Here is a 72,089-nt window from a genome sequence, read left to right as displayed (position 1 = left end):
GCGTCCCGGATAGGTCCACTTATACCTCACCGGCGAACCGGATGAGTCCACTTGCATACTTGAATTATTTCTAAATCTCTTTTAACATTCGAAAGCAGCAAATATCGTGTACTCAACATATCACTGAAATCACTAATATGAATTTCACTAAAACCATTAACAACAGTCACTTTCAATAACATTTCAACCAATCAAATATTTTGGGCTAAAATTTAGAAAGGTAGCAATTCGTAAAGACATTCTAACTTAATTGCCAATCTAATATGCATAGGAAAACTCTTATAGAAATTCAAGAATAGGGAATTATCACAATTTATGGGATGTCAATTTGCAAATAAACATTTCACAACAATACTATAATCAATTGCAAAAATGTCAATTTTTAAATAATACGGCAGTCATTTGCACATGAATTTTACAATGTCTAAATATTCAAAACAGTAGAAAGAAATATCACAATTTTACTAAAAGCAGAAATATCACATTTATTTCTAACAATAAACAAGAAAAATAAATAAATTTATTTTTCTAATTTACAGCATTCAAAATTTCTAACATAGATAAAATATCACAATTTTTATTAAAAAGATTATTTTTCAAGATAATGAGGTCACGTGCGCATAAAATTTATCGCGCCTAAAATTCATGATAATAAGCAGAAATAATTATTTCATTTCATTTTTAAAAAGAATGGATTATTTTTCGAGACAATGGGGTCACTTACACACAAAACTTATAAAATAAAGATCCTAGACGGAAATATCACTATTTATTAAAAATAGACTATTTTTCAGAAAGACGATGTCACTTACCCACAAATGTTTGAGAGGGAGCTTCCGATAAACAATTCGGTTCGAGAGAGGAGTTCACTGTGTTTCGATCAGAGAGAGAGAGATCTCAAAATTTTCTAGGGTGGGAGTGCTCACCTCCCCTATTTAAATTCTTATAACGTATTATTATATTATTTTATTACGTTCTACCTCATACCTGAGGTGTCGCGTTAAGCATCTGCTTTTAACATACGAAAACCACGTCCGTTAAAGGACGTGGCAAACAGCAAGCAAAAGCAGGCAAGCAAAAGCAAAAGTTTAAACCAAAGTAAAAACTTTTTAAAATAGTGATGGTCCCCAAGGACCATCATACTCAAACAGACCATCACCTATTTAAAAGCATCTTTTCTCCTTTTTTTTTTTTTTTTTTTTTGAAATGTTAGGATTGTTACATTCTTCCCTTCTTAAAGAAATTTAGTCCTCTAAATTTTGTACCTGATTACTGAAAAAGATAGGGGTATTTTTCTCTGATTTCGTCTTCTCGTTCCCAAGTCGACTCTTCTCTTGAATGGTACTGCCATATTACACGGACCAAAGGAATCTCCTTGTTACGCAACACTTGCACCCTTCTATCCAGTATCAAAATTGGCTGCTCAATGAAGGATAGGTCCTTTTTGATCAGTAAAGGTTCATATTTTAAGATATGGGATGGGTCGGGCTGATATTTTCGTAGTGAAGATACATGAAAGACATTATGGACATTTGCCAATTCAGGTGGTAAGGCAAGTCTATAAGCGACACCTCCGATTCTTTCCAAGATTTCAAATGGTCCGATGTAACGTGGGCTCAACTTTCCTTTCTTACCGAATCTCATAATGCCCTTTATTGGTGAGATTTTTAGGAAAACTCGATCACTTTACTCAAATTCAAGATCTCTCCTTCGGTTATCGGCATAACTCTTTTGCCGACACTGAGCTGTCCTGAGCCTTTCACGAATTAATGCTATTTTATCTATGGTTATCTGGACAATTTCTCGTCCCAAAAGCTTTCTTTCACCAACCTCGTCCCAACATATGGGTGACCTGCATTTCCTTCCATACAGGGCTTCATATGGTGCCATCTGAATACTGGCTTGGAAGCTATTATTATAAGCAAACTCAATCAGGGGTAAATGGTCATCCCAGCTTCCTGTAAGGTCAATAACACAGGTCCTCAGCATATCTTCCAAGGTTTGGATGGTCCTCTCCGATTGTCCATCAGTTTGGAGGTGAAAGGCAATACTAAAGGTGAGTCTCGTCCCCATGACTGACTGTAGTCTAGCCCAAAATTTAGAAGTAAACCGAGTATCCCTGTCCGATATAATACTGACAGGAACTCCATGCAACCGCACTATTTCCTTAATGTACAACTGAGCCAGTCGATCCAAAGAGTATGTCGTGCGAATCGGTAGAAAGTGGTCAGTTTTGGTTAACCGGTCCACAATGACCCAAATGCTATCATGTCCTGAATTTGTTCTAGGCAAGCCAGAGACAAAATCCATAGAGATGTGCTCCCACTTCCATTCTGACACCGTTAAAGGCTGCAACAACCCAGCGGGCCTTTGATGTTCAGCTTTTACTTGCTGGCATGTTAGGCATTTAGACACAAATAGTGCTACCTCTTTTTTCATATTATTCCACCAAAAGGATTTCTTCAGGTCCTGATACATTTTAATACTTTCGGGATGTATTGTATAACGAGAATGATGTGCTTCTTTTAAGATAGCTTTCTTTACACTCTCATCATTCGAGACACAAACCCGACCTTTGAATCTTAGCAAATCCTCACTACATATAGAGAATTCATCTCTCTTTCCTTGCTTCACCTCTTCTATAATTGTTATAAGCTGAGGGTCTTTCTTTTGTGCCAATCGAATCTGTTGGATTAATTGGGGTTCCGCCTTAATATTGGCAATCATACTTACCACACCATTAATGGATGGAGTTGGATGTCAATCCACTATTTCCTCTAACAATCGCATTTCTTGGATCATTAGATGAGCTAAGACTCCCGTAGATTTTCTACTTAGAGCGTCGACCACAACGTTAGCTTTTCCTGAATGATAATGGATTGTACAATCATAATCTTTTAAGAAATCCATCCATCTTATTTGCCGCATATTTAAATCCTTCTAAGAGAAAAGGTATTTCAAACTCTTATGATCCGTGTATATTACGAATTGCTCATCATATAGATAATGCCTCCATATTTTCAAAGCGAATACTATTGCAGCTAGCTCCAAATCATGAATTGGATATTTTTTCTCATATTCTTTCAACTGTCTGGATGCATATGCCACTACTTTTCCATATTGCATTAATACACAGCCCAAACCTTTATGTGAAGCATCACTATAAATCACAAATCCCCCACTCCCCTCAGGAATAGTTAAAATAGGTGCTGAAGTTAACCGAACTTTTAGTTTTTGAAAACTCTCCTCACATTCACTTGTCCATTCAAATTTGACATTTTTCTGTGTCAATCGAGTCAATGGGATTGCGATTCGAGAAAATCCTTCTACAAATTTTCTGTAATATCCTGCCAATCCCAAAAAGCTTCGAACTTCAGTCACATTACTTGGTTGTTTCCAATTAACAACGGCTTCAACCTTTGAAGGATCAACTGATAGACCTTCTTTTGATATGACATGTCCTAAAAATGTCACTTGTTCAAGCCAAAATTCACATTTACTAAGTTTGACATACAATTTCTTCTCTCTTAGTATTTGCAATACCATTCTTATATGCTGCTCATGTTCTTTCTGATTCTTGGAATAAATTAAAATATCATCGATGAATACCACAATAAATTTATCCAAAAAGGGCTTAAAGATCCGATTCATCAAATCCATAAATGCAGCTGGTGCATTGGTTAATCCAAAAGGCATGACTTAAAATTCATAATGGCCATACCTTGTTCTGAAAGCTGTCTTGAGTACATCTTCATTTTTAATCTTAAGCTGATGGTATCTAGATCTAAGAGCAATTTTTTAAAACACTTGTGATCCTTGTAATTGATCAAATAAATCATCAATTCTAGGTAATGGATACTTATTTTTCACTGTCACTTGGTTCAACTGTCTATAATCAATACACAATCTCATTGTCCCATCTCTCTTTTTGACAAACAGTACTAGAGCACCCCAAGGTGATACACTGGGCCTGATAAAACCTTTATCTAATAATTCTTCCAATTGTTGTTTCAGTTCTTTAAGTTCTGCAGGAGCCATTCTGTAAGGTGCCTTAGAAATTGGTGCTACCCCTGGCACTAATTCAATGGAGAATTCAATTTCCCTGTCCGGCGGTAATCTTGGCAATTCTTCAGGAAAAACGTCGGGAAATTCTCGGATAACCGGAGTGCTATCCAAATTTATTTCTTCCTTCCTATCTTCTTTGATATAGGCAAGAAAGCCTTGACACCCTTTTTGAAGGAGGCGATTAGCTCGAATACAAGAGATTAAATATAATGGGGAGTCTTCTTTGACACCATTGAAGTAAAATATTGGTTGATTCGGAATACTAAAGGTAACAATTTTCTTATAACAATCAATACTTGCATGGTATGCAGAAAGCCAATCCATGCCTAAGATTACATCAAAATCTTGAATTTTCAGGAGTATTAAATCAACCAACAGTTCTTTTTCTTCTATCTTTATTACACATGATTTGTACATTATATTGGTGTTAATTGAATCTCCCATCGGTGTGGCTACCTCTAGAATGTATTCTAATTGTTCTGGTTCTACCTTTAAGTGGCATGTAAAGTGTTGTGACACAAATGAATGAGTAGATCCAGGATCAATCAAAACATGAGCTACTTTTTGGAAGATAGTAAGAGTACATTGGATCACTGATTTTGAGGCCTGAGCGTCTTGCTCGGTAATCGTAAATACTTTTCCCTTCATCTGAGGCTTTGGAGTTATCTCTCCCTGCTTTGGAAGCTGTTGTGTTTGTAAGCTAGGACATTGTTTAATCTGGTGTCGCAATTTTCCACATTTAAAACAGGCTCCGGTATTCCAATAACAAGGGCTTGATCCATGATTTTTCCCACATTTTCTACATGGTTCTATTGGGTTTTGAAATGGTGAGGGCCTTGGCTTCTTGTTTGGCCTTTCAAACTGTTGTCGATTGGATGATGTAGGTCTAACATGACTGTTCTGATTTTTCGTCTTTTGGAAATCTTCGAAATCTTTTTCGACAATTTGGGCACGATCCACTATTTCAGCATAAGTTCTTAATTTCAAGACTGATATTCTGCTTCTAATAGCTGACCTGAGACCCCTTTCAAATTTCTTCACCTTTCTTGCCTTATTGTTAATCATATGTGGTGCAAACCTGGCCAATTCAGTAAACTTGGCCTCCTACTGTGCTACTGTCCTATTTCCTTGGATTAATTCTAGAAATTCCATTTCTTTTTGGTCTCGAATAAAATCTGGGAAATATTTTTCATTAAATGCCTCTAGAAATACTTCCCAAGTCAAGGTTTTATTTTCTTTGACCAATACTCCTCTTGCCATTCGCCACCAGTGTTGTGCCTCACCTTCTAACATAAAAACTGCCAAGGCCACCTTCCTATCATCAGGACATTCCATAACCTCGAATATTTTTTCCAATTGCATAATCTATCCCTCGGCTTCCCGTGGGTTTACAGCACCCTTAAAAGAAGGTGGGTTTAATTTCTTAAATTGTTCGATATTGCTCCCACCATTTACTGTAACTGACTGCCTGGGTGGATTGTTGTTTTCCATCTGATGTTGCATTAGAGCAACCATATTTTCCAAGGTGAATTTCTTCCATATTGGCTTCAGCTATTCTTGATCTTAACTTTATCCCGGTCTGTACACACAATAAATGTGATTTTAAGTACATTCTTTTTAAATTTCCCAAGGATCTTAAACCTATTGCTCTGATACCATAATTGTCACACCCCAAGAATTTACAATACTGTTATTCCTGAGATGTGACAGACAAAACATATATACATTTATTGATAGGACAAATTTACAGTGGCGAGGTCTTACAAAGTAAATAAAGAAAGCTAACACAATAACAATATCTTCCAAGGTTGATCTTGACTAGCACTCAAAATGAATCCGCAGTTATTCGGAAAAATGTTTACCATAGTTTGATGAGTTTGACTACTCAGTAAGTGATCATCATAATCCTAAAAATAATCATGATTGAAAGATATCAATATTTTCCAAAATGAGATCTATTAACAGAAATGTATCAACAGTTTCACTTTCAATAAATAAACAATTAAGTATAATCCGAATAATTGAAATGCATAATTCAAAGGATTTCACAAAATACCCTACTGGCGTCCCAAGTAGGTCACCTATATACCCCATCAACGTCTTGATGGGTCCACTTAATCCCTATCGGCGTCCCAGATAGGTCCACTTAATCCCTGCAGGTCCACTTATACCTCACCGGCGTACCGGATGAGTCCACTTAATCCCTACCGGCGTCCCGGATATGTCCACTTATACCTCACCGGCGAACCGGATGAGTCCACTTGCATACTTAAATTATTTCTAAATCTCTTTAAACATTCGAAAGCAGTAAATATCATGTACTCAACATATCACTGAAATCACTAATATGAATTTCACTAAAACCATTAATAACAGTCACTTTCAATAACATTTCAACCAATCAAATATTTTGGGCTAAAATTTAGAAAGGTAGCAATTCGTAAAGACATTCTAGCATAATTGCCAATCTAATATGTATAGGAAAACTCTTATAGAAATTCAAGAATACGGAATTATCACAATTTATGGGATGTTAATTTGAAAATAAACATTTCACAACAATACTATAATCAATTGCAAAAATGTCAATTTTTAAATAATACGGCAGTCATTTGCACATGAATTTTACAATGTCTAAATATTCAAAACAGTAGAAAGAAATATCACAATTTTACTAAAAGCAGAAATATCACATTTATTTCTAACAATAAACAAGAAAAATAAATAAATTTATTTTTCTAATTTACAGCATTCAAAATTTCTAACATAGATTTTTATTAAAAAGATTATTTTTCAAGATAATGAGGTCACGTGCGCATAAAATTTATCGCGTCTAAAATTCATGATAATAAGCAGAAATAATTATTTCATTTCATTTTTAAAAAGAATGGATTATTTTTCGAGACAATGGGGTCACTTGCACACAAAACTTATAAAATAAAGATCCTAGACGGAAATATCACTATTTATTAAAAATAGACTATTTTTCAGAAAGACGATGTCACTTACCCATAAATGTTTGAGAGGGAGCTTCCGATAAAAAATTCGGTTCGAGAGAGAAGTTCACTGTGTTTCGACCAGAGAGAGAGAGATCTCAAAATTTTCTAGGGTGGGAGTGCTCACCTCCCCTATTTAAATTCTTATAACGTATTATTATAATATTTTATTACGCTCTACCTTATACCTGAGGTATCGCGTTAAGCGTCTGCTTTTAACATACGAAAACCACGTCCGCTAAAGGACGTGGCAAACAGCAAGCAAAAGCAGGCAAGCAAAGCAAAAGTTTAAACCAAAGTAAAAACTTTTGAAAATAGTGATGGTCCCCAAGGACCATCATACTCAAACAGACCATCACCTATTTAAAAGCATCTTTTCTCCTTTTTTTTTTTTTTGTTTTTTTTTTTTTGAAATGTTAGGATTGTTACAAATATACACTTTCTATATTCTTTCAATTTATATATAATAGTGATATAATGATATAATATACACTTTTCTATCTTGTTACATGTAATATACACTTTTCTATCTTGTTTCGTTCTTCTTTAATAAGGAAATAGATTACACTATCCTGTCGTGTTTGAATTTTGTTTCTATTGATCTCTACTCTCAGAAGCTAGGCAAAATGTTGCGTATGGCCTTTTGAAACCACTTATCTACTTATAATTTCATATTGTGCAACTTCAAAACTTCACTTGAAAGAAAGACCTATGTGATCTTTTATCGGGGAATACATTTTTTTTTTTCTTCACCCCTTTCTTTTGGCAAAAAATCACTTACATGTGGTCTCAACTGGGCTTATTGCACCCCACACCGAGTCACCACCATTCGATGGCGTGGGATCAACGGTCTAGCTTCAATCTCGAACTGAAAAAGCAAATTTTGGCCAAGCCACACCAATGAAACATGAACCCTTTTGATCACAAACTCAAACCATAGTTTAATTCTCTTAACAACCTAGCTTAATTGAGATGAATTCTCTTTTTGCTAAATCCATAGTTGAGAGATAAGAAAGAGAAGAACTCCATATTTGAGAGATAAGAAAGAGAAGAACTCCATAACCTAAACCCTTAGGTTCTTTCACAATGTGGGAGAGAGAGATCAAATATAAGAGAGAAACTTTCTTAAGAGAGAGAAATAGAAAGATAAGGTGTAAAGATTTTGGGTAGAGACAATTCCTTTTTATAGGCTTTGAATAAGATTAGGGTTTCTTAGGGTTTTTTTTGGCTTATCTCTTCTTGTGAGATTGAACATAGACCGTCGATCAAGGGTGACTTGCGGGGTGAGAGATCTGAGCCATCAATTTCATAAATGGGTCATCAACATTATAGAAGGTGCATGAACCATTATCCCCCTTTTCTAAACCATTTTCTCATTAATAGAATTTAAATAAATTAAATCTAATCAAAATATTGTGCATATCATGAAATAGCACAAGTCTACTCAATCTTTCCACAAAATCTTTCAAAGATATATCAAGTCAATATTTAGCCAATATCTTCCAACCATATGGCCACATGCCATATCACCAAAAAATAGGAAATAGAATAAAGATGGGGTGTGCTACTCAAGGGAGGCACTCATGGGCCCTACCTTCTAAAAATATGGCGAGTCCATGTGCAAAATAGGCCCCCATGATATTTTTATAATATTTAAAATTAATAAAAAGATTTTAGAATATTATTTGAATATTTAAACAATAGTAAAATCAATATCTTTAATTTTATAAATCCAAAAATTATAAATAAAATATCCAAAAATTCATAAAAATTCAAATAATAATATTAAAATAATTTTCATTATAAACCAAATACAATTAAATTAATTTGATAGGAAAGAGATCCATATGGTTTAGGAATCAACAATCATGGGGCACTCCACCTTCAACTGTAGACTACAAGCCACACTTGCTTTATCAGACCGACCCAACGTTTCCTATGACCCATAGTCTAAGCAGGGGCTCATTAGCGGGTCACCAAAGTCCACCCAATGAGCCAAGGGATCGCAAGACGAGTCAATGTCATCTAGATCTGATGTGACCATGGCTCCTATGGTGCATAGGGGTATCTTTCGCACATGCATACGCTTCACTCAAAAAAGTGGATTTCTGGCTTTTTCGAACGATTTATCAATATGCATGTCGTGTGATAGTACATGGATGAGGTTTTGGCCCTTGTCTCTGTAGGCCACCATCACACACAAGGGTCACACAGTCCCTCGGCTCACTCATCCGGGCATATTCTCCGATTTCATCAAGGGCTAACCCATTAGAACTCTTCTTGGTTTGTTCTTTATGCCCATGTAATAAAGGTTTTTCCCAACCGATTGGCCTAGATTGTCAAGTACAGTCTGGTATATGTAATCATCATTTGCGTAGTATGGCCCACGAGGGACCACACTCCCACTGGGTTTATGTTCCACTCTATCATTTCATTTTACAACATAAGACATTTAAAGCCACATGAACCCAACATTCTCCTTGATCATAAAATGGATCTTAGAAATTCCATTTTCCATGCCAAATGTTCCATGTGTAATTGTGTCATTTTCCTGTTTGCAAATCTCTCCTTTTCATGTTTTAACTATCAAAATCATTTATACTTTTTTTTATATGATGTTCTTGTCATAAGTGTTAAGCTCATCCTGCTCTTTATGACAGTTGATTTCCTTTCAAGAATTTCATATTTCATGTTGTGCTTCAAATTCAAGAACCTTTTACAATGTAATGGAGATTCATTGCCATTTGTTGACAGTACCAAGTTAATAACGGAATTTCATTTGTACAAATGCATGGTCAAATGTATACCAGCGAATATATTTGCGTTATTCAGTGTAGCAAAATACTACATTGTGGAAATAGGCATCCTCAACCTGCATCGATTCATTACCTAGATCATGGCATGGAGGTGTCATCTTAATTAATTTGTGGGTACTAAAGTTATGAGGACGTCGAGAGAGTTGTTTAATCATTGGCATTTATCATCGAGGCAAACATTTAGATTACGTTTTTTATCATGATGACCTAATTTCAATTTATGTTAGCCACATAGGTAAAAATAATCGTCGCTAATATATATATATATATATATATATATATATAAGAAAAAGCTGGGATTAGCCCACTAGCTCATATGAACATATGAGTCCAATGGTCCAGATTGAATTTCGGTCGATCTGATGATCACGGATGTCTGATAATATTTGAATTATATATATATATATATATATATATATATATATATATATATATATATATATATATATATATATATATATATATATATATATATATATATTGCATAGTTTGATTTTGATGATGGTAATAGCGAGCTCTAGAATCTTACTAGAAGTCAAAATTAGGCAAGAGTGAAAAGGATAAGAGCAAATGAGGACAACAAATATATTCAATCATTGGTTTCAAAGTTGGATTAAGCATAATTTATGCTAACCACTGTTGAAGAATCAAAACTGTTGAAATTATTTCACAATCTTTATGTATTGTGGTGATATGGATCTCTTTCAAATCATTTATCCAGTTAAAGGCTCGAGAACAACATCTCTTTCTCTGTCTCTTATCATTTTACTTATAATTCACATTTGATAGTGTTCTTTTGGATGGATTTATTTGGAAATTCATCGTTATTTGAGCTGAAAATAAGAGATGTACATGACGACTGAAGAAAGCCACCACAATTGGAATTGGAGGGAGACAATTATACATTAACCGAATCGTTAAAACGGCTATGAACCACGCATTTTGTTTTATAGATTAATTCAATTAATTACGATTATTACCATTAACAGAAAGAGATACCGATTATTCACTTGAGACTTTCATTTGAACTATTAATTTGTAATTAATGGACAAATTGCCAACAAAAATTTTCCAATTTTCAAAGTCTGGTCTTGCACGTGGTGTTACCTTGAAACTCCTTGTCAACATTATTGACATTTGACGGAATGCCCTGATACGTGTTGGATGATATCATTGTTTTTTAATATATATGTCAAATTATAACCTTTATATTTAGGGTGCGGTTTGTATAGAGCCTAGGCTCTCAATAATCAAATTAGAGTCAACCTTTAAATAGTATCGATAAATGTGGTTTTAATATTAGAAATCTTTGTAATAGTTTTAAAATATATTTTCATATTCATTTATAAAGTTTAAAGCTTAAAAAATAGTATAGATCGACAGATCTATGAAAATCTTGAAAATTGACAGTCCAAAGACATGTTACAAAATACACTATTTTCAAAACTTGAAATCCATTTTTTCTTATGTTCGTGCATCTTGATGTCGAGATGATCGATTTGAAGATATTTGGGCATCAAAACAACCTCTTCTAGTAAATTTTTTTAGGTAGGGTCAAATTTGATTGTTTAGAACCTCGACTCTGTATAAACTTTTCCCTTATATTTATAGACCTAATTTTGTTCCATAACAAGTCCATAGTTTAAACATTGTCACTTGCGGCTTCTTTTTGAAATATCACATTGACTAGCACCTTCACATCTATCCCTAAAGTGTCATGTGCTTGTTGCAATGAAGAGGAAAACTATATTGTGTAGTTATATAGTAGTGGTTTTATTAGTTATTGGAATATGTATTTAAAGAGACTCGAACTCGTCAACCGCATCCCCACCGAAGGCTTTTCTGTGTTAAAAAAGATAAACTATAATATAAAAAATAATATATTTTTATTTTTTTAAAAAAAACTAAAAAATAAGTAAAAAATTACTCCCCTAGGAAACTCATAAACACCAATGCACATATAATGCTATTCCTAAGCCTCACAATTTATGAGCACTCTCAGTTCCCCACGACAAGTGCACTTTTTTCAAATTCAATAGCCTAAACAAATCAAAAGGCACTCAATATTTGGTAAGTGATATCAAGGGCATCCCCAAGTTACTCTTCCAAAACACTTATTTTCTTTGTTTGTTGCATATCCTAGGCTCTCTCTCTACTTCAGTTTATCTCTTTAAATAATTCTCTTGCTTTACATATCACTATCTTTGTATGTGGGTTTGTTAATGGGAAAAGGTTTTTATATTGTCCCTACTTCTATGCTTTCTCCATCCAGCCATCCAATTTAGATTAAGTGTGTCATTGACCGTTTGATCTAGATCTGACATCTCAGAGTATTTTATTTTTAGTTATTTTTTATAAATTATATGAATATAAAATTTGGTATGTGCCATCCTTTGAATCGGGGTGCATCTAAAAAAAATATTAAAAATAATTTTTCAATAAAATATAATAACCAAAATACCCTTTGAAACTTTTAGAAGTATTTTAGTTATTTTATTTTATTAAGAATATTTTTTTTTTATATTTTTTACACGTGCAAATTTAATAGAGGAGAAGACGCCCAAAATTTGATATCAAATAGTTTGTAAAAACAAAATTAATAATAAAGTAATGTAAAAACGTGACACTATAATTGGGATTATCTCCACCGTTCAATGGGGCATATAGATAGGGAAAAAAGCATACAAGTTTTATGCATTAGGGTGGATAAGGAAAAAACCATACAAGTTTTATGCATTAGGGGGCATCTTCATTGTGTAAAGTTTTCTTGAGTGGATAAATATAAATAATAGCATGGATGGAAAAAGAAGAATGGGTTTTCTCCCACTTATAGGTAGTTAAGTTAAAAAAAAATAAAAATAAAAAATAGAATGAGAGTATTTACTTATTATACAAGGTAGTCATAATTAATCTGGTCTATTAAATGTGAAATTGGGTGGCTCATCCATCCAATTAAGCAAACTCAAACTTTGATTTAAAACTTGGTGACACCCAAATTTTCAAAATTTCACAGGTCGTAAGTTAATCTCAATGTATACAATCCCTTGAACGGTGACAAGTGGGGAAGTCGGAACTTTGGGAGTATGGAAAAACCTCCCTTGTGTAAAGTTGCTGCATGGGACCTGCCCTGCAATTTTGGGGGGAAATTGGAACTCAAGCGAGCCCTGACCCTTCTATTGGCCCACTAGCTGGCCCGAAGTTCACTCTCTCCTTGTCGTTCTCACCATCCAGGAACCCTACTCTCTCGCTCTGGACAGGAGATACCTGGTACGCTTGCTCATCCATCTCTCTCTATCTCACTCTTGGTTGTGGTTTATTTGTTTCTCTCTAGAATTTTTGAGACTGCCTTTTCTCAGCCCCTTTTTGTGTTGTCTCTAGATGCTTCATATGAGTTTGAGTCTCTCTCTAGAACTTTGAGATGATTTTGGTCTATCTCTCGACATTGTGGTTTAAGGTTTCATTGGTTTCTCTCAAGAGCTTTAACAGGGATTTTCTGTTAACGTTCGTTTTGCTATAGAGAATGCCCAAATGTGATAGGGTTTTCTGTTAAAGAGATTATGCAGAATATCAATTTAACATAGTCAAGTTGGTTTATTCTACTTATTTATCTGAAGAATCATTCACAGGTTTGTTGTCTAGTTTCTTTTTTTTTTCTTCAAATTTTCCACATATTCGATCTTTTTACCATGAATGGCATGCTCATATTGGTATTTTTTTTTTTTTGCCTCTGTGTTGTGATTATTTTTGTGGATTATTTGCCTCTTTGAGGTGCTATTCTTTTGTAAATGCATTTGTGGGGTGGAATTTGGTCATGTTTTGGTGTGATTTGATTCTGGTTTTTCATGATCTGCTAATAGTTGGAGATCTCGTTGATATGAACTGTGATGTTTATTTGTGTTTTATTGCATTATTCTGGTAACTGAATTAATATTTTGTACGTTGCAGAACTCCTTGTTTGTTTTATCCACTTTTTACTTTGCCACTTCTAGGGTTTTATTATCTATTTATTGTTTTATTGCTTTGCTATTTCTGTAATTTTTCACATCTTAGGATTCTTCCATGAATATTTGATTCAGTTTATCCATGATTTATTCATCATTAGTGCTTATTTTTTTCTTATGCATTTTTTTTGAAATTTCTGCCATGTATAAGTTGATCCGTCAATTATTTTGTTTCACAATTTTTGTTGCTAATTATTGCTATTGTTATGTAGAATTGGGGTGGACTCTGTGGTTCAAATGAGTGGTTGGATTGGAATTTGTTCTCCTTTTGTTTGGTTTTCTAGGAGAAATTATTTTGTTAATTTCATTCGTTCGATTGATCGAGTTTATTCTTGGTTTTTTGGTTGATTTTATTCTCAATGACTTATGTTGGACTAAGGAATTTTCTTGAATAATTCATTCAGGTAATTTGTGTGTAATTTCTAGAAATTTTTTGTTTCTATTGTATACATGGGTTTCCACTCCTTTTCTGTTAATTTTGAACTTTGGCATGTAGCTTTTATGTAATTCTCTATTGAGCTTGCTGAGATTACTAGTGCAATCTCTGCCTTTCTCTTCAGCATTTCTCTACCTCTTATGAATCCATTGATTCTCATTTCATCTTAGACATAGCGAGAACACAACTCAAGTGGAATTGAATGTAAGAATTGTGCTTCTAGTTGTGGATATACTCTGCCTTTTTTTTGGGATCTAGCTGTTCAATGAACATTGCACGATATAAGAACAAATTTCAATCTCAACCATTACATTTTATGAGATATGCATTAGATGGTTTGTAGTAAGAAAATCATATTCAAAATTTGCATTTTGTACATCAAATCAATGAAATACATAATGAATGACATGCAGTTTCAATCTTTCACAATATCAAACAGATGAAAATAACGACACCACAATTTATCAAACAGGGTTCCTAGCTTTCAGGCTACCGATTTTCACTTTTCTCCCATATTCTAGGAAAATCAGTTGCTGCGGTTTTCCTTAGGAAACTACTGAGAAAGTTATCAAACACACTCTTAGGGCGTGTTTGATGATAGGAACTTGCTTCCCAGAACTTGGAAGTTACCTGCTATTGTACATGTTTTTTGTTTGATAAAAAAAAGGAAGTTAAATATGAGAACTTCATATTACTGTAGGGGCCCATTTGATAATAGGAAGTTACTTACCAGAAGATGGAACTTACCTGTTACTATTCGGGTGTGTTTGATAACTAGAAGATATTTACCAGAAGATGGAACTTACTTGTTCATGTAGCAGTTTCATGTTTGATAAAAGGGTGTGGTTTCTATAAGGTTGCAACCTTAAACAATCAAATTAAGGCGCACCTCCAAAATTTATCATGACATGTAATTTTGGTGTAAAAAATTCTTAGGATTATCTCAAAATCCATTTTCATATCTTATTATAAAAATTTAAGCTCCAAAGATGGTAAAAATCAAGTACATCTATATGAAAATCTTGAAAATGGTTGGTCTAGATAATGTGTTGCAAGATGCACTATTTCTGGGACTCAAAATCTTTTTTTGTTTTCATATTCATACATCCTGATGTCGAGATGATCAATTAGAGGGTTGTTCAACATTAAAACAACCTTTTTCGATGGATTTTTGAAGTGTATCTTTAATTCTACATTTTAAGGTTGCAACCTTATATAAACTTTTTCCTTGATAAAAACAAAAGTTAAAAAAAGGTAACTTACTGGGAACTTACCTGTTACCTCTTTTTAGGCTTAGAAAAAGTTCCGCATAAAAACACGGAACTTGAAAAGGGAACCTCGCTGAAGGGTAACACCCCCGACTGCTCTCGCAAAGAAGAGGGTATTTGCTTGCCCCCGACTGCCCTAATCACAGAGCAGAGACCATCTCGCACCTACGAGCCTCCTCACAAAGGTACATCTCAATTTTCTCTCTCTGGTGTTTCTCTCTCCCCTGATTTTTGTCTCTCTTTGGTTTTTTTCCCTATCCCATGGTTTTTTTGCTCTCTCTGATTTTTTTTTTCTCGGTTCCAAACATGGTGAGAATGAATCTAGGGTTTTCTTTGAATATTGTTTTGTGGTAAATTGTTCTTTGTAAGGAAAAAATAATTTGGCTGTTTTTTTTTGGCAGGCATTTCTCTATAGAAACCTTGCCCCTCATCCCTCCCTTCAAGCCTTCCTCTCTCCACTCCAGCTAAATTTCACAGTTCTCTCATTTTCCAACTCTTCTTTTCATCTGGTTTCTTCTACTACACAGGAGACAATCATAACCATTATGTGTCCCCTTTTTCTTTTTTTCCTTTTTGAGATTGTTATCATCTGAAAATGAGATAATCAATGAGATTGCTTAAACTTGATTCATGGTTAGCTTATTTTTTTCTTCATTGATAGTTCTTTTGTTGGTCGTGAAGAAAAGAAAGAAAAAGAATCGCGGTATTTCTTTCCTTTTTGCCATAGGTTTAGATTAAGCTTACTTTTTATTTTTCGATATCAAGCATAGGGTTTTATCTGACCATTGAGAATGTAGTTATAGAATCAGCGAACAAAAAAAGAAAAACAACTTGTTATAGATTGACTGGAATTTTTTGCAAATAACAACATTTCTCAACATCGTTTTAAAATGTGGCCACATTGCCTCATATGCGGCCGCATCATGCGGTATGCGGTGGGCTCCGCATCATAACTGACCGCATATGCGCTTTTGACCTATGCGGCAGCATAGGCGCCGCATCAGGCCGCATCGTAGCCGCATCCCGCATCACAGCACATCCCACTGCATCCCCTTCCGCAGAATTTTTTTTCGATTTTGCCCCTCGGGGAGGGGCAAAATGGTCTTTTTGACCATCCAAAAATGGGGGAAACTGTTTGGGGGGTGTATTAAACCCCCTAAACGATGATTTCCAGCCACTTTTGAGCTTTTTTTGCATCAAATCGAAGGAAAAAAAATTTTGGCGAAAATTTTTCATTGAAATCTTCGATTTGGCGGTTGTTTGATACTTGGATGTTGATTTGATGCTTTTGATTGTTAATTTGGGGATGTTAGGGTGAATTTGTGATAAGAAATCGAGGGTTTCAGAGGCTGTAAAGAAATCAAGTACTGCTTCACAGAGTCGATAACTTTTTATTCCTTCTTGTACAGTAATACTGTAATACTTATTTTTGGGGTATTGTCTTCTTCCCAATGTTCTAGTAATAAGGATCTGGCTTGGAAATATGCTAAACTAAAAAATCCGAAAGATAAAATTTGTGTGATATGCTTACTCTGTGGAAATACTTATATGGGTGGTATTTTTCGACAAAAAGAGTACTTAGCCGGATTTTTTGGGAATATAAGAGCATGCTCACAAGTTACAAATGATATAAAAAAAGAGATTAGAGAATATTTGAATAGATTGAAAAAAGATAAAGAGAAGAAAAAAATGAAAAGAAAAGAATTACTTGATGATGTGCAATTATTTGATGATGATGGTGATGATGATGATGATGATGATGATATGTCTGAAGTGGCTATGAGGCAAAAGGGTACTCGTACTCCAATCTCAAGAGAGGGGGTTATAAATAGTGGTGGTAGTGTTGAAAGAAGAGCATCTCTCACCCCTAGCCCCGAAAATGTGGTTTAGGAGAGTAAAAAGAAGAAGACAAACCACAATTGAAAATAGATATAAGAAAGAACAGAGGAAGTCGGTATGTAAGTGAATTGCAAAGTGGATTTACATGGCCGGCATTCCTTTTAATACTATAACTCTGGATAATTTTGCATGTATGGTCCATGCAATATGGCCCAAGACTTGTTCCTCCTTCATTACATAAGTATAGGGAGCCCTTGTTGAAAGATGTTGTATTTGATGTGAATAAAATTTTGATTTCTTAGAGAGAAGGGTGGGAGAAATATGGGGCCACTATTATGTGTGATGGTTGGTCTGATGGGGCCACTATTTGTGCTTATGGTGCTTATGGGATCTTTTTGTTTTGATGTCCATTTCCAGGAAGTTCCTTAATTTAATGTTTTGGGATTTCTTTCAGACTCCCAATCTGAGGAAGTGCCAGTGTTTTGTCTTTTAGGGTTCTTCTTAGAACCCAATTTCAGGAATTTGCAGAGGGCATTTGTTGTGGCATTTAAGGGCTTCTAATATTCCGGATTACAAGAATAATAGCTTTTTCATATAATTCTTATTATAGTAGAGGTATTGACAAAAATAAGAATAGAAGGTCCGATTCTTTGAATTTGTGCTGGTTAGCAACTTAGTATATGGTATACACCATTGGAAAGAGGAATCACTAGGGGCATCTGCTTTCTACTTCTCTCTCTAACATTCCTTTACCTGTCTAATGTGTTGTGTTAATTAATGCCATTCTTTGCTTCCTGTCTGCCTTTATGCTCTGAACACTTACTTTTCCTGTTTGTGGGGCATTAGCAATGAGTCAATCTAATGGTGGAGATGTAAAGCTGGGAAGGCTCATTTGTTCCTTGTGTCCTACAAGAAATTATCAGTTGTTTTTCCAGTCCTTTCTAATTCATAAGTTTGGGTAGGCTTGCATGTTAAGAATATTTCGATACTTGGAAAATGGCTGGGCTTTATCTGGTCAAACTGTCGATACTTCATCAATGTTGATACAATTGTAACTGATTATACCTATGTTGGTTATAACAAAAGTGATATCATTGTAATTGATGTTTATGGTTGACTAGGTTGTTGAAGTGAACATGCAATTAGATGCTTGGAATGCATAAATAAAAAAATTAGATTGTTTTTGCGGAAATTATGAAAATATATGTATATACTTGAGTAATGAATAATGTGTAATGCTTTTTAGATAATGGTGGGCTTGATTGTAATTGATATTAATATTAATGGCTGAGTAGGTTGCTGAAGTGAATAGTTAATTAGATGCTTTAAATGCATAAATGAAAAAATCAGATTGTTTTTGGGGGAAATTATGAAAATATATGTGTATACTTGAGTAATGAATAATGTGTGTAATTCGTTTTTAGATAATGGTGGGCTTGATTGTAATTGATGTTAGTGGCTGAATAGGTTGTTGAAGTGAATAGTCAATTAGATGCTTTGAACGCATAAATGAAGAATCATATTGTTTTTGGAGAAATTATGAATATATATATATATATATATATATATATATACACACACTTGAGTAATGAATGATGTGTAATTTGTTTTTTAGAACTTCCTAATCTTCCAGTGCGTTATCAAGCACATGTACTTGTAACTTTCTTAACATTCCAATAGGTTATCAAACACAGAAACCCAGAATTTCTTACAGTAATTTCTTTCTTCCTAGCAAAGAGGGACTTCCAATTTCCAATTCATAATTTACCTTTCAGTTATCAAACATGCCCTTAAGTGAAAGTTAGCCCTCACTCGTGCCAACAAAAACCGTTGCACTCTCATATCTCTCCAACCGTGCACCCCTTCTCTCCCACTACCTCCCTCTCTCTCTCTCTCACCCCAGTATCATAGGCATTCTTTCTCTAAAATTAGGGTTTTTTGAAACTAGGATTTTCTGCCCCTTGGAGGAAAAGAAGACTACATGCACTTGCAGATGGGAGTTCTTCCTCCTCGTGGGCATTCTTCCTCCTTGGCTGCATCAGGTTAAATCTCCCTCTCTCTCCACTGCTCACTCTCTCTCTCTACCAGTATGGTCTTGTCTTGCACTTCCTCTCTCTTTCTCATGCCGTATGCCACACCCTCCTCTCTGTCTTCCTCATCCCATACGCCAAACCCCCTCATGTTATTCTTTGGAATCATCAAAAAACACGGCTTTCTATTTCAACCCACCTTACTTTCTTTGTCTTCCCCTGCTCGCTCCATCATGTAAGCCCTCTCTCTCTCTCAATCTCTCCCTCTCTCTATCTTTCCCTATCTCTCTCCTATCTCTATCTAACATGCCGCAATCACTCCTTGATATGTATGTTTTCTTTCCCCAAATTTTCTCTCTCCTCTCTCTCTATAGCTTTCTCTTTATGTTCCCTTACCCCTCCCGCTCTCTCCCTCTTACAGGCCGTGATCGCCTTGTATGTGATTGGTGCTTTGATGATCAGGTGGGAGAAAGCGGAATTGCATATGGGATTTTTGCTTGAGGATCATACTTACCCCCAAGGCTATGATTGAAACATAATTACAGGTGAGTTTTCCCTTTGCCCCCCTTTCTTTGCATTGATTTATGTGATCGAGATCACTTGTTGCATGGCTTAGTTGGGTGTCTTTTCATGGCTAATTGATTGATAAAACTGTTTAATTTTTGTTAGCATGTGATTGGTTTCTCTGACTAATCCAATGGTTATAGATGATATAGTGAGTATGGATTTCAGTTTGGTGCAGTGGGCTTTTAATCGTGGTTGATTTATTTATTTTTTTGTCTTACCTTTTTCTTGTCGTTTGGGAATCTGCACCATTTAGCAATTACTAGAGTTTGATTCAGTGAAAAGAAACAATGAAGAGGATCTGAACTTGTTGACAAGTTTCCTCTGTCTCTCTCTCTCTCTCTTTGTGCAAAAATTTTTGGTTTCCAGTTTGTTTCACTTTTACATTGGGGGGCAATTCAGAATGCTGGATTTACTGATCAATGATACTTTTTTTTTAATAATGAGCTTTGGAAACACATAGGGAGCACTTGTGGGTGTTTCGAAAGCTTTTAATGAGTCTATCTCTCTCTCTCTTTTCCTTTTTTTTTTTTTTTTTAAATACAAAATTGATTTTTCTATTGAGGCTAATCTATTATACTATTGAGGCTAATCTATTATACATTAAGGAGCTTTGTTGCCTTCAAGAATGCCTATTCCAGAATAACCTGTAAACGAATTTTTGCATGGAACTTCATGGGGCTATTCTTTTTGGCAGAGGGAATGACATATTCTATTTCTCACCCTTAAAATATTACTAATTGGAAGAGTTGTTAGAAACTTGAGAGGAGTTACATATGTTGAATTTGATTGAGTTGGTAGTGAAATGTTGTTTTGTTAATCCCAAAATTTGATACGATCCTGGACTTAGCTTCTGGATCGCGTAAGGTTTTATGATAAGGTTTGTGAATTAGTCTAATTTACACATACAAAGGGAGGAAAAAAGTTTTTGTTGCTTATTGTGGTGAAAAAATTAGTGATAATGTAAGATAAACTGATATTTAGGAGTACTCTAGTTCGCAATTTGCAATTGAGTTTTGTAAATTTTAAAAATTGAGTCCAATTACACGAGGAGTTTGCAACTTTGGGATACCGATAGAGAGATTTGTGAACTATCCACAAGGAAATAATAAAGGAAATGGTATTGCATTTGTTAATGTTTTATGGAATGAATAACTAGTATAAGTTTGAAGAGTTTGTAAAATGAAAATCTGAGCCCTGCCCACTGAACTACCCAAAAAAAACAAAAGTGAGCTATGCATCATGCCTCAATTGATGTTTGAAAATTCCTTTTTTGGGTAGTTCTGTGGTAGGAATCAAACTTCAGAAGTAGCATGGGTTGACTTCAACTGCTAAAACAAGCATTAAATATGAAGTTGAGGATCTAGTTTGTAGAGAGCTTGAGCTTCCTGAGTTGTGTTAGTTGGAGATGGTTGGGATCTAGTGTAGGATTTGATGTTTGTGATGAGGAGATTATTAAGAGAGGCAGCTTCCAACTTTCCCAATACCAAACAGGTGGAAATACCAGCACACGCTTTATCAAACAAGGTTCGCAGCTTTCAGGTTTACCAATTTTAACCTTCCTCCCAGAATCCAGGAAAATCAACAGCAGGGATTTTCCCAAGGAAATTGCAGGGAAAGTTATCAAACACCACCTTAAGGTTAAAGGCATAAACCAAGGTTTTTGAATTGGAGTTCCGCTAAAATGTCAGGCAGCAAGGAAGCTGAGGGAATAGCTCTCCTCTCCATGTACAATGATGAAGACATGGATGCAGAGGAAGACCTGGATGAGGAGAGAGAAGAAAACGGGAAAGAAGAAAGCGCAGAAAGAGAAAAGGAAGAAGATAAATTGGAAGAGAAGGCGGATGGAGATGATGAAGAACTAGAGATTGTGCCAGAATCTTTTAACGAGAGTACTCTTCTGCTTCCTTCCCCTCCATCTCGTAATGATTATTTTGCCCTAAAAAGTCCTTCTCCAGAGCTTTATCCACCACCTTCCATGGAAGTTGATGTTCAAAGATTAAATAGAGGTTCTTTGGCCATTGTTGATTACGCACATGATGAGGTCACCATGTCTCCTGATATTGAGGTAATTTAGTCAATTTTTTTTTGTCTTTTTCCTTTGCAAATCATTAGTAGTGTATTGCCTTCTCTACTTGTTTGTATTCCTTAGTTTTTTTTGCTAATGTTGTTTGTTTCATTGTAATTGTGGGCCATCACTTTTAGCTAATTTTATTTGGTTTTGGTTGACTGTTCTTTCCTTTTTGAGGAGATAATATTGAGTTTTTTCTGGTAATTTTTTGGGAATCATCTCTTTTTTTGTTTTTGTTTTTTTGTGGTTAATTATTTGAAATTATCAAAATGAAAAAGAAGTCCTAATTTGCCTCTAAACATATTTATTTGCAAATGAAAAATTAGTAACTTTTAGGGGTACATAGGTCTTCCTTCCTGCTAATTGGTTTTGGAATGCTAGAAGCTTCCTTTTTTTAAGCTTCAGTTTCTTCTCTATTGTTATAAACATCAAACAAACCTTGCAGATTCTATTCACCAACTCCAGAATTTCCTCAGTTTCCTCATTCAAATCTGAGTATGTCAGGAGACCTCCATATTACTTCATGAGAGCCTTCCAAATGATGTCTTCTTTGCAATATCTAGGAGAAGGTTGCATATTGCCCTCCTAAACCATGTGATCTCTACCCCCAGAGGCTAGGCAAAAGGTTGTATGTGGTTGTCTGAAACCACCTATCTACTTGGAATTCATAATTGTGGAACCTCGAAACTCCACCTTGCTTTGATTATCAGATGGATCTTAGAAATTCCATTTTCCATGCTAAATGTTCCATGTTTAACAATGACCTTTCCCTTCTAGCAAATGATATGGCAATCTCTCCTTTTCATGTTTAACTATCAAAGTCATTATACATACGAATATATCATGTTCATGTCACTAGTGCTAAGCTCATCCTGCTCTTTGTGACAGTTAACTTCCTTTCAAGAACTTGATGCATCCTCTTCCCCTAGTCCTCTCCAATCCACAATATTACATACTGACGTGGGAATCCCAAGAATAGAGTAAAAAATAGTAATTATGTTGTAATAAGAATGATTGTAAAAGTTTTAAATATAAATAACATTAGATAAATATAAATAACAAATGGTGAATAACTTATAAAAATGATGTAATAGATCAGGAGGTTGCTAAGAGGCCTCAATTAGGCTTTCATATAACCAACTCCCTTGGAAGCACAATCATAGATCATTGATTTTATTGAACAAACATTTGAGGCTAATTTTCCACTGTCTTTTCTTCCTCCACACTTCATCTAAATCTCTTAGATAATATGCAGTAGATGCAAGAATTTTTCCATGTCTCCATTCAAATTTGGGCTATGAGCCATCCGTGTTTCATCAAGGGAACTTTTCTCAAAGTATTATCCTTGCCATATCAGCATCTTTTGGTTAAAAGTGGTTAGGATGTTGCATAGGCAGCCTCTGATATGCATTCCAAGTGAACTACGCTGGAATGGGCTGCATCTAACGGGAAATGCTTGGTGCCCTCTTGGGCACCTGAGCCGGAGCCTTAGGAATTGTGGTCCATAGGTTGAAAAAGGATGTATTTGCAATGTGCATTTTTGGAAAATATGGCTCCATTTAATTGGAAAAATGCTATGGGCTAACATGTTTTTTGAGATGACCAATGTGAATTTAGTGAGGGATAATATTTATATGTTTTACACAATTAATTTGTTAACCATTCTGTATTTTTTTTTTTTTATCTTAGTGAATTTATGTTTGATAAAAATGAAAAAAAAAAGACATTTTCTTGGTAGGATAATTTGGATCTGTAATCAATAATATATGCGTTCATGCTATTTACACAATCATTGCTAAGTTACTTTGTTTTCAAATATTGCTATCCTTATATCTTATTCATTTAGTGTGTGGATTTTAATATTTACCGTGTGGTGCTTTTTTCTGTTTATCTACAGCAAGGTGAGATACTAAGCACAGGCCGGGTGACTTCTGGTGCTAAGCTTCTAGCCAATGGTTTGTTTATCTTTCTTATAATGTCCTTTTTGTTTCTGAGCAAAGATTTTTCTGCATGGATTTTGTGATCTCTCAGCTATAAATTGGTGGATAATTGATTCAGAATTAATTATATGTATTTAGTCATTTTACCTTTTGTTTGGTTCTTTTTAACATAATACTTATTTTAATTGATACATCATCCTCTAAAGAATGTGATACTTAAGTACTACTTATATATATATATATATATATATATATATATATATATATATATATATATATATATATATATATATATATATACATAGATATATATATATATATACATAGATATATATATATATATACATAGATATATATACATATGTATATATACATAGATATATATACATATGTATATATATCTATGTATATATACATATGTATATATATATATATATATATATATATACATATATATTTATTTACTTATTTTTTCCCTCATGAAAAAGAATGGCTAGATAAAACTAAATTGTAGACTCTGTGGCTCAACCTTATGATTCATAGTTATGAGTTAATGAATCAAGCATGATTAATGGTGAAGAACCTTTCTTTTAGAGTATATTTATTTAGTTTAGTGAACTCCATATAAAATAAAATACATGCTTTCTTTAAATGCATGTTTGGTGGTAAATGTCAGAGTTGGTAATCTGATGGATACACATATGGCTCAACTCAATGAACTCCAGTTAAGACGTTTTATATTTTAGAAAATGGAAAGACACATATGGGTGTATTTCATGATGCTAACAGAGAAGTATGTGCGGGTGCACACGTGTGTATGTGCGTGTATGTGTCTAAGAGAGAGAGATAGAGAGAGAGAGAGATGATACAAGATATATGGTCTTTTTATCAGTCTGCCAACTCTCGAGCATCCCTGATTCCACAGCAAGCTCACATCAAAATTAGCTTTAGAGCAGGTGCTACGTCACATGAGATTCATTTATGGCTACGTGGTACTTTGAGTTTCAATTGAGATATTTGCCTAAACTTAGATAAATTAACAGTTAAATGGCACAACGTCATAATTGAATTATAGTGGATGAAGTTCTTGGTGTGGCTCTTGATATTATTGTAAGACTAGACCCACCACCAAAGTTGCTTTTTAGGGCTTTGGATAGACATTTGGAGAAGAAAAGTGCCCTTTTGTATAGGAAGGGGGATGCTATGGTACCATATGGATTGGTGGTAATTGGGACTAGACAGCTCACTTACTGTGGGCTTTCTTAAGGAATTTATTTTATAGATAATTTCATTAAAATGCCGGGAGAAGTGCATAAGTATGTTATGGAACACCGTCAGAGATAGCATTGCATCCACTATGCTAGGCCTTTGGAGTTGCACCTAAATTACCCTAAATAGTTTCCAAGCTAGGTACGTGGACCGTGCTCCTATGAGGACCATCTGTCTAACCCTTGAATTGGTTGTGGCTAGGCAACATATAGGCTCTGGACGAGTATAAACATGTGTGTGTTTGACCATGTGAATGTTGTGAGCAATGTTCAGGAACTCTGAGATGCCCACTTAGGCATTTTGGTGGTCGGGCAGCCTAGGCGACCAGGTGCCTGCTTAGGCTGGTGCCCAGGAACAAGGGCGGGCCTGGCCACAATGAATGGGTTTAGGGCCCCAGGGAGTTCTTAGGGCAGGGGTTTGGGTCCCTTAGCGAGTTCTTAGGGCAGTGTTAAGGCCCCAGAGCCTATTAAAAATAAAAAATCACAGACATCATTGTTCATCACATTCACATATAAAAAATATAAAATAAATCAAATTGGCATTTGGAAAATGGCAACAAAACTCCAGTACATATAACATAAACCTATAAAATAACCAATAACCATTTATAGTCAAAGACTCAAAGCATGATGTCCACTGCCCACATGTGATGTACTTCTCAATAACTCAAAATAACAATTTGGGTGTCAATCATGACCCCCAAATAGAATTTGATGATGTTGCCCATTAAACTTATGTGGAAATTGGAAACCAAGCAAAAAATGAACTGCATAATATGTGCAAACCAAATGAAATATAAAAAATCACATAATATTTTGTTTTCCATTCTCACAAATATCACACTTTATATCATTCTAAAAAAATGATCGTTATATAACATGACATGATATCTCTAAGATTTCGTTTCCAATCTAAATATTCACAAATATCAATTTAGTTTGAACTATTCGCAAAATATAGGCCCAAACCGGTAAATATTCAAAAAATATTCCAACTACAAACATGTAAAAGTATCATAAAAAAAAAAAAAAGTAAACGAATATCAAATCAAACACATTATACAAAAAAACACTAAAACTTAATTGAAATATTGTGATGCGCTAACCTTTTCAAATGGAATCAATATAGGCCCAAACCAGTGATCTTTGGTTGGCAAAAGTCCTCATGTGACCACTCCAAGCTCCAAAAAGAATCAGTAAATATATCTTTCGATTTCGCGCGAAATCGGAAGTGTTGAAATTTTTTTCGATCTTGACAACAATCTAAATATCTTAGGGATTTCGGGGCCCCCCAAAGCTCTTTTCCCTCCTTTTTAAGGGAAATGCCAAATATAACCCTAGTCACGGGCATGTTTCTGATGCGCCTTTTTAGGTGCCTGCCTTAAGGCGAGTACCTTGGGCACCTAGGTAGGCACTTAGACACAAGACACCTAGGAATCCCACCTAAGATATGCCTAGGCATTTTGGCCTCCAGGCCGCCTTGGCGAGGGTCCAATTTTTGCATATCGTGTGTGTGTGCGTCTGTACCGGGAGATGTTTATGATATTGGCACCTGTTCATGATAGTCTTGTTATTTTGATTGAATATCTTGATAGGTTATCAATTCAGTAGAACCATTAAGCAACAAGTTTTTGGTTCAGTGTTTTCCCGTCCCTTACTTCTGAATTGGTAAAAAATGCTGCTTAAGATTGTAGAGTTCATTTTTGGAGAATTTCTTGAGCTCTAATATTATGGGAACGCTTAGTTTAGAAAACTAATTCTTGAGGTCTTACTTGTGGACGATGTAATGGGTAAATGATTGAATGTAGTTCTCACAATGTTTCTTAATGGTGTTTTAGTCCTTGAAATGATTTAAGTACAGTGCTTTTTATATGTATGTTGTGAATTGGTGTAGCTGCATATCAATGCACAAATGAAGTGAACAAAATAGTATCCTTTAGTCCTTTGTAATCTTATGCTTTATACGAGATCTACGCGTTACTGATTTAGAAATTAATTTTTCTTTTTTTAATTTCACTTTGTTACTCATAGAGGATACCCAGGAGGGGACTCCAGGAAGTTCACATGCGTTAACACCCACTAGGACCAATGCTTCTCAAGTGTCTTCAACCTTAGAGCAACTTAAAAAAGTGGGTGATAAATTGTTAGTTGACAGTTTTGCGGCTATAGAGCATAAAACTGCTCAAGCCAATGATGCAGTTGCTGGAACTGAAATAGAGGTAAACAAGGAAAATGATGATCCATTGGCAATGTTTCTTCCTCCACCACCTACAAACAAATGCTCTGAGAAGCTCCAAGTAAGTATATATGGAAATTGAAATATTGGTGATTCCCTGGTTTCTTATTTTGGTTGATTTAACTTTTATGAAGAAATAAGTGTTTGTTGCGAACTGATTGCGTCTTATCCTGCCGAAGCTCTGGCTTTTGGTATTTTTTACCCTATTGCTTGATTCTTGAAGATAGTAAAAATTAATGGAACAAAGCAGCATGATTCGCTAGGTTAGAATATTGTGTGAGCTTAGGATGCCCTTTTGGAATGATTTCATATGAAGGAATTTGTTCTTCATTTTTGTTTGAGGGCAGTATTATAATTATGTGCTGCTATCAAGGACTATCCAATTCGTTTAATTCCATTTCCAGATATTTGAGCTTTTTTTTGTTTGATTGATACCCATTGAAGCTCTTTTAACCCTCCAAGTATTTCCAAATCCACCTCCCCCCCTTTCTCTTCCTCCTCGGAGACATACCTCATCCCACCTCAAAAGATGAAATTGATGCCCTTCACCATCCCATTTCAACAGCAATCCCTTTATAAGTGATCCAACCAGAGTTACCGGGATTGGCCCCCTAAGGGGCAGGTCTGCTTTGCAGGGCGATCCCTGTCTCATGGGACACGGTCCGCTTATCAAGTATCTTGCATTGCCAGTTTTACCCTAACATAAGGAAATTGTTGGGTAAAATAGTAGTTTTACTATATGCTCTATTTTTACGGGCCCCTCTATGACTTTTTATGTAACACTAGTAAAAAACGCATATTTAATAGTTTTATCTTTTCTAAGTTACACATGTCAATCCTTTGCATGACCCAGGAATCTTCCAATCCAAATTCACATTAGTTATAGTCATTTTATGGCCTCTAAAAGAGTTTCTAATGCAAGTGTTGTAAAAAGATTATGCATGATAGAATCATAGTATCATCCAAACAATTGGGAAAAGGCTATGATGATGATGATCCAAACAAAATTTTTGGGTTGTAGTGCTTCTTAAGTAAGGCTTAGAGGTAAGTTGCACAGGTCATATCGGAGATGTAAGTTACCTTTACTAGAAAGACATAAGGCAACTTTGAATTTGGGAGAAATTCTTCACTTACAAAAACATTATTTACAAAATCTTAGTAAGTTAAGGTTTATATGTTAGTATGTGGGGATATGTAAGTTCCTGTAACAGAAGGAAGACTTTAAAGGTATATTTTAAATTTATCCAAGAAGTTGTTACAAGCCTAAATAAGGCTTAAAGGTAAGTTATGTGGGTCATATGGAAGTTACCTTACCTTAGAAAAAAGATGATATCTGAAACAAAAAAGGAAGACCCTTAATTTGTAATTCATTTTTTATTTATGATGTGCATTAGATAAAACTTAATATATTTGTCAACAGTTTTTAATATTATTTTAAGTTTACCTTTTTATGTTTATAGTGTATAGGTGCTCCCTTGAGTAAAAGTCAGCAACTTTTAGAGAAAATGTTTGCAAACATATATGCATAAGGTGTAGAGGGACTTAATCATTACCTAATTCAGCTATAGGAATTTTAGGGCATCAGGGCAGCAAACCTCATCAGGGATGGGATAATGGTCAACTTCTGTGAGGCAGTCATCTTTTAGATTCAAGATGCAGTATAACATACTCTGGCCACATGCAGTGAAGTAGTTCACTGAGCAACCTAGTATCCAGTTCCAGCTGGGTTTGGTGGCTATGGAATTGTGATGTGATTTTCCTGATGGTTCTGCAGTTCCCTTGGGGAGTATGCATCTCTTATGGCACTTCTAGTGGGGCAACTGTTCTGTTTTTTGGGGCCTTTTTTTCGGTTCATTTGGCAGTATGCAGCTCTTCATAGGCATTATGGTGAATTGTTCTTTCTAAATCACTTTAAGCCCCTTGAGAAATATCGACTCTTGGGAAGAGTCTCCTAAGGGCGTGTTTGACAATTGGAATTTAAGTGAAGGGTATCCCAACTTCCAACCCACTCTTATAGTTCTAAGTTCAGTTAGATTTTATTTTAAGGTGGGAGAAGTCCGTATCCCTCAAAAATGGGGATCGTGGCCCTCCAACCCTCCCCATAGAGAGCGAAGCTTTAGGAGCGTGGATCACACGCCGCGGGAAATTTATTTTTTTCCGTTGCTTCCCATGCGCATATCATCCTTCTTATTTCGTTTCCCCTCTCTTGCCTCTACAACTTCACCTTATGCCCCTCTCTGTCTCTGTCTCTCACCGAAGATCCTTTTCCTCACTCCATGTTTCTTGCCTTCATCTTCTCCATTGTTGTGCTGAAGCTACGAATACAGTGAGTTGCGTTTATTTTTTTTACAGTTAAACTCCCATAACCCCAAAATCTACAAAAGAGATTTTAGTTTTTATTTGTCTATTTTTTTCTGATTAAGCTAAGAGAAGATTAATCATAAATCTATGTAGAGCATTTATATTTGATTTTCGGTTTTTTTTCCTGGTTATGCTCAAACAAGAAAAGCCCCAAATGCACAACTTATTTATTTTTGGGTTTTGTTTTTTTTGTTTTTCCTGCTTATTGTTACCCCAAATGCACAGATATGGTTTAATCTTGATTTGTTTATTTTTTTTCAATAAATAGGTTGGTTGATCGATAGATGCCATAGTAGTGGTGTTGTTAATAGTAGTTGCAGTAGTAGTTGCAGCTGACATGAGAAGAGTCGCCTTGGGTAAGAACAGCCCTTTGGCAAACTCACCTGCAAAAAAAAAAAAAAAAAAACAGAACTTCTGGATAATGGGAATAAAAACATCAATGGGAATAATCAATAAAAATAATCTTAAGATGGAAACTTGATAAGGGCAAGCGATATGCTGTTGCTCTGAGTTGTTGGTCATTGTATTTGGGATCAATGTTGATCAATGTCTGAATCTCCAGGAGCCATTTGGACCGACGCTGAAAATCCAACAAACAAAAGAGGAACCCAAATAAAAATAGTAATTATACAGAAAAATAAATAGAATACTCCACATAATAATATGAACTATCACTGTTTTTTATGGTTATTTTAAAGGGAAAAGTTTATATAGAGCCGAGGCTCTAAACAATCAAATTCGAGCCTACCTCAAAAATTTCACTAGAAGATATTGTTTTGATGCCCAAATATCTTCAAATTCATCATCTCGATATCAAGATGCATGGACATGATAAAAAAATGGATTTCAAGTTTTTGAAATAGTGTATTTTATAACGCACTTTTGGACCGTCAAATTTTAAGATTTTCAAGTTTTCATAGATCTCTCGATCTACATTATTTTTGAAGCTTTAAACTTTTGTAAATAAAGATGAAAATATATTTTAAGGCTATCAAAAAGATTTTCGGTATTGAAACCATATTTCTTGACACTATTTGAAGATAGGCTCTAATTTGATTGTTTAGAGCTTAGGCTCTATACAAACCGCACCCTATTTTTAATGTTGTTTTTTATGTTTATTTTAGATTTGGGGGTAGTGGATTCATAAATTTTGTAATTGATTTTATGATACTCTGTATTTCTTATCTTTGATGCCATGCAACTGTTTTGGTTGATTATTTTGCTAGAGGTGATGGATACTCTAGTTCTTTATCTCTAAAGCCTAAACAAATCCAATTTGATGCGTATAACATTAACTTACAAATCCAATTGACACTAAGAAGAGCTTGGATAGAAGAGGTTTTTTGGATAGAATTAATTAGGAAACATAAATAATAATATAATAAAGCTTGGATAGAAGACGTTTCTTGGATAGAATTAATTAGGAAACATAAATAATAATATAATGAAATCGTTATAAAAGCATTATTAACGTACAAATCCATTCTTCTTGCTTGATCTATTGTGGACAAACTATTCTTCCATGTATGGATTAAATTGGTTAATTATCAAGTCTCCAGGTTTGATAACTTCTAGGTGGTACCAAACACAGGTTCCCAGGCTCCCTCTAAATTTCAGACAAGTTACCAAACACCATACCTTCCAGTACTAGAAGCCAAAACATAGGGAGAAGGAACTTCCAGGTTCCAGATAACAACCAACTTCCAGTTGTCAAACAGACCCTAAAGGTTTTAATATTGAATTATAGATATCTATTCTTGTGCCCTATATTGTTGGATTGAAACATTCATAATTACCTTATGTAAGGTGTTGACACTCAACCTCTGCAAGATACTCCCTCATTTAGCTTCATGTTCTTTGTCCTCCAGCGCCTCTATATGCTACGTTTCTGCAATTAATCCAATTGGAATGAAACAACAAACTTAGCTGAGTTTACTGTAAGAATGGATAAGCTGTGCTTGCCATGCTTGACTAAGTTATGCTTGCTAATGGAGGTTTTGAGGCATCATGTAGCTTTTAAGTCTTAGATTGTTTTTTTGGTCTTTCAAAAAAATGCTGGACTTAGGTGCATAGATTGGATATTATGTAGCTTCAGTTGTGCTTCTTCACTAGGCTGAATGGCTTGTCTTAATAAGGTTTTTCACGCATGCAAGGAAATTTTCTTTTTCATCATATGCATTTCCTTGTTTTCTATATTGGTTGATTCCTACTGTATTTGTTGTTTGATGACTTTTGTAGTGGTTTTGTTTTTTTCCTCCATAGGTTTGTGGCGTATTTTCCAACTTACATTATGAGCTTTTTCAGTTACCTGGGGCCCTCAGTTGTGCTTGATATTTGTTCAAATGACTGAGTGTTGAAGAAAAGTGTTCCTCTGATGGTTTCCCTGGCATTGCAAGTTCTTAAATTGACTGAACTATGGATTTCTGTGGCAGGATAAAATCAATAATTTTCTTCGGCTAAAAAGTGGTGGAAGGAGTTTCAATGAAGAATTGCGTAAGTCAAAGGGTTATAGAAATCCTGACTTCTTGCAACATGCTGTGAAATACGAAGAAATAGATCAGATTGGGTCCTGCTTCAGTAAAGATGTTTTTGACCCTCATGGATATGACAATAGTGATTTTTATGATGCCATTGGTAAGAAACAGTTAACTTTTACATTTTCTGCTGGAAAAATTTATTATTATGTTTCCTATGACCATTGATTTAAGGGAAAGTATAGAATGAGACCATTTAATAGAGCAGAATTGGGAAAAGGCTAAAATGATGATGATAGAATGAGACCATTTACCTTTAGTACAAGGTGGTCACATTAATCTTGACCATTGGATGTAAAATTGGGTGGCTGCAATTATTCCATTGACCAAGTTCAAAGTTCAAAAGAAATTTTTTCGAACTTTGTGACACATCCAAACTCTCAAATTTCATATGGGATGGTTGTAAGTAATTGTGACCACCTTATATTAAAGGTAAATGGCCTCATTGTATACAATCCCTTGATTTAAAATGAGTTTCGAGTTGTAGAGCTTCCCTGAAAAGTCTCCTTGCCTGGTGAACAAATTTTGCAAATGAAAAACTCGGGCTATATCCAAGTTTTTGGTGATTTATAATATTTTATATTAAGTTTGATGAATGCATTTTGGTTTTAATGCGGCATCACTTACATTGAACTTGGAATAATTTTCACATGAACCTTAAGTGATGAGCAGCGAATGCTTCCCACAATAAATGTTCAATTTTATTTTTATTTTTCAAGAATTCTTCACACGAGAATTTAAAAAACTGAGTTTTTCTGAAGTCACTGAGATCCAACTCCATGAGTATACTTGTTTTTGGCCATGAGAGTCAGCCTCTGAGTTTCAGTTTTTGAATGATATGTTTGATTGTAACTGAAAATTTCTTTTACAAATAGAAACGTTAACCGACTTTTTGTCTCTTTATTGCTCACTTATCCTTGGCAAGATGGGAACTGTATTTGTCTAGGTATGCCATGATGGTCTTGTGAAGAGATATCATATAAGTTATGGGTTATGGCCTTTTTTTTTTTTAATGTTTGAAGAGGCTGACATGAAGCGTGAGATGGAAAAGAAGGAACAGGAAAGGAAAAAAAGTCAAAGAGTTGAATTTGCTCAAGGAGGTACACAAGCTGGATCAATGCTACCTCAACCAAAGATCGGTGTGCAAATCCCTGGTAATGAGAAGGAGTGATCTATTATTAGTCAAAGAAAGTTGTCATGTTTTAAGTCATCATCATCATCCCAAGCCTTATTCCAATTAATTGGCATCAACTACATGAATCATGTTCCTCCATTCTTCTCTAATAGGTTTAGGATTCATGATAAGATATGGCAAAGTTGTGTGCTGGTTGCCTACCTTACACAACCCACCTCCTATATCCAGGCTTGGGACGGGTTAAGGGACAATTTAAGATCCTCGCCCTTCTCAGACCAATGTCCTGTTTTAAGATCAATTAGTAAATTCTTTAATATGTTCATTATTGTGTTAAATTTATTGTTTTGACCTGATTACTGAAGATTTTGGTTTATGAATCTAATGATAGGTTATATGTACTTGCCAAAATCATGTTTGTTCTGATTTTTTGTTGATTTAGGTGTTCCATCTATTCCAGCAAGTATGTCCTCACTTCTTGCTGCTGCACCAGCTCCTGATGCTTTGGCTAGAGAGGGCAGGCAGAACAAGAAAACAAAGTGGGACAAGGTTTTGTACATGGAAGAGTGGCTCCAAATATGCTTTTAGGGGTTGTATCCTAGAGAAGAGACATTTTATCTCTATGAGAAACTAACCGCTGCTCATCTTTCCTGCATAACTGATGTAGGTGGATGGTGATAGGAGGATTCCCTTAGCCACTGGAGGGCAGGATGCTGTGTCTACAGTCAGTGCACATGCAGCGCTATTATCTGCTGCAAATGCTGGGGCAGGATATACTGCTTTTGCGTGCGTATTTCTATCATTGTTTACGTGGCATCCTCATAAAGTCATTGTTCCCTTAAATTAAGAAATTGTTGCATAAAAGTAACACCTAATCAAGCTGAATATTTTGCATTTACAGTATTACAACTTTTTATAGTGAATAGTCATCATAGTTTACATAGCATCCTCTTTAATTCATTGTTCTTTTAATCTTAGGAACAATCGTGTAAAAATAAGACCGATTCTGAATGTGCTTACAGTCTCATAATCTCTTATGGGCTTATGATCTTGCTCATTTTACAGTCTTATAATCTCTTATGGGCTTATGACCTCGTGCCATGGGAGGAAGTCTAGGACCTTGAAAAACCAAATAATTCCACAACATGACCAGGAAGAAGGGTGGATTATGATGGTTCAGATGAAGGGCAAACATAGAAAGCATGGACAAAATAGGTTTGCAAGGGCATATAGTTCTCAGCATACTTAACAGACTTCCCAACTGCCATATCAGAAACAGATCTGACAAGAAAGTGCTCATTCCAAGCAAACGAACAATCGCACATTTGAATGGGAGCCACATGTCAAACACTTGGCTTACCAGAATACCCATTTTTCCACATCCACCACATCATTGCAAACCTCATAAAATACACCAACTTTCACGGTTTCTATCCAAACCATTAAAGAAACACTGCCCTTAGTAACTGACCCTCTGCCTCTTGCCACTTGGCACCATTCCTCAATAAATGACACCAGACAACCCCTTCAGAAATGCACCACCTATACCCAGAGACTTAATTAAGCAGCTGCTACCAGTCGCCCAAGTTTCAAATATGCCGCCCAATCCACCATCCAGCTTCTCTTGGCATTTAAGGATGCAGCAACCTTGACAACAACCCCAATCACTACATCAGAACATAGTTCCTTGTGCCTACTTCACCACAACCAAACCCCCCAACCAACATCAGCCCGTTGCTTGAACCTCAAACTTCCCATACAACGTCTTCTCTATCAACTCCAAGTAACTGGTCACCTCTTAGAAAAGATGAGACCAATTGGTGGATGAGAATCCTTGAGACATCAAATACAGGAGGCCTCAGTCGCACCAAGTAGAAATCTTGTTAATGGAGGTCTCTAGATCTAGGCATGCCCGTGGCCTGGCTTACTCCTAAAATTCAAATTTCCCTTAAGCTTCCACCTAAAGAACTTCCTCCTCCCCGTTCCTGACAAGTATGTCATCAAGTACTATCACAAATGAAGTTCCGGACAATGCTGATTGCCAAATGGACAGGCAAGACCTTAAGTCCTGAAATTCCCAAGCTAAAGCATCAAATATTAAAATGGCCTCATTTCAATCACCCCTTTCGCTGCATCCCTCTCCTACAAGCTGCCTCAAAACCGTACTTCTACAAACACTAGGGCCTCCCTGTTTGCTTCTCAGCTGGCCAACAAAGACTCCAAAATGATGCGTAGGCAGCAGGCTTCCCCTTCCCCACCACATCATCCCCTTTCAACCCAAGCCTCCACCCACTTCAGCTTCCAGGGTCACCCACTCTCCCAAGCTTTGACTCTTTAACTATTCCACCTATGCGAACCACAGGACTTGCTCTTTTACCTCCCTCAACTTGCTTCCCCTGCAACACACCTTTCCTTTCCCCATTTATCATGATCTCTCTGACTCCCAAATGTTGCAAAGGCTGTGTGCTACCCCTTTACCACCATGTCATCTCCTTTCAACCCAAGCCTCCATCCATCTCAGCTTCCAGGGCCAGCCCACTCTCCCAAGGCCAGCCTCTTTTACGATTCCAGCTATCCCAACCACATGACCTGCTCTTTTACCTCCCTCGTCTTGCTTCCCATTCAACATACCTTTCCCCTCCCCATTTATCATGATCTCTCCTTCTCCAAGTCCTCCACGTTTCCCCTACCCCTTGATCATGAGACCCTCCTTTATCTCGATTCCCCCTATCTTTATCCCTATCCCTATATGAGTTCCAAGAATCATCTTTTCGGAAACCTTTGTTCCTGATTTCCCTGAGCAATCTTGCTATGCCACCCCTTTCTTCACTAAGTTAGCACGGGGTTTGAGTGTGTACCTGCTGTATTAATATGAGAAACACGTATAAGTTTATATGCAAGAAAGAAAAGTAGGCAGCATAGGAAGTTTTTGTGTACAAGTATCTCCACTACAATGCTCACTTAAAGCTCTCGGTGTCAAGGGAAAGTTTCCATCTCTCATAGATAAGGCTATTGCTCTTATTCTTTGGGATTGGTATGTGAGTGTATGGAATTCTATTTTGATTTTTCAAAGTTATTTTCTCCCTTCACCACTTGAATGGATTGATTTCGAATTTCTTTCGCCTTTTTGTTCTTTTCATGGCAATTTACCCTATGATGATAAGGAGAGCTGCCCTTTTTATTAACAAACTTATTAGAAAATTGTTTGTTGTACCAATTAGCTTTCGAGGTCTTGGTTACATGTAGCGGCTATTGATTATTGAATCTCCATAATACTATTTTGTGAATGTGATGGGCAAAATTACAAGTGGTGAATAGGCGGTCATGGCTCTGAATTTTACTTTTACACATGTCACATATTTTATCCACTTGAAGACCCCATCTTTGGATTTTATCATTTGTGAGAACCCTATTTGGTGCACCAACCAAGAGAACCATGATGCCGTAGGAGAAATAAGGTTTTTTCCCATGACCTTTAGGATATTGTTTTTACTTCCATGCTCTCGAATTACTTCATGGACACTCTTGAGGGAGAAGTATCCAACTTGAGAGGGAATCCAACTGATCTCTTCAACTCCATCATTGCTACACTACTCTATGAGAACGCTCACCTTGATGGACATGGTGCCAGGCATGCCTTTCCCATCCCAAGAATTTCTACTTGTGGTGCTAGAGTCCCACAAATGGTGCTTCCGACAAAGAATCTTCCCATTTGCGACCTCCTTTCCCAGCTTGGTTAGTAGAGCCAAGTCAATTACCTAATTGTTATGATATGAAAGCCGCCTTCACTCTTTGGTTTACAAGTTGAGGTTCATTTGACCAGGCTTGGTGTTTTCGGTTAGTTTGGTTACCCCACAAAAAGGCCCTTTGGAGCTTCTCAAGATTGTTGGTTGTGGTGGAGGGAACTTCTTATACAGAACACTAGTGGTGAAGGAATGGGGTGAGCTAGGTATTTTTTAGGTTTAGTCTTCCTGAGTATGAATGTGTTTTACTTTTCTAACTTTTAAGCCTAGACCTGAATTTTTCAAGTAAAGGTTGGCTAAGATGGTTCGTGAGATTTTCTTTGAACAGTGGCAAACCGAGGTAAGTTGAGGGTAGTTCGGAGGGGTGCAGTTCAAAATAGCACTTAAAAAAAAGAGTCAATTTTGTAAAGTTAGTGGAATGGAGGAAAAATATGCTGGTTTTGGAGTCGTTTTTTGGAGTCCTGATAGGTTTTGAAGTGTCCTGACAGGTTTTGAAGTGTTCTAGGGACGCTTCAAGGGATTGGTGAATTTGTGGGTGGACTTTTCCAAAGACCAGAAGGTCATCTACATAGAGTAAGTGTGAAGGGGTGGGGTGATTCTTGGAATCTTGGGTGGTATGCATTTCCATTTTCTAGCCTCTTTATCACTGATCTGCTGAAGCATTCCATTGCTAGCATGAAGTGATAATGATAGAGTGGTTCTCCCTTAGTCCATTTTGTTGGTTGAAGTAATCAAAGTGGGTCCCATATAGAATTACAGAGTACTTGAGGATAGTGATGCACGTAATGATCCAGCTGATGTAGACCACTCCAAAACCGTATCCTTTTATTTTGTTCAAGATGAAGTCCCACTTAACCTCATCAAAAACCTTGTAGAGGTCATTCATAAGGCAAAAAGAGCTTTTTCAGTTGTTATTGGTCATACTATTAATAAGTTCATCAGCTATTAAGGCTTGCTTAAAATGCCCCACCCCTGAAGGAAGTCCTTGGTTTGGGTTAATGTAAATTCATGGGCTATTAAGGCTTGCTTAAAAATGCTCTGACCTTGAAGGAGCCCCTTGGTGTGGGTTAACGATACGATTTAGGACTAATTTGAGCTTATTCACGACAATTTTGCTGATCACCTTATAGATGACATAGCAAAGGCTGATAGGCCTAAAATCAGTCATGAAAAGGAAACCTCTTTTTCGATATCAGAGTGATGAATGTTGAGTTTATGTTTTGTGTTATGTTTTGCCTTTTGAAGTCTCTTTTAATGGCTTGGATGATTTCAGGGCCAATTATGTGCCCCATACTTGGGTATGGGAATGGGAACGGGGAACGGTTTTGGGATCGGGGGCGGGATTGGCGGATCGTAGCTATACTGAAGATCCTTGTGTTAGGGATTGATGCCCATGCAACCTCAAAGGTCGGGATCGAGATCCCTGTGTGTTGGGGATCGAGCTCCTTTATCACATAGGATCGATAATTATTATATAAAGGTGCAAGATCCTATACGTAAGAAGCAAAGTTCCCAAGGGCTTTTTTTTGAGTTTCTTAACTCAGGGAGCGCATTACGAAAAGTGATCCAAATTATTATGTAGTGAGGAATAACTTTTATAGGAGCGAGTCCCATTGTCTTAGAACATGAGTTCCTCGTGTAGGTAATAACGATCCGTGGCTTTAAAATGTATCTCCCGGCGTTGTTAACCAATAACATGTAGGCTTAGTCCTTCTATGAAATAAATAAGGAACTTTAAAGCGATCCCATATTGGTGGGATCTTGATGCCATTTATGGCGATGCTTGTGTTCTGTTATTTTGGAATCTAGATCCTAATGCACTATGGAGCACGAATCATAAACTAGGGAACTAGATCCCGTAATGTTAAGGAACATAAAATTAAATTGTAAGGCACTCGTTCCCTTATAAGATGGAGAGAGATCCCAAAAGCACTAAATTGAGTTTTAGACAAGATCCACTCCGGGATCGAGAGAATTGAGGTTCTGCAAGGGATCGCCAAGCAAGGGAGGAGATCTGGTAACTATGATGAGCCCAAAGCCCAGGGGATTTGTTGTGGCTCATGATAGTTTTGGTGATCTCTTCTGAAGAAACATCCTTCTATAGAAGGGAGTTTTCTTCTAAAAAATTTGTGAATCATAGTGTTCTTGGGGCATATCTTAGATGGCCTGGCCGGACCCAAGGAGATTGGTAATGAAGTAGCCTTGTTCACTATGTCTTCGATATTTTTGGGAATTAAGCCTTCTTGTTTTTGAGTTGAATAGTGGACCTGCACCTTGTAGACATGGTTTCTTAGAGAAAGAATTTGGTACAAGATTCCCTTGACGGAGCCAATTTTTTCTCGACTTTTGATGCCATAAGTTTTGTTAGTGAGTACTTGGAAAGCTCTCCTCAGAACTTCTTTTTGTACACAATTGATTGTTCAGACTCAAGTTTGTCTTGCATCAGTTGTAGTTTGTTCTCCAATTGCCCTACTGATTGTTGGAGTAAACCAAATTTCATTGGATTCCACTTTTTTAGGGCTTTCTTATGGGAATCCTTATTGCTGCTCAACCCTTAATTCATTACCCCGACATTTTTTTTTGTTTTTGATTTCCTTGCGTTCTCTGTGCTCAATCCACATGTTGAAGACCCCAGTCTATTAGTTGTTCAATTTGGAGTTGGATGGGGTTACCATTTGAGATGGGATTATTAGTGAAGTCTAGTGGAGCGCAAAATTTTAGAGTCAAGGAAACATCTTAGCAAATGTTTGGAGATCAGAATTATGTCTCGTTTTTCATAGATGGAGCCACTTCCTGCTTGATTATTTCTGCACGAGTATTTGTAGGACCATTTCCCTAAGTCTAAAAGATCGCAGTATGGATCATGTCTAGGAGGTCAATTCTATGTTTCTAGGTTGCCCACTGCTTTTTCCATGTTCATGAACAAGGATATTGAAATCCTTGTCCACCAAACATGTTTTTGTGTTGAAATTAAGGATTAAACTTGTGGCATAAATTACTAGAAATGCTCTGCCCCTGAATGTCTTCTAGATTGCACAGGTTGCCCTTCTCAATTTGGTTAGGAGATCTACTCATAGAATACCTAGCCCAAGCACCCTGCCCCCTGCCCCTAAAAGACAACCACAAACTCTTTAATGAAGATCATCATTTGGAATTTTCGAGGATTGGGCCACCAAGATAAAACAAACATAATTAGATCTCCAGTTCAGACCCATAACCCACACGTCCTTTGCCAAGTATGGGGGGGAAGACCTAGTCAACATGTCACATGTGGGGGACTTCGGGAGGTATCTAGGTCATTTAAGACCCATTTTCACACGCCCTTCAAACCAGCACTATCATGGCATTCAGAGTTATTCTTTGAGGACTATTTTGGCTGTCGACTGACCTAACTGACCTGAAAATAGGGGAACCCTTTGGCCTGAACTTGAATCCTCTGCACCTATCCCCACGACCCCTTGGTTGCTTGATGGTGATCTCAACGTCATTCTCTGGGTGAATGAGACAGTTGAATGACCAGTAGTATGAAAGCATTCCCTAGTTTTATTTAGAACTTCGTTGGAACCTAGGCTCACTAAAATTGGCAGATTCCTAATGTCCAGGAAATGGAAATCAGCTGTTTCTTGAACCCCATGTTACTGCCGCACCAAAACCACCTCAGACTAAACCTTTCAGATATGAACAAAGCTGGAATAAGGAGCCCCACTTTCCCACCTACCTCCCACAGCCATGGTCTTCTTTTAATATTGAAGGCTGTTGGGGGTTCCGCCTGAACAAAAATTTGCAGTTGCTTAAAAGCTCTCTCAAGTTTTAGAGCAAGTAGTCACATGGAAATTTGCATGATAGGAAAGAGTCCATGAGGCAGGATATCCATGCCTAAGACACCATAGGAGGATCTAGAACTCTAACCCTCCAAGATAGGGAGCAAAGAATGTCAGCAAAAAACAGCCTCCAAACCATCCTTAAACAGGAAGAAATTTACTGGTGTCAAAGATTGTGCCTAAAGGTTGGTGATAGAAACACAATCTTCTTCTATAAATTAGGTCGACTGCCAATGTACGTTCAATTTGATTATCCAATTCACCTTTGGAAATTAACAGTTGATGATCCTCAACAAGTGAAGACGATTATCATTAGATACTTCAAAAAATGTTTCTCCAGAAAAATGGGTCCCAAACTTACGATGTCCAGCATTGGTTCCCTTAACCATAGAGGAGGCAAAGCTTGAAAGGCCTTTCTGGAAGATGAGATTAGGAGGGCAATAACAGAGCTAGGCCAGGACAAGGCATAGGGACCGGATGGTTTTTTTGGTTGCAATCTTTAGCAACCATTGCAATGCATTTACTCCACACATCCTGGCCCTTTTTTAATGAATTTTACCACAAAGGGAGGATGCATAGAGGAATGAGTGCCACTCCCTTTGCTTTGGTACCAAATTGGAAGGCGTTGAACATCTAAGGGACTTCCGCCTGATAAAGTGTACTGAACAGCTCTTTTAAAATTCTTACGAAGGTCCTAGCTTCGTGCCTGAAGGAGGTTCTCAACAAGGTTGTTTCATATCCTCAATCGGCATTGATAGCGACTAGGCAAATCTTTAATGGGGCATTTTGGCACACAGACAGTCCATTCCATTTCTATCAGGCCATTCTGGTTGTCAGCTTAGATTAGAAGGCATAGAACCATGTTGATTGGTCTGTGCTAGATGAAGCCCTTGGAGAAATGGCACTCGATCAGCAGTGGCCTGCTTGTGTCCAAGGATGAATTACATCACTCTGTTTCATTTTTCCTAATTAACAGGTCCCCAGAAGCTTTCTTTGAAGCGACAAGGGAGACACTCTCTCCCTTCCTATTTGCAAGTGTGGCTGAAGTCTTCTCCCAATCCATCTCCCAGTTCTATGAGAGAGGACTGTTACAGGCTTTCGATCATCTAGGAGGGGGCCTTAGGTACCACCTTTTGGATGCCTGTGACACCATTATTTATTGCAATGCCACCCGGAGCAATTGGATACTATGTGGGTTCTCCTTAAGTGCTGTGAGATCTCCCAGGGGAAGAAGGTGAATATGTCCAAAACAGAGATTGAGATTAGATTGTGGACCTTTAGGAATATCTCTAGCGACTAGTTTGGGTTGAGATACTTCCATCCTAATACGCAGGCCTTCCCTTATGCATAGGCCAACCTAGAAAGTTTCTTTCGGACCAAATTGTTGAATGCTTCCATTGCTGGTTGGTAACATGGAAGGGATGCACCCTTTCTTTTGGGGCCTGCATGACCTTAATCAGAGCAGCGCTCTCTCATCAACATCATCGTCAAAGCCTTTTCCAAACTAATTGGGATCGGCTACACGAATCCTGGTCTGCCATTTTGCTCTATTAAGGGCCATACCCTCAGTGAGGCCATAAGACTCTGTATTTTTTCTCACTTCTTCCAACCGTGTCTTTTTGGGCCTACCCATTGCCCTTTTTGAGCCTTCCACTTGAACTAACTCTCACCTCCTAACAGGTACTGTACTGGGTCTGCACCACATATGGCTAGCCCACTTAAGTATACTTTTTTTCATCTATCGCCAATTGGTGCAAAGCGATGCTCTTTAATATCCTCATATTGAAAATGTCAATGTTCCACATGCGAACCTTGGTTTCCTCTAGGCTGCAAAAGCTGATGCAAGATTTCCTTTGGGATAGGAAGATAGCCGCAAGTTTCACCATGAAGCATGGGGAAGGTTTGTGGACACAAAAAATTTGGAGACTTAAGGATCATAGGTTGAAATAGGCAAATATGGCCCCCTTCTGTAAGTGGTGGTGTTGGTATTCCATGCAAGAGGATCACCTTAGATGGGAGGTCATTAAGGTACAGTATAGATGACTCAGTCTGATTCCCGAATGCCCCCTCATCGAGCATCTGGAGCATGGAAAAGCATTAGTCGTGCGAGGGAGCTATTTAAGGGAAATGTGAGATTTAGGTCAAGAAATGGTGAAAGAGTTCGCTTTTGAAAGGATCTATTGTTAAGGACTAAAATGCTACCAGGCTGGTGGCCTACCCTACTAAACTTAGCTTGCTACCCTAATACAATAGTTGCTAGAGCAGTGGAACTCAAAGGTGATGCAGTAATTTGGAAATCAACTTTCCAGTGACCCCTCCATGGTGACGAAATCATAGCAGTTGGGATAGGGAGTGGAATCAGGAATGGGAGTGGGATTGGAAGTATGGGATTTTGATAGCTATAAGCTCCCTATGGTCAGGATTGTTGTATGCGCACCTTGATGGGTCATTTGGGTCCCTGGATACACATATCCTGGATATGCCTCAAAACCTGGTTATGTGATATTTTGTATATTTAAAACCTGGTTTAGCAACAATGCTGTTTGTGTAGCTGCTGGAAGAACCCGGTATATAACAAATCCCCTGTTTGGCTCCACTAAGGTGGAAACCAAGTTTTGGCAGTTTGCTGTTGAACCAGTTTAGCTGTTCATTTCATAAGTCGTTGATTCCAAAGTAGTATATAGAAATAAGACATCTACAATATGTTAAATAAATTAGACAGTTCATATCATCTTTTTTAGATCATTTTATGGTAGAATTTTGATACTCTCAATCTCTCTCTACTCGTTATTGACGATTACTAAAAAAACTCGCTATAGAATAACATTGTAAATTTACAGAGGATGAAACACTTTAAACTCTTTCTATCTCTCACTCTCAATGTTTTTGATGATTATTAAAAGCATACCATAATTAGACATTCACAAATTATAGAGCATGATACACTTTAGCTGAAAGTCCACAATGTATCGATATTGAGAATCCATGTTCTAAGCTATTTCGAAATTACACATTTCTATCTATATCTGGTTATGACAATTGATGCCGGTGGTCACAATGTTGTCATCTTTTCTCATAGGCGATAACCCTATAAGGAATAGGTCTATTGACATACTCCACAGCCACAAGACGCGGCAAGGCTGCTTTGAGTTTCTTACTCTTCCTAAGATTTTCTTCCTTGTTATTGTTTGAAGACATCCTAAGATTTAGATCCTAGAGAGAAGAAGGTTCTAATACATGATGATCTAGTGTAGTATTCAAAATAATAGATAATCGAACAAGCATTCAATAACAAGTTCAAGAAGTCTCATTTTTCTCATTAAAGACCCACATACTCGTTCTCAAATAGTGAGGCTTCCAATAGAATCAACAAAATCCAGATCAATGCAAGACAGTTCATACATGCATGTGGAAAGTTCGAGACATTTCGACTCTAAGAGAAGGTGGTAATAACAGAGATCTAAGAGAAGAACGAAACCATGTAAAATTACTTAACCAATTTTGCTGCAAATAACTTGAATTACTTATGAGAATGACAGGTGTTGGGTCATGAGTTCTTGAGTCCAGTTATAAGATATTAATTTTCTCAAGACCCTACTTCCCATTATCCAAGAGAACTTGGCAACCATAATATTCTAGAACTAGAGACCCACATGCCAATATTCTCGTCAATAAACAATATAAGAACACACAAAAAAATAAAACATTACAAGAGTAAGCCAGAAAATCAGAAAAAATAGTATAGGAGCCCACATATCAGGAATAACATTATAAGAACCCATCAAATCAGAATTAACAGCCACAAAAAAAATAGCCCAAAAACGGCCATAAATACACTAAAAAAAGCCGTAAATCGAGTAAGTCACCCAAGAAAATCCATAAATAAAAGGGTTGCATTAAAGATGATGCAAATAAAAGATCCATCATCTCATGAAGAATAAAAGATCCAAGCTTTGCACGGATGACATACACTTAAACGAGAAGAAACCGGTTTCGTGCAATCGAAAAGTCATATTATCAAGAATAAAAATAACTCCAGATTGAGAAAGGATAAAGGAAACAATAGAAAAATCGAACAATAAAAAAACTGATTTACAGAGTGAGAATACTATAAAATATATAGAAACCCACTACCCCCCCCCCCCCTTCCCCCCCCACCCCCTACGCGCACACACACACACACCACCCCCCCCCCCCCCCACCCCCCAAAAAAAAAAAAAAAGAAAAAGAAGAAGATGATGAAAACCCATTAGTCTTTGTCGTCTGGTGGTTCATTCCCCCAAGTTTAAGAGGAATCTTTTTTCCCTCTTTTCACTAAACAAGTTCAGGACGAGCCTTGTGGTTGCCAAAATACCAGATTTGTTATTGTTCAAGTTCTGTTTATCTCAGTATATCCCATACTTGGTAGATAGGTTGCCATGGGTCCCTGCCCCCTCCAGAAACAACAATATGCAGTCTGCATATCTTTTATACTTATAATTTTTTAGAACAATATAGTCAATTACTTGAAAAAGAATATAGTCTAGGTTATTATCCCCAAACGGAAAGGCTAGGCATGTTAATTATTTCCGCTGAGTTATTCCTGCTCATATCATGGTTATAGATGCTATGTGTGCTTTGTTGGTGAAATTCGAGGAGAGGGTGGAGGATCATGAAGTGTTATCTTGAATTGATGTGGTGGATAAATAATTTTACCTTGTGTTTGTATGAGGCAGGGAGGCAAGAATAACATGTCTTGGGTTGTGAGCTAAATTCGGATTCTAACTGTACATCTATTTGAAGTTAATAATGAGCGTCACAATTTTTTTATTTATTTTTAATTGTTAATTGTAATAAATCTCACAAGTTAATGATTACATTTTTTATTAACCCATATGCTAGACTGTCATTGTCCTTATCCCATTGAATAGGACAATAGGCCAAAAGTAGATAGTTCTGGACCTCTTCTGGGTTCAAGAAGAGACCTCTTTCTCTCTCTCTCTTTCATGTTTTCTTGGTTTGGGTCACAGGCAACAGAAGAGAAGAGAAGCTGAGGAGAAGAGATCTCATGAAGGGAGATCAGAAAAGATATCATGAAGAAGTCACTAGGAATCAGGAGAAAGTTTTCCTCCTTTGCGCTTGAAAGTTGAAGTTTTGAGATGTGTTCGAGGCCTGGTCGAATGGACATGTTCCTACTCTCAGCCCTCTATGCAGTGGGTTTACAAACACCACCTGTCCCCTCCCCGGAGAAGAAAAAAAGGAACCTCGTCAATAAAAATTTACCTGTATGTACAGATGCGTTTGCATCAACTGTTAATTTTTTTTATCCAAAAATTTATTATAGAAGCAGTGCTTATCTTTGAGCAACCACTAAAGAAATATTGTTTTGCCTCTTCCCAATATGCACCTCATCCATAATGCAAGGACTTTGTTTCTTCAATTCTGAGCTAGTGGTAGTTTTCAGTTCTGTTTCGGAAATCAAGTGGTCATGGCTATTGCAGTGACTACTCTGCTTACGAATCACTGAAAAATTATTCGGGGATGGGCCTCACACCCTTACAATCTTTCTTTTCATGAATTCCAATGTTTGGGACTCACTAACTTTTGATTAAGGGGAAAGGAAGCACATGATTATCCCACATCTTTTAAGAAGACCAATGTGCCCCCATCTTTTCCAATTGCATGATGTTAAAAAAACATTCTGGTGTTTCTTTCAAAATTGAGACGGAAAGAAAGAGAGCAACTTGAGCTCACTGTTTTTCAATGAGAGAGGAAGCAGACAACTCACACTTCTTTAGAGAGAGAGAGAGAGGGGGAGAGCAACTCAAGGTCACTTCTCTTCATTGATTGAGGAAGCAAATTGAACTCCCACCTATGTAGGGAGAGACGGAGGATATTGGGCTCGAATTTATTTCTTCATTCTTTCTAGAGAGAGAAAGAGAGAGAGGGAGAGGGGGGGGGCTCACCTTTCATTTTGAGAGAGAGAGAAAGAGAGCGAGCGGGGGGACAGAGATTTCACGTTTCTTGAATGTGTAAGGTCCAAAGGGATCGTTCCCAAGCATAGAAGTGGTATATATTTTCTTAGAAAAAGTAAAGAAAGTACATGTTTTAAAGTGTGTAACATAAAGCCAAAATTGAGGAAATGAGCAAAGTTAAAGACGAGGATCGAGGGAAAAGTAAAGGAGCAGCAAAATGGGAAAACGATCGTAACAAAGAAATGATAAAGTGTTTAGACCGTGGACAATTTTTCATCTGGATTGCTATCTCTGAACATGTTTTTGACTCTGGACAAATTACAAAGGAGGGGGGATGCAGATTCCTAATCGTTGTATCATGTGCCGCAATGGAGCTAAATCCAACGCCACCTCTGCATCCATAAGGACCTTGCCGGAGAGGTTTGGGGTGACCTTCGGAAGGTCATGAGCAACTCCACAGTCTTTCCCTCAACTGTTCTTGTCCTTTTTGACAAGAACTGTTCTTGTCCTTTTTGACAAGAACTGTTCTTGTCCTTCCTCTCTTCCCCATGGCCTAAGTCCGGGTATCCTCCTGTGGAAAGCTGCTCTTTTGGATGATTCGGTTGGGGAGAAACAGCGAGGTGACTCATTTCGATGCCCTACAGGAAAGGTTCGCTCCCTGGTCATCTTTTGGCCACTAAACAATAAACCTTTCAAGCATTGCTCAATTATGGACTTCCACTAAAACTGGCGAGCAATGCTCTCTTTCCTATCCTTCGTATCCCTCGTATGTCTTTGTAGAGACCTCTGGACTGTGGCCGATCCGAGCTCAACTTTGATGGTGGCTGTTTAGGCAATCCAGCCCATTTTGCATCAGGGTTATCTTCCGAGACAAGGACGGCTGCACCATGTTCTCTTATTCTCGCTTTATCGGCCAAGCAGAGTCTAACACAATGGAGGGCATAACCTTCCTCTTTTTTTTGGGTAGATAAGTGGGGAATATAGGTCCCTAGGCATTTTTAGAATAATTAGTGGTTTTTTAACACGCAAGGGGGAATGGAAACCTAAATCGGTAGTTGAGGCTCAAGTGGTGCAACAACCACGACCTCAACCCCATTCCCCACAACCCTCCTCTTTGGCGTAAGGAACTTCAATCGCACTTGGGGCCCTTCCTGTAGCATGTTTGGTTCGCGTAAAAATATTTTCTAGAAAACATTTTCACGTGAAAAATTATCTCATAGGGTTAAATGTGGGAGTATTTTCATACCAATTAGTCTTATTGCATCTTTTCATACCAATTGGCAACTGATTGATACAAAAATATTTCATCACTTAACCGCATGAGAAAATTTTTTCATGCGAAAATATTTTTCAGGAATTTTTTTCACGCGAACCAAACGTGCTATAATTGTTGAAGGAGATTCCAAGAATGTTATTGCATGAGCCTCTAGATCTTCACCTTGCCCATAGAGAATGGACCATATTTTTGACAAGTTATTACACATGTTGGTATTTTGGTTTGAAAAATACTTATATGTATTTCAAAACAACAAATATGGTTTTGTGGTTTTTTCCTAAGCTATTTCTAGAGAGAAAGAAAGCTGTGGGTTTGTCCCAGATTGAAGGTAAGAGAGTTATATGAATAATATTTAATATTAGGCATTCACATGCTATATACTCTTAGTACAAGGTGAGAAAGATGGTACATGTGTGGAGGACGCGAAGCCTGCGACACACACTCACATGCGTGTGCATGTGAGAGGGCGAGTGTATGGGCGCTTGATGGTGCACTTTACACTCATCTAGTCGTTGATGCATGTGGGGCATCCAACGGTCATCTAGCTGTTGATAAAATGAAGGCTAGTAACAACTACCATCAAGTGCATGTAAATTGCAGCTGTTGGTGGTGCATTTATCCACCACTATACCCAATGAGCAAGTATATGTAACTTGCAGCTGTTGGTGGTGCATGTAACCACAACTACGCTAAATAGGCAGCTGCTTGGTTGTCTATAATAAGGGCCCTCCTACCCATACGAGTTAGACACTTGAACACTATTTGAGCTCCTCAACTACACACCTTTTTTTGCAATTCTAAGGAGCAATACTAGTGAGCTAACCTCTCTTTCTCTCTCTCTACTCGATTTTATCTCTTTCTCTCTCTAAAATATCAAGACTCTGGTGTCTAGTGTGTGGCTTCCAAGCTCAGGTGCATAGAGCTTAGGAACATCAAAAAGCATCTCTGTTTTCTTGTATCCCAAGGAAGAATTACCCTTCTTATGCACACAAAATACTGTAGGGGCAAATATCGTCTTGAGATAGTGTTCTTGTGTGCTAAAAAACAAGAAGGGCTCAAGCCTTTGAATTTATGAAATTGTACTTATTTTTTTCCCTATTTCACCTACCAATTTTCTAATAATTCAAGACGATATTTCATAGGTGAAGGAAAGGAGATGGCCATGAGTTCTTTGAAAGTCATGAACAATGATTTATCGAAACTCTAGCACTTCAACGGGTTGAATTTCAAAAGATGGCAACAGAGGGTCATCTTCTTGCTTATTACTCTCAAGGTGGCTTACATAATTACTGAATCTATGCATGCACCATTGCCAACATTTGATGAATCGACTGATAAACAAATTCAAGGATACAGAAGATGGATGGAGGATGGCTATATTTGTAAAGGTCTCATCCTCAACACTTTGGCGCATCCGATTTATGACATGTATGCATCCGTTGCCACGACGAGACAACTATGGAAGTTTCTTGGACCCAAATACCTCACTGAAGAATCTGGTGACAAAACATTTGTCATCTTTAATTTTCTAAACTTTAAATTCATTGAAAACAACCCAGTTCTTTATCAAGTATATAAATTACAGCTTGTAGTCAATGAACTTAAAAATTGTAATATTTCATTGAATGAATTTATTCTAGTAGGCTCTATTATTCAAAAGCTATCCCCATCTTGGAAAGAGTATCACAATAAAATGAATCATAAGAAAGTGGATTTTGATTTGATAAGCTTCAAAGATCTCTTCAAATTGAAGATTTATTCATAAGCTACCCCCATCTTGGAAAGAGTATCACATGAAAATGAAACATAAGAAGTGGATTTTGATTTGATTCAACTTCAAAGATCTATTCGAATTGAAGCAGAGAACGGACTTCGAGCAAAGAAAGATGAAACTATTGATTTTCATACTAAGCCAAACGTTGTTGAGCAAAAATCAAGTGCTCTATAGTACAAGAAGCATTTCTTTCCTATGGTCCATAATGAAAATTATAAGGACCAAAAGTTCAATGCCAACAAAATAAAAAAAAAAGCTTCTTGTTATGTATATGGAAACCTGTGACATTATTCAAGAGTGTCGATACTGGGAAGGGTTTAATAGGCCAAGGCCAAGTGAACGTGACCACTGATGAAAATTTTGTAGCAATGGTCACTAAAGTAAACACGATTAATAAAGATAATAGATGGTGGGTCGATACTGGTACTACCATTCATGTCTCTAATAATCGAGATCAGTTTAAATCCTTTGAACAAATGGGTGATGGAAATTCAGTTCAACTTGGAACCCAAGCTATGAATAAAATGCATGAAAATAGTGCGGTGGAACTAAACTTTAGTTTGGGCAAGGTATTTACCTTGAAAAATATTTATTACATATCAGATATGAGAGGAAATCTTGTCTCGAGATGTATCGTGAACAAGAAGGGCTTTAAAATGGTCATTGGGTCTCATTTTGACAAAAAATTGTGTGTTTGTTGGCAAATGATATTGTGATGGGGTGTTTAAATTTAATGTCATGAATGGAATAAACAAATCTTTTACTTATATTGTGACTTATTTTAATGTGTGGCACGATAGATTAAGAATGTTAATTATACTTCTATTAATTATTTGGTTAAATTAGGATTAATTTTTAATTGTAATGATTAATCTAAATAAAAATGTGAAGTATATGCATGAGCTAAAGTAACTAGAAAACTATTTCCTTCACTAGAGAGAAATAATGAATTGTTAGGACTTATACATAATGATATATGTGATTTAAATAATCTTCTAACAAGAGGTGGTAAAAGATATTTCATTATTTTTATTAATAATTTTTTTAGATATACTTATGTGTATTTACTTAGATATAAATATGAGACTTTTGAAATCTTTAAAGTTTTCGAAGTAGAAGTTGAGAATCAACTTAGTAAGAAAATTAAAATTATTAGAAGTGATAGGGACGAAGAATATTTATCAAATGAATTTAATCATTTTTGTGAAATAATGGAATTATTCATCAAGCGACTGCTTCTTATATCCCACAACAAAATGAATCTTTAAAAGAAAAATGAATTTTGATGGTTCTATTAATAAATATAAAGCATGATTAGTTGCTAAGGGATTTAAACAAAAAGAAAGCATTAGTTATTTTAACATATATGCACATGTGGCAATAATTGCTACTATTAGATTGCTTTTAGCAATAGCCTCTATCTACCATCTAGCTAGCTATACATCAAATGGATGTAGCAACGGCTTCCATAAATGGTGACTTAGATGAAGAAATATATATGGAACAACCCGAAGGACTTGTAATACCATATCATAATAACAAAATTTGTAAATTAGTTAAATCTATTTATGGACTTAAATAAGCACTTAAATAATGTAGACATTATTTTTTGAAGGTGTTAGTTACTGTGTTGCAACTCCAAAACAGCGTGCTTCTCTGCAACTCCGAACATGGCCCGGGTAAGGAGATGTGTTTTCTTAGTTCTTCCCTTTCTCTCTCTTACCAAACAACTATTTACCAAACTTCTCTTCTTGATTTATACAATGAAAATATTTGAGCTTCTTAGCGATGATGATTTTACAATCTTCTACAACTCAAGTACGAACACTCGAAAGTTAATGATAGAGAAAAAGGGATGAATGACTTCAACTAGTGATTTAAAAAATGCCGATAGGCGCAAATCGCCCAGTCCAACCCAGGAATTGGTCACCCCGTTCTGGTTCTGCATATATATAGAAAAACAGTTGAATCTAGAAGAGAACCAGCGGTTCCACACAATAAAATGGCGATCCAGACTTTTGATTCACCGGTCCGAACTGATTTTTGGCATGTTAACTGTTTTTTAATGTGTTTTTCCTTGGTTCACTATTTTCTCCAAAGAGTAAAACGGCGACTTAGACTGGTTTTTGGGTGGCCAATCTGAATCACTGTTCAGGTTTTTAAATCACTAGTTTCAACATATTGGAGTTAATTTCAAGTATATTTTTTATAAGAATTTTATATACCAAATAACACAAATGCCTGTGTTTCTTCAGTCACATAATTCCTCTATCTTTGTCATCTTCCATTTTTAGAGGCAACGGGCCTTGTAACACATTATTTGGGTTTAGAGATCAATCGGATCTGCACTATTTTTAACCTTTAAATTTCATAATTAAGGGCGAAAATACATTCTTAAGGCATCATAGAAATTTTTGACACCGAAACGATATTATTTGGTTCACAAACTCTCTCTTGGACGTAGTTAATGTCCCATGCCGGTGTAGCTTGTTGGACATGGAATATTGAATTCGAACCCAACAAATCACAACCTTCATCATTTTGGAGCAAGGTTTTAAAATTGGAAATTGGTCAAACCAATCTAGAACCCACTAAACATTGGGAACCGTCCTATTTTAAAAATCAGGAAATGGTCAAGCCGATTTTGATCCCATTAAATATTGGGAACCAGCCGGTTTCTACACTGGCCGGTTCTGTAGGTCCCAATTAATTTGTAATATTTTTTCAAATTTTTTATTCCTTATTTTTTAAAAATTTTTTATCACTATTTCACTAGGCCGGATCACTGATCCATACTGGGTTTCAAGAGGGAGATCCGGGTAACTGGACTATATTTTAAAACCTTGATTTGGAGTATCGTAAGATACGTGTTTTTATGGGTCATGGGACTTAGTTTTTGGATTGTGTTAGTTATTGGATTGTGTCTAGGGACGGTGGACATAGCGCCAATAAAATCGAGATTTGGTTGTGATCTCCACCATCGATTGCAGATCGTCCATTGTAAATAGTTGATAGATATATACCTCTGAAGCACCAGACACTTATTCCAACATTTTATGAGATTTGTCCTTATTCAAGGCATCATTGTATTTTAACCATAGAGCACAATAATAATTTCCTCATGTACTACAACTAATTATTAGCAATACAATTCATAAACCATGGGCATCAAAAAGTTCAAACAATGAGAAGTTACTCAAAATAGAAGGGTAATTCTAATATTTCGACCCAATATAAAGAATCTTGCTGTCTAGGGTTGACAGTCGGTCGAGGAGTCGACCTGGATCCGACTTGGGTTGGGCCTTGACCCAAATACCGGACTGGATGGGTTGGGTTCGAGCCACTCGGGATCTTATTCGATAGGGTTGTGTCTGGGTTGGGGTCAACCTGACCTGATATTTATGTCTAAAACAAAAATATGACTCATAGTTTTTACATATCACAAACATATATTTAAAAAATATATGTTTTTAAATATATATATATATATATATATTATATTTTAATTTAAACTCCGACCCTTCCCAACCTGATGGTTTGCGTGCCCTTTGAGCTATTTGTCCTTCAATGGTTTACCCCTTTTTCTCTTAACAAGTTACATGTTTGTTGTTTTCATGAGACATCATATCCCCCCATTGTATTATAACTTTCAAAAAAGCAGAGTCATTTCTTTTTTCTTTTATATATATAAATATTGGAGCTGATCTCAATTAGTTGGAAAAAAACTTCAACGATGATGACATATAAATCTTGGATTTCTGAAAAGCTAATGAATATTTTCTATGGAAAAAACCTCACTCTTGCCCATTTTATATACATAAATAATATGAGCACAATGGCATATAGAGGACAGTGGTCATTGTTGTGAACATTCCTCAATCTGTGTACCCACATGATTGTCCTCAACCCATTCTACATGCACATAAATCATTAGCAATATTCTAAGGCTCTTAAAACCTCACTCTTGCCCATTTTACCTACATAAATAATATGAGCACAATGGCATATAGAGGACAGTGGTCATTGTTGAACATTCCTCAATCTGTGTACCCACATGATTGTCCTCTGCCCATTCTACATGCACATAAATCATTAGCAATATTCTAAGGCTCTTTGAATTCGTGTCATTCTTGAGGTAATTGGTAATTGACACTAGCAAGTTGCGCCATACAACACTCCTTGGAGAAATTGGCCCTCAAGGATCGAAATAAAGAGTAGTTCACGAGAATGGAAAAAAAAATATTGTAATTATAAATCAAGTTAAAAAAGAAAGCTCCAAACAAAAATAACTTCATCATCATCCGAGCCTTATCGCATGATGTGTTATGACCCATTTGAAAGCCAAATGATAGCACAATATAACAAATCCAAAAAAATAAAAGAGAGAGAAGAAAAGAAGAAAAACTCCAAATACCTTTTGAGAATTTCTCAATAATTCAAGCCGAAACAAATTATCAATGTTTCACACCACAGATGTTGAGGCAGCAGTATAAATCTTTACAGTTGACAGACAATGATTTTACAATATGCACAACAAAGAATATGAACCATGGTAGAAAGTCTACATCCAAAACTCATAAATGGCAGAAACAAGGATGACTTACCAAAAATCATTACAAGAACATGAACCACCTCTAAAATGGTGGAATCGATTCCGATCCCTAACAACAATCTCTCTATCAAAAACCTTTGAGATAATCTTAGTGGCAGTATGGCAATCAGTACAAACTCTAAGGTTCTTCGAAATACGTATTGTGGTCCCTGGTGGTGTTCTTATAAGCCCAAAGGCAATCGCCAGCTTCTCACTATGATGAGAGACTGAAACTTCCTTCTCCTCCTCATCGGCATCAAGTCTAGCCTCTGCAGTGTTTGGTACATAACCCACTAATTTGATTTTCTCAATCATATCTCCTACTTTGGCATAAATATCCTTAGCCAATGGGTGTGAGGAATCCTCCGCAAAGAACTCATGAATCACACCATCCACCTCAATTAAGGTACACCCAGGAGTCTTCTTAATCCCCCTCTTCTTCATCTCTGACCTCACTCTTAATGCATCCTCCCATCTCCCTACCGATGCATATACATTTGACAAGAGTATGTAATCTCCACTATGGTCGGGGTCTATTCTATTAAGCCGTCGTAGAGAGTCCTCAGCTATTTCCACATTGCCATGAACTCTGCAACTAGCAAGCAAAGTCCTCCAAATTATAGCATTAGGCTCAATGGGCATGCACTTGATAAACTGGTGCGCCTCATCGATCAGTCCTGCTCGTGCAAGGATATCAACCATGCATCCATAATGATCAATTACAGGCATAATTCCATATTCAACAGTCATGGCATTGAAGTATCTCCTGCCCTCTTCCACCAACCCTGCATGGCTACAAGCTGAGAGGACCCCAATAAAGGTAACATCATTAGGCTCGATTTTCTCATCGATCATTTGAGAAAAGAGTGCAAGAGCTCGTGTCCCTTGCCCATTACTTGCAAGACCTTGTATCATCACAGTCCAAGACAAGACATTACGCTCCGGCATTTCATTGAAAACTTCCATTGCCTTATCGATAGAACCGCACTTTGCATAAAAGTCTACTAATGCAGTTCCAAGAGTGACTGTCATCTTAAGTTTCTTCTTGTCTACATAGTAATGGACCCATTTTCCAGCTTCAAGAGCTCCAAGAACTGCACAAGAAGAGAGAACACTAACCATGGTGACTTCATTAGGCTGAACCTCCGTAACTTGCATTTCTCTAAACAAAGCCAGTGCCTCTTTACAACGACTAGCCTGGTTATAACCAGAGATCATTGCACTCCAAGCTACAACATCTTTTTTAGGCATTTCATCAAAAACATTTCTAGCAATATCCAAGAGACCACATTTTGCATACATGTCAACAATTGCAGTCATCAAATTGCGAGATAGCAAAAACCCATTTTCCATAAGATAACCATGAATCCATTTGCCCAATTCAAGGGCACCCAACCTGCCACAAGCAGTAAGAACACAAATCATGGTCACCTCATCGGGCCTCACACGATCTTCTCTCATGCTCTGAAACAATCTCACCACCTCTTTGGATTTCCCACTCTTCGAATAGACAGCAAACATCGAATTCCAAGCAATTATACTCCTGTCAGTCATTTCATCAAACAGCTTTCGAGCGACAGTGAGATCTCCGCACTTGCCATACATATGGACCAGCGTGTTTCGAACAAAGGCATTCGAACTTTCGCCATTCTTTAAGATTTGGGCATGGACTGCCATGCCTTCTCTCAAAGCACAGGCTTGAGAGCAGGCCTTGAGGATGCATGGAAAAGTGTATTCATCTGGTTGGATATCTTTCTCACACATCTCTTTGAAGACAGAGAGAGCTTCTCTTGGGGCACGCCTTGAAGTATAAGCGCGAATCAGGATGTTATAGGAGGAAGCACGGAGGTTCTCAGCTCGACTGAAAACCAGTTGGGCGTAGGGAAAGCCATTGTTGAGAGAGAACGAGCAGAGCTCCAGGAAGTTTTCAAAGAGAGGGGGATCATGGCTGTGGGTTTTGATGATGGTGGTGTGGACTTGTTGCAGGTCTCTAATGGTTTTGCATTGGTTCAAAAGGGCTTTAGGATTTTGGAGGCGAGAGGAAGAAATGGGTTTTGCGTTTGAGGTGGGCTGGGCGTTAGGGAGTGTTTGGTTGAGGTAAAGAGAGAAAGAAACCGCCATTTTTTGGCTGGCTTAATCCATTACAACATCACAGAGAGGGATGAAGTAAGGGAGTGAAAATCATGCGGGCTGGACCGCATTTCTACATATGCAGTCCAGAAGTGTAAAGCATCCAGGTGGCCCATTTAAAAATAATAAAAAATAACTGTCTAAATCTTTTTTAATGAAATTATTATTTCTAATTTTTAAATTGATGTATGTTCTCATCGATTACACATCTTTAAAAATTAAGTCCAAAAATCTATAAAAAATAGATAGTTAAGAGGTGCCGCATTTTTTTAATTTGCAGGCTTGGCCCGCATGCTAACCGTGTCCTTCTCTACAATTCTACATTAATTTTGTTCTTTTTTCTGATATTTGGTCCTTAATAATCCGGATAGGAGCGTGTGTTTAAGAAGCCAGATGAGTTGCCGAACCAGTTCGATATTGAGTTAGAACCAGCAGAAAAATCTTAGAAAAATCTCAAATTAAAAAAATGCACATGTGAATAAGTTAATAATTAAGAAATTTAGTTCACGATTCAGCAGGTGCAAGAGTCCCTTGACTCACCAACGTTCATATCTAAGATTGACATTGTAAAAAAAAATCATAGGGCTCGTATGCTTTCAAAAAATCACATTTTACATATCAATTTTATTATTACTTTTGCATGTTCACGATCAACTTAACGTCAGATTTTAGATTAAAACTCCATTTCTAAGATGATTTAATGGGGGGCCCGCATAATCCTAACAATTATATTGAGAAACCAACAGAGTTAGAGAGGTGCATGGATATAAAGAGAGAGTACTATAGTTCCCTTATTTTTAAAAAGAGTGATAGAGATTTCAATTTTTAGAAATTTAAATAGGAATTAGTTAGATAAAGGAAAACAAAGCTAGAGACAGATAGATATAAAAAGAGAGATATAATGGTTTCCCTAAATTTTTATTGAGAATGATAGATATAGAGGAATATATTTATGCGGTATCCTTTCCTAAAAAATATATAGTGAGAGATGGGAAAATAGTTAATAGCATGTAATGACAAATGTTCCAAATATGTGATAACTAATATTAATATATAATATTACGTGATGACCAATTTTCCTTTATCCTATACTTAGTATTTATGCTCTTATTTCATTTTTATTTCTTTTATTTCTAATTTGGCATGTAATTTTTAGAAGGATAATAAATTATATATTTTGAACACATTTATATATAATGTGGTCATAGGTGGATATGGAATTTTTTATATAGAAAGGAAAAGGTCCATACGGTTAACTAATGTTACAATTAAGATTTCTTAACCCGTAGAAATTGGATTTGGATTATCTTCTTATTTTTAATACAAATCAAATCTCACCTTTTTTAAAACAAATCAAATCAGGTCGGATAGGTGGATTGACGATTCGGAGTGGATGGCCTCAAAAAATTTCAAAGAAACTCTAAAAATAGTATCTTTTAAGTTTCTTACAAATTTAAGATGGTGCATTACGTACTTTTATTATTTTATAAAAACGCATGATTATTGAGATGTTGTTTCTTAGGATATATGTTGATTATTAAATATTCTAGGGTTCCCAAAATCTAAAATTCTTATTCAAGATAACTTCTTTCTCTATCAGTTTTAGTTATGGCCCTTAGTAGAGAAACATGGGCCCTTACAAGATCCCAGTAAAATGTTGAAAACAATTTGAGTTTGTTGGAAAACTTAAAGGATGCGGTTTGTATAGAGCCAAGGCTCTAAACAATCAAAGTTAAGCGCACTTTCAAATAGTCTTGAGAAATGGGGTTTCAATACTGAAAATCTTTGTAATAGCTTTAAAATATATTTTCATCTTTAATTATAAAATTTAAAGCTTCAAAGATAGTGTAGATTGAGCAGATCTACGAAAACTTGAAAATTGACGGTCAAAAAATGAATTACAAGATTCACGATTTCCAAAACTTGAAATCCATTTCTTCTTATGTCCATGCATCTTGATGTCGAGATGAACAATTTAATGATATTTGGGCATCAAAACAACCTTTTTTAGTGAAAATTTTGAGGTGGGCACTAATTTGATTGTTTAGAGCCTCGGCTCTATATAAACTTTTTCCTAACTTAAATGTTTTTTCCTCAAGTTTACAAATTTAATGCATCAAGCTCTTGCTTTTTCCTATGTTTACATATTATTTATTTTATTTCCATATGGTTTTTTATTTGATGGAAAAAATTGTGTTTCATTTTGGCAATATAAATGGAATAATCTTTTCATAAAAGAAGAAGCCGTTGTTGTGTAAAAGAAATAGTTCTATAAAAAACGTTGCTCCTCATTCTCAACTAGCAGGTGCTGATCGAGGCACTTATGCTGAAATTTATTTTGAAAAATGTAGGGACTTGTTATTGAAATATTAAAATGTGTGGTGTGTCAGCTGCCATCCGCTTTTCAAATTAAAAATTTTTAGTGAAATTCTACAATTGGTTTTGCTTTTCAAATTAAAATGTTTAAATAAAAAATTGTAATTGGCCAAACGTGTGATCTGGATAGATGAATTTTCAATCATTAGTTTTGAAGAAGTTTTAAAATTTGTAGTGTTAGGAGACATATGTTATTAAAAAGAACGATATTAAAAAAGGGGTTGAAACCCCTTAAAATATCATTACAGGAGTAAAAATCTTTAAACTAAAATCAGTTCATTGTGTAACCGGTTGATCGCACGATTCTGATCAAGATCGGGGAATTTCATTGTATAATTGGCCGATCGCACGATTTTGATCCAGATCGGGGAATTTTTCAAACACTGGTTTCAAAGAAGTTCTAAAATTTGTAGTGCTTAGAGACATATGTTATTAAAGGGGAAAATATTAAAAAAAAGGATTAATCCTTTAAAATATCATTAAAGGAGTTAAAATGTTACAAAAGGGGTTAAAATATTATAAATTACACTAACGCACTTGCTTTCAAATTTCTATATCAATAAGGTATTTCCTCTTGAAAAATATTAAAATTTTTCCAATTTGTCATTGTTTAGTGTTGGGAAGTCTAGTACGGTTACCTTCGTCATTTTACTACAAAAGATGCTTTAAGTCGAATGACAAAAGTACGTACTTGGAGTTAAAATTACCCCAAATTTTTCTGCCGGACAATTTGTAATTTGTCCTCTTTTAACTCCTTTAATGATATTTAAGGGGTTTCAACCCCTTTTCGATATTTTTCGGTTATTAAAGACAGGTTCAATCACTATTGCACATTCTCATTGATGATAAATTTAGTAAGGAAACAGATTATATAAGGTTGCAACCATGTAGAATTAATTGAATCTAAAAACTCCATCGTAAAAAGCTTTTTTGAAGTTGTAAAACCCGCTAATTGATCACCTTGAGATGTATGAATGTGTGAAAAAACAATGATTTTAAGTTTCAAAATTAGTGCATCTTGGAATACATCCATCCATTTTTAAGATTTTCATGTGTTTATAGATCTACTTCATTTGAACCATTTTTTGAGTCTAAAATTTTATAATTAGATATAAAAATAGATTCTAAAGCAATCTTAAAAAAATTTGACACCAAAATTACATCTTATGATAAAATTTGGGGTGCACCTTACTTTGATTGTTTAAGGTTGCTACCTTATACAAACCTCACCCTTTCAAAAATCACTTTCCATACTTGTGTATACTATACAACCGTTGCATGAAATCATTTCCCATATACATAGGGAAATGATCTAATACAACGGTTTTATAGTAGTATAATACAACCACACATCTAGAAAACCATATTTTTGGCATTTGTATGACCCCAAATAGTGCACAAACATTATCTTCATTCTCATAATCAATCCTATGAAAAAAATTTCATTTTGCACCTTAGATATGGTCAAAATTAATACCCATCCAACAATGAATATCGACCATCCATTTGGTGAATTTCAAGATCTAGGCCTTAACAAATTCAAAATCACTTTTTTCTTTTTTAGCATTATTAATCTGATGATGATAACGCTGTATAAAAATTTTGGGAATAAAAAAATCCTTCTGAGGCCTATGTCTAACTATCTTAATAAAATGGACGGCCTATATTAATTGGTCTAGAATGAAAACTTTCTATAACATTGTTTCAAAATTTTCTTTTTTGTGATTGTTCTTCAAAATGAAAAGAGAGTACATTTAAAAATTCGTGTCAAACAAATGTCTCGAACATGGTTATTGAAGATGATTGTATTACACTACTATACAACCGTTGCATAAAATCATTCCCCATATACATAGGGAAATTATCTAATACATCGGTTGTATAGTAGTATAATGCAACTACACATCTAGAAAACTATATTTTTGGCATTTATATGACCTCAAATATTGCACACACATTCTAATTCATCATCATAATCAATCCTACAATTTTTTTTTCAATTTGCACCCTAGATATGGTCAAAATTAATACCCATCTAACAATGAATCTCGACCATCCATTTAGTGAATTTCAAGATCTAGGCATTAACAAATTCAAAATCACTTTTTGTTCTTTTTTCTTATTATTAATCTAATGAAGATAATGGTATATAAAATTTTGGGAATAAAAAAATCCTTCTGAGGCCTATATCTAACCATCTCAATAAAATAAACAACTTATATTAATTGGGCTAGAATGAAAACTTTATATAGCATTTTTTTCAATAATTTTCTTTTTGTGATTGTTCTTCAAAATGAAAAGAGTGTCATTTAAAAATTTGTGTCAAACAAATATCTCTAACATGGTTATTGAAGATGGTTGCATTATACTACTATACCGTTGCATGAAATCATTCCCCGTATACATAGGGAAATGATCTAATGCAACGGTTGTATAGTAAAATAATGCAACCACACATCTAGAAAACCATAGTTTTGGCATTTGTATGATCCCAAATATTGAACACACAGTCTCTTCATCCTCATAATCAATCCTATGAAACAAAATTTTCAATTTGCACCCTAGATATGGTCAAAACTAGTACCCATTCAACAATGAATCTCGACCATCCATTTGGTGAATTTCAAGATCTAGGTTATAAAAAATTCAAAATCACTTTTTTCTTTTTTAGCATTATTAATCTAATAATGATAACAATATATAAAAATTTTGGGAATAAAAAATTGTTTCTGAGGCCTATATCTAACCATCTCAATAAAATGGGCGGCTTACATTAATTGGGCTAGAATGAAAACTTTCTATAGAATTTTTTCAAAATTTTCTTTTTTGTGATTGTTATTCAGAATGAAAAAAGTGTACATTTAAAAATTCGTGTCAAACAAATGTCTCTAATATGGTTATTGAAGATGGTTATATTATGCTACTATACAACCGTTGCATAAAATCATTCCCCATACACATATGGATGTAGTTTCTATAAGGCCTAGGCTCTATGAAAACAAAGAAGAATCCTCGTCTGGAAAGCCCTTCAGGAATCGAAAATCTTCATGATGACTCTAAAATCAACTTTCAAAGCCATCTAAGATATTTGAAACTCAAAAAATAATACAGATCTTATGGATCCATGAACACTTATTTTCAAGGTGAAATGGACAATTTAGATATTGTGTTGCAATATATACTATTTTTAGAGCTTGAAATCTTAATTTTTTATACAACTATAATTGTCAAGACCGAAATGATTGATTTAGGTTTTTCAACACTAGAATTGTAGTTTTTTGTGAGTTTTGAGGTGAGGCTTTACTTATTTTGATAGGGGGTAGAGGGAAAGGGCGGGTAGAGAGAGAAAGAGAGAGTGAGAAAGGGTGGGTAGAGAGATGGCAAATAGAGATAGAGTAAGAGAAAGAAAGAGGGTGAGTAGAGAAAGTGAGAGAGCAGAAGGGCATCATAATCTCAATTTTTTTGACTTTTTAGCTAGGGGGAGAGAAGTGTTTGGGTCTAAGGTGTGATACGAAATGTATTGAGGGAAGATATCTAAACTTTTCCTTTATTTATCTAGTAATTATACAGCCAAAGTACTCATTGCCTCTCAGTTCCCTTAACATGTAAAGTTTACTCTTGAGAAACTTATACCAAAATAATATGTCGAAGGATATTCTACTCTCATGGGAGTTATCTACTTTCTCAGATAAAACCCCACCTAGAATTCATTTCAGACTCCAAAATTTGGGGATACAACCTTTTCAACCCATAGATCAACCCTTCATTTCAGACCCCAAAATTTGGGGATACAACCTTTTCAACCCATAGATCAACTCATAGTTTGTAATTGTGCCCTTTATGCACTTAAAAAAAAGGTCTCTAGATTGAATAGAGACCATCCAATTTTTAGATAGTGAGATCAAAGTACTAGAAAATTTATATTTCATTTTTTTTCTTCGAGAATTTTTATCTAGTAATTCTTAAATGGTTCCAAAATTTCAAATTGAAAAAATCCCCCCCAATAGACCTTTTGCCCTAGGGAGTAGAAATAAGCCATGTTCCTAAGGGAACAGCATCTGCCTGCTCCATAAGGAATGTCATTAAGCTTTAGACATATCACAACAAGAACATATCGTAAGGTAATGAAGTGAAATAACATATCCTAAGGTAATGAATGAAATATAGCTCCTCTCTCTCTCTCTCTCTCTCTCTCTCTCTCTCTCTCTCTCTCTCTCTCTCTCTCTCTCTCTCTCTCTCTCTCAGTGAGAGCTACATCAGAAGAGGAATCTCAAAAGCCAAGATATTATGATTCAGAAATAGAATAGAGCATCAAGTATCTACAAAGTGCCTTTTACTTTTGCTCCATTTGATTCTAGGCTATCCCTTCAGCCATTACATATGAAATAGACTATAAAAAAGTGCTTATAGTTTGTCTCTGTATCAGTAGCTCTCCCTCAAAGTTACATTGATCAAAGAGAGATGAGGAGTGGTCAAGGGCATCATGCTGTTTTCAAGGAGGAAGTAGCCTCAGACGGCCACTATAGCTACATTTATCAGCTACAAACACCACCAAGCATACTTGGTAGTGGGCACAAGGCAAATGAAGTTCCCCAACATGAAGAGGTTGGATCTGATCATTGTAAGAGAGAGAAAAAGCATTTCTCAACTCTAGACCACAATGAACCTCTTGTGGACCATAAGATGAAGGGAGGCAATGAGTACCACAATAATCATAAGCCAAAAGTTTCCAAAGTCAATAGCATAAATACAGCTGCAGGAGACTACATCAAGCAAATGCATAAGAGGTTAGAGATGGAGAAGGTAATGTTCATGGAAGAATAGGTCCGTGATGTTTTATGTTGCACCAGGCTATTATGGGAAAGGGTAAATAATGCCCACATGTTGGACTTTGTCTATTTTATTAGGTCTTTTTTTCTTTTTCTTCTTTTTTTCTCTTTTTATAATTTGCCCAAGTCTTGGTTTAATCATCAAGTGTGTAAGGTGTGCTATTTAATTATCTTATAATAGTGACTATTTTAGTTAGAATACATGGTTTTTCATGATGAATTTAATGGTAGCAAGTCAAAAATTTTGTTATGAATTGTAGATCTGATTCTTTGAAGAATTGAACGGCACAATCAAAAAAAATTACAAGATGGATCATTTTTAAGTCTGAATATTCATAGTTTGATTATCGAGATCTTAGTTTGATTCCCAAATAAATCTCCAAGATGGTGGACTCATTGTAATAGGTGTGTCCCCAGACGCGCCTAAACCGTAACCTTCAACAGAGCCAATGCTTGGAAATATCATGTGATTCGTGATAACACAATTCAAAACAAATCGACAAACCCGGCCTGGTTGAGTTGGGACTCACCTGGATCAACGGGGCCAGGCCTCAAACTCGATCAAATAAGTTTGTAACCTAGTCTTCCTGGAGCCGCCCTATGGACTATCGGGCTTATTCCATTTGTTATTCGTTCAACCCGCCTAGGGTTTGGTACGTCAAACGAGTTAAAGCTTTTTTTTTTTTTTTTTAAAAAAAAAGTTTACTTGTCTAAATATATAAATTTGTTAGTTAGCTCTTTTATGCTAGGTACTTTCATTATAGAGTATTTTATAATTATACTCGATAAATTTTGGACATTTATATACCCTTATTTTGTATATGGAAATTTTTTTTATTAAAAGTATTTTTAGTCATCAAGTACAGTGTATGTACTTTATTTGGAGTGATGTCACACCCCTCTTAATGACTAAACAGACCTTTATTAAAAAGATATAGTATTACAAAACAAAGGTATATAAGTGTCCAAAATTTATTGATTACAATTATAAAATGCTCTATAATGTAAGCATCCTAACATAGCCCTTAAATAAAAACAAAAATTAAACAGTTATTGTTAACTATTAATAACTTGACATATTTTACATAAGTTAGGGTTCGATGGAACCTTTTGTTATTTTCTGTGTGAACAAAATTTACGAGATCCAGCTTCTACAATATTTCTAGGATTTTCCAATGGAGATCAAACGTGAGGCCGTGAATTTTTAGTTAAACTGTATGTTTAAAATTCTCTTTCTAAGTCTCATTCATTTTATTTGAAAAATTGAAATTACTTTTTACAATATGGAATAGTTTAAAATTTCTAAAAATCCTATATTAAACCTGTCGTGTTGACCCGATGACTAACGAAGTCTGTCTTCGAGTACGCATTTACGAACTACGTATCAAATGTGCACACAAAAAGTTTTTTTGGGTAATTCAGTGGGCAAGACCATCCCTACTTTTTTCTTCCAAAGTTTAAGAGTTAGTTTTCTAAAGTTGTTAGTTAGTGACATCCGTGGGAATAGAAACCACAAAAGTGATGACTAGGGTGTGACTAGGGTGTGGGATAGTGGACCCAGCCATTTCGATCCATGCTAGATCTAGGTTAGCAAACCACCTTACCAGCGATAAATCCGTGGGCAAAAAAACTCAAAATTAATTTGGCATTGGTCCAAATAACCAAACTCGTTAAAGAGAGCAAAATCTTTAAATAAAAAACGTTGAAAGGATGTGATTATTTTATAATTGAGTTATAGATTCGGAATTAGGTATAAAGGTGTATATTTTTTTGGGTAAACTTGTTAGAGTAAGATATAATAATTAAGATGCCCTTGTATTTCCTTACGGGTGCGGTTTCTATAAGGTTGTAACATTAACCAATTCAATTAAGGTGCACCTCAAAATTTTATCCTAACATGTAATTTTGTTGTAAAACATTATTATGATTATCTTAAAATTTATTTTCATATCTAATTATAAATTTTTAAATTCTAAAAATGGTTAAAATCAAGTAGATCTACAAATATATCAAAATCTTGAAAATAGACGATCTAGATAATGTGTTGCAAGATGCACTAGTTTTTAGACTCAAAAACTTTTTTTTTCCATATTCAAACATCTCAATATCGAGATGATCGATTATAAGGTTTTTCAACATTTAAATAACATTTCCAATAGATTTTTGAGGTGCATAAGTGATTCTACATTTTAGGGTTACAACCTTATATAAACTTTTCCCTTTATTTTATATGTGAAATAGAAATTTTTTGCTCATAATTTACTTTAAGGACAATGCTTTCCATAGGGTTAAAAATCATGTTCTGTAGTCTGAAAAACATCTTGGATCGATCTTGTGGGTAATTTCGAAAAAGGAAAAACAAAGAAAGACTAAAAGTACTTAAACCCTTAGACCTAATCGTCCATTGAATAGAAGGTCAAAGAGTCATTTTAGAATGGAATGTGATTTGGAACACATCTTTGAGCTCTATGTAGTGTCACATATATAAGGAAGTCATAATTAATTACAATCATTCGATGATGTAAAATCTGATCACTTGGGTTTACCGAAAACTTTGAGAAAAAAAAATTTTGAACTTTGAATTTGGTCAAAGGAATAAATACAGCCACCCAACTTGACATCCAATGGTCAAGATTAGTTGTCACTATCTTGTACCAAAGATAAATGGTCTATATATATATATATATATATATATATATATATATATATATATATATAAATCAAAGCGACTTATAAAACAAAACTTACAGGCTCATAAAACAAAACAAAACTTACAGAAAATTTACAGACTCATATAACAAAACTTACAGAGTGCAGATACAGTAACTGCATAATAGTTTCCACTCGTCTGGGTAATAATCTGGTAAGTTTTTGACGTTACAGTCACACATAGATGGTTTTGAAAGAGAAGAGAGATGAAAAGAGAAGCGGGGTTGTTCTCTGAGGGGAGAGTGTGTTACAATGTTTCTCTTCCTCCCTATTTATAGAAAAGTAAGAGATGTAAGTGGATGCCACGTGGTTGGTCCTTGTTGTAGGATCATCCATCTTATCTTCGGGGATTCTTGCTTTTGTAAAAGACCAGTTGATGAGATGGCTGGAGCATCTTTTGAGTAATTGTGGAGACAGGTGGAGCTTCGTCGGTGGTTCGAGCATCTTTATTTGAGTCATATCTGGGTCACATCTATTTTATTTTTACATCAGGTCACATCAGCTTTACTTCAGGTCACATCAGCTTTGCTTTAGGTCACATCAGCTTTGCTTTAGGTCACATCTGCTTTGCTTTGGGTCACATCAGCTTTGCTTTAGGTCACATCAGTTTTGCTTTGGGTCACATTAGCTTTGCTTTGGATCACATCAGCTTTGCTTTGGGTCATATCTTTGCTTTATGTCATATCATATGGTCACATCTTTGCTTTATGTCATATCATATGGTCACATCTTTGCTTTATGTCATATCATATGGTAACATCTTTGCTTTATGTCATATCATAAATATTATGGTATCCACCTTGGGTTAATACAAGGTATATTTTTGGGACATTCCATGTCCTGATGGGTCAGGTGTATCAAGTGGTATTTCTATTTCAGGAGTGCTTGGTGTGCTGGCAGTTTCTGCCTCTTCTTCAAATATTTTCAGTAGTTGTTTTTCTAGTTATTCTTTGGTGGCTCTGAGATTTTGCTTTTTCATTATGGTAATATATTCTGCTAGACTATTTGGGTTGGAGTATGAATGAGAGCCATATGCTAATGGGATTCTTTTGAGCTGTATATTGTCCGGTTCAATATTATGGTAGACAAAGACGTCCCACCATTTTATGGCAATTTGTTTGCCTAAACATGACATATATTCAAAATTATTTGTATTATTTGGGGATATCACAAAATTCCATTTAACGATCCATGGTACTTGATACATAGCAATAAAATATAAGTGGTAATCTATATTGGGATCACTCCCAGTGAAGTATATAAACGGTTTTGAGAGAGTTGCAGAGGTTCAGGAAGTATTTGGGTTAAAAATCCCCATGTTGCAAACCAGTTACGAAACCAATTTGGAAATGGAGTGTTTATAGGCATTTTAAACTGTAAGAACCAAGTGTGAGAATTATATGGGTTTTGAAATGTCAGTATCTTATGCCAAGCATCTATGTAATCAGCATGTCTGTAGTATTTATTTGAGAAATCTGGGGAATATATTCTCTTGGCTTTGGAAGGGTTTGATCCCCAATCTTCAAAAGATAATACTTTCCTTATTTTTAATTTTGAATATGCTACTATTTTTGAATTCTTTTGACTATAATGTACCAAGGAAATAGACTATGTTTTTAGCAGAATCATTTCGTACCATTCTCTTGTTTTGGTACCTACAGATGGACAAAGATTATTGCATAAGTAATACTTAGCAACACTATTTGGGTTGTCATTCTCATGTCTGGATTCTATGATTGCATCAGCAACAAAATAAGTTTCAAGATATGGAGTTTTACTGGATAAAGTTGGTTTTTTTGGTGTAGAGGTTTGGAAAACTGGAGTTGGAGGAGAAGCTGAAGGTTGGCTTGAATAAGTTGGATAATTGATATTTGGGGAATAGGAAATAGGACTATTATTAGGTGATAAAGCAGGTTCTATTCTTATTGGTGACTGGGTAATATTTACTGGAATGATATCCAGTGAGGTTTTCATAGGGGCTTTTCCCCTTTGCTCAGGAGTAGAAGTATTATTATTTTTATTCATATTTGCATAAAACAAAGTTAGTGGAATGATATATATATATATATATATATATATATATATATATATAGGTGTGGTTTCGATAACGTTGCAACCTTAAACAATCCAACCAAGGTGCACCTTCAAATTTTATCATAATATATAATTTTGATGTAAAATGTTCTTAAGATTATCTCAAAATCTATTTTTATATCTAATTATAAAATTTTAAATTCCAAAAATGGTTAAAATCAAGTAGATCTAGAAACATATGAAAATATTGAAAATGGACGGTGTAGATAATAGGTTGTAAGATGCACTATTTCTGAGACTCAAAATATTTTTATTTTTCATAGTCATACATCTCGATGTCGAGATGATCAATCACAAAGTTTTCAATATTAAAATAACATTTTCTGATGGATTTTTTAGGTGCATCTCTAGTTCTACATTTTAAGGTTGCAACGTTATATATATATATATATATATATATATATATATATATATATATATATATGGGATGGGGTTTGTATAGACCCCAGGCTCTAAACAATCAAATTAAAGCCTCTTCAAATAGAGTCGAGAAATGTGGTTTCAATACTGGAAATCTTCGTGATAACTTTAAAATATATTTTCATCTTTATTTATAAAGTTTCAAGCTTCAAATATAGTGTAGATCGAGATATGACTGAAAACTTAAAAATCTTGAAAATTGATGATCCAAAAGTGCATTACAAAATATACTATTTCCAAAACTTCAAATCCATTTTTTTCTCATGTCCATGCATCTTGATATTGAGATGATCAATTTGAGGATATTTAGGCATCAAAACAACCTCATCTATTGAAATTTTTGAGGTAGGCTCTTATTTGGTTGTTTAGAGCCTCGGCTATATATATATATATATATATATATATATATATATATATATATATATATATATATATATATATATATATATATATATATATATATATAGTAATGATACTATGAGACCCTCCCACACCCATGTGATAACTTTTTAGAAATATGTGTCATAATTTAATGGTGATCCTTTGGGGTTCTATTCATATAGGTGTGAGAGGGTCTCATAATGTCATTACTCATATATATATATATATATATATATATATATATATATATATATCCACACACGCCCAACGAGGGACATTCAAAATGACAAACGGACGGAGCACAATAAACAATTTTGTCATTTGCTTTTTATTTCCGTACACTTTTTTTTTACTTCCCATTCGTCGTTCTTCTCCTCCTTCTGTATCGCTCCCCTACCTCACCCATCATCTCCTCTCTCTCTCACTTCAGCACCCCATAACCCATCTCTCTCTCCATCTCTCTCTCCATCTCTCTCTATGCCGTGCATACCTTCTTCTAACTGTTCAAGCTCTTCATTTGTCAAAACCTGGTCCTCTATGAACCATGGAGGCGACTCAGAATCGACCTTGTGCCCATCCACCCATCTCGACTTAGATGATAACAACCCGTAACTATCCTAGCTTCCTTACTCCATTCTTTAATAAACCCAAACTCCCAATCCATAGATTTGCTTTAAGGGAAAAAAACCACGTCTGGTTTCTCTCTCAGAGCGAACTTCAATTTCTCTCTCTAATTATCTCTGAACAGGCCTAGGCATATGGTTTCTCTCTGTTATGATTTCACACAAATCAAAGTCCCCAATTCCGTAAAGGATGTGATTTTACTAAGTAAACAACGCAACCACCTTTAGTCTTTCTCTCTTTAGCGATATCTGAAATAAGGATGCGATTTTACAAACTAAAAAACCCAATCGCTTTTGGTCTTTCTCTCTCTAACCATATCTGAAAGATCTTCCATAAGTCATAGAACCGGAGTTGGATTCTCTCCACTGCTTTTGAGAACTCAAACACCCATCTAGGAAAAAGAGGTAATTTTGCAATAAAAAAAACCATGTTTGCTTTCTCGCTCTAACCATCAATGAATCGTCTATCACATGATAAGCCATTAGACACAAGCTTGAAAACAGCCATATTGCATAAACCCATAGGGTGGCTACTGCGTAGAGAGAGATGGCTGGCCGCTGTGTAGAGAGGTATGCATGGAGTAGAGAGAGATGGCTTAAGGGATGCTGAGGTGAGAGAGAGAGAGGGGGTATGATGGTGCGGCATGGGAGCAAGAGACACGGAGAAGAAGCGGGTCGGATGAGGCGTAGATAAAAGTGTACAGAAAGAAAAAGAGAATGAAAAAATTGTTTATTATGCTCCGTCCATTTATCATTTTGAATCTCCACCGTTGGGTTGATAGCGATTATCTACGCGAGACTGCGTATGTGATCATTTCCCATATATATATATATATATATATATATATATATATATATATATATATATATATATATATATATATATATATATATATATATATATATATATATATATATATATATATATATATATATATAGATAGAGAGAGAGAGAGAGAGATATAGAGAGAGAGAGAGCCGAGGCTCTAAACAATCAAGTTAGAGCCCACCTTCAAATAATATCGAGAAATATGGTTTCAATACTGAAAATATTTATGATAGCCTTAAAAACTATTTTCATATTTAATTATAAGATTTAAAGCTTCAAAAATAGTGTAGATCGAGCAGATCTATGAAAACTTAAAAATCTTGAAAATTGACGGTCCAAATATGTTTTACAAGATGCACTATTTCGAAAACTTGAAATCTATTTTTCTCTCACGTCCATGCATCTTGTTGTCGAGATGATCAATTTGAGAATGTTTGGGCATCAAAACAACATCTTCTAATGAAAGTTTCGAGGTGAGATCTAATTTGATAGTTTAGAGCCTCGGCTTTATATAAATTTTATCATATATATATATATATATATATATATATATTCCATAATATTGCAACCTTAAACATTCCAATTAAAGCGCACCTTCAAATTTTATCATAACATATAATTTTGATATAAAATATTTTTAGGATTATCCCAAAATCTATTATTATATCTAATTATAAAATTTTAAACTCCAAAAATAGTTAAAATCAAGTAGATCTATAAACATATGAAAATATTTAAAATGGACGGTCTAGATAATATGTTGTAAGATGCACCATTTTTTAGACTCAAAATTCATTTATTTTTCATAGTCATACATCTCGATGTCGAGATGATCAGACGGTTTTTCAACAATTAAACAACCTTTTTCGATGGATTTTTGAGGTGCATCTGTAGTTCTACATTTTAAGGTTGCAACCTTTTCCATATATATTTGATCCCAAAAGTTGAATAGAACAGTTTGAACCATTTAGGGTTTCTTTGC

At 35.7% G+C, this 72,089-nt stretch overlaps 2 protein-coding genes across 40 annotated transcripts; one reads left to right on the top strand and one right to left on the bottom strand.

The window, feature by feature from the left end:
• The first annotated feature begins 12,886 nt into the window (after positions 1-12,886).
• On the top strand, positions 12,887-46,540 carry LOC18442073 (transcriptional regulator family protein). Of its 39 annotated transcripts, none has more exons than XR_016056852.1 (11): positions 12,887-13,144; positions 15,606-15,767; positions 19,914-19,996; positions 21,510-22,083; positions 23,984-24,041; positions 27,326-27,591; positions 32,324-32,525; positions 33,372-33,579; positions 34,000-34,106; positions 34,225-34,343; positions 46,131-46,540. XR_016056852.1 is itself a non-coding variant. In XM_088868673.1 (11 exons), the coding sequence occupies exons 4-11, from the start codon at positions 21,700-21,702 to the stop codon at positions 46,195-46,197; spliced, it is 1,335 nt and encodes a 444-aa protein (XP_088724799.1). In that variant the 5' UTR covers positions 12,887-13,144; positions 19,370-19,463; positions 19,873-19,996; positions 21,510-21,699; the 3' UTR covers positions 46,198-46,540. The 39 variants fall into 39 exon arrangements, 36 of the variants coding, with proteins under 36 accessions (XP_088724799.1, XP_088724809.1, XP_011626199.2 ...); XR_016056851.1 differs by having other exon boundaries at positions 19,873-19,996; XM_088868673.1 differs by lacking the exon at positions 15,606-15,767 and adding an exon at positions 19,370-19,463 and having other exon boundaries at positions 19,873-19,996; positions 33,448-33,579.
• Positions 46,541-54,540: 8,000 nt separating this feature from the next.
• On the bottom strand, positions 54,541-56,937 carry LOC18442074 (pentatricopeptide repeat-containing protein At1g08070, chloroplastic). The gene has a single exon (XM_011627946.3). It carries the CDS (start codon positions 56,835-56,837, stop codon positions 54,726-54,728), a length of 2,112 nt encoding a protein of 703 aa, XP_011626248.2. The 5' UTR covers positions 56,838-56,937; the 3' UTR covers positions 54,541-54,725.
• Positions 56,938-72,089: the final 15,152 nt, after the last annotated feature.

The sequence above is a fragment of the Amborella trichopoda genome, chromosome 6 (genome assembly GCF_054954075.1).
Source record: "Amborella trichopoda isolate Santa Cruz 75 chromosome 6, AtrichopodaSantaCruz75HAP2 v2.0, whole genome shotgun sequence".
Taxonomy (NCBI): Eukaryota; Viridiplantae; Streptophyta; class Magnoliopsida; order Amborellales; family Amborellaceae; genus Amborella; species Amborella trichopoda.
Note: the sequence above shows the minus strand (reverse complement) of the source record. Positions and strands in the feature narration are given on the sequence as shown.

Coding starts and splice junctions, on each gene's coding strand:
- LOC18442073 (XM_011627898.3), top strand. CDS start 21,700: ATGTCAGGCAGCAAGGAAGCTGAGGGAATAGCTCTCCTCTCCATGTAC. Junction 24,042..27,325: donor TGCTAAGCTTCTAGCCAATG/GTTTGTTTATCT, acceptor TGTTACTCATAG/AGGATACCCAGGAGGGGACT. Junction 34,344..46,130: donor GCAGGATATACTGCTTTTGC/GTGCGTATTTCT, acceptor TTTGGGTCACAG/GCAACAGAAGAGAAGAGAAG.
- LOC18442074 (XM_011627946.3), bottom strand. CDS start 56,837: ATGGCGGTTTCTTTCTCTCTTTACCTCAACCAAACACTCCCTAACGCC.